This window comes from Nothobranchius furzeri, chromosome 14 (genome assembly GCF_043380555.1).
Source record: "Nothobranchius furzeri strain GRZ-AD chromosome 14, NfurGRZ-RIMD1, whole genome shotgun sequence".
Lineage (NCBI taxonomy): Eukaryota > Metazoa > Chordata > Actinopteri > Cyprinodontiformes > Nothobranchiidae > Nothobranchius > Nothobranchius furzeri.
This window is the reverse complement of record NC_091754.1, coordinates 9,314,207-9,386,295: the sequence shown is the minus strand read 5'-3', so window position 1 is coordinate 9,386,295 and position 72,089 is coordinate 9,314,207.

The following is a 72,089-nucleotide window of genomic DNA, read 5'->3' as shown; positions in this document are numbered from 1 at the left end:
TGTGTGAAAACAAGGTCCAATCAGGCTGAAACGTTACAGGAAGGTAGAATCTATTGAGTTGTAAGTGATCTGAACGTTTCATGATGATAGCACTTTCCTAAGGGGGTAAAACCATGTCCCAAAGGTCACCGGATCTGGTGTCAATTTAAAGAAGTAGTCCAGTTACACAATTGTGGGCTTATAACTTGGCTTCTGAATTTCCTAGAGAGATCAGGTTTGTTTTAGTGTACTCCAATAAACAGCCCCTACAATCACAAAAAGGAATGGAGTCATTAGCACTTATGGTTTGTAAATGGCACCCAGAATTATGTTGCACGAAGCACAATTTCACATCATTCTGGGTCCATTTGTGTGAAAACAAGGTCCAATCAGGCTGAAACGTTACAGGAAGGTAGAATCTATTGAGTTGTAAGTGATCTGAACGTTTTATGATGATAGCACTTTCCTAAGGGGGTCAAACCTTGTCCCAAAAGTCACCGGATCTGGTGTCATTTTAAAGAAGTAGTCCAGTTACACATTTTTGGGCTCATAACTTGGCTTCTGAATGTCCTAGAGAGATCAGGTTTGTTTTAATGTACTCCAGCGAACAGCCCCTACAACCACAAAAAGGAATGGAGTCATTGTGAAAACAAGGTCCAATCAGGCTGAAACATTACAAGAAGGTAGAATCTATTGAGTTGTAAGTGATCTGAACGTTTCAAGATGATCGCACTTTCCTAAGGGGGTCAAACCATGTCCCTAACGTCATCGGATCTGGTGTCAATTTAAAGAAGTAGTCCAGTTACACATTTGTGGGCTTATAACTTGGCTTCTGAATGGCCTAGAGAGGTTAGGTTGGTTTTAGTGTACTCCAGTCAACAGCCGCTACAACCACAAAAGGAATGGAGTCATTAGCACTTATGGTTTGTAAATGGCACCCAGAATTATGTTGCACGAAGCACAATTTCACATCATTCTGGGTCTATTTGTGTGAAAACAAGGTCCAATCAGGCTGAAACGTTACAAGAAGGTAGAATATATTGAGTTGTAAGTGATCTGAACGTTTCAAGATGATCGCACGTTCCTATTGGGGGTCAAACCATGTCCCAAAGGTCACCGGGCCTGGTGTCACTTTAAAGAAGTAGTCCAGTTACACCTTTGTGGGCTTATAACTTGGCTTCTGAATATCCTAAAGAGGTCAGGTTTGTTTTAGTGTTCTCCAATCAACCGCCCCTACAACCACAAAAAGTAATGGAGTCATTAGCACTTATGGTTTGTAAATGGCACCCAGAATTATGTTGCACGAAGCACAATTTCACATCATTCTGGGTCCATTTGTGTAAAAACAAGGTCCAATCAGGCTGAAACGTTACAGGAAGGTAGAATCTATTGAGTTGTAAGTGATATGAACGTTTCATGATGATATCACATTCCTATAGGGGGTCAAACCATGTCCCAAAGGTCACCGGATCTGGTGTCAATTTAAAGAAGTAGTCCAGTTACACCTTTGTGGACTTATAACTTGGCTTCTGAATGTCCTAGAGAGGTCAGGTTTGTTTTAGTGTACTCCAATCAACAGCCCCTACAACCACAAAAAGGAAAGGAGTCATTAGCACTTATGGTTTGTAAATGGCACCCAGAATTATGTTGCACGAAGCACAATTTCACATCATTCTGGGTCCATTTGTGTGAAAACAAGGTCCAATCAGGCTGAAACATTACGGGAAGGTAGAATCTATTGAGTTGTAAGTGATCTGAACGTTTCATGATGATAGCACTTTCCTAAGGGGGTCAAACCATGTCCCAAAGGTCACCGGATCTGGTGTCACTTTAAAGAAGTTGTCCAGTTACACATTTGTGGGCTTATAACTTGGCTTCTGAATATCCTAGAGAGGTCAGGTTTGTTTTAGAGTACTCCAATTAACAGCCCCCATTACCCCAAAAAGGAATGGAGTCATTAGCACTTATGGTTTTTAAATGGCACCCAGAATTATGTTGCACGAAGCACAATTTCACATCATTCTGGGTTCATTTGTGTGAAAACAAGGTCCAATCAGGCTGAAACGTTACAGGAAGGTAGAATCTATTGAGTTGTAAGTGATCTGAATGTTTCATAATGATAGCACTTTCCTAAGGGGGTCAAACCATGTCCCAAAGGTCACCGGATCTGGTGTCAATTTAAAGTAGTCCAGTTACACATTTGTGGGCTTATAACTTGGCTTCTGAATGTCCTAGAGTGATCAGGTTTGTTTTAGTGTACTCCAATCAACAGCCCCTACAACCACAAAAAGGAAGGGAGTCATTAGCACTTATGGTTTGTAAATGGCACCCAGAATTATGTTGCACGAAGCACAATTTCACATCATTGTGGGTTCATTTGTGTGAAAACAACGTCCAATCAGGCTGAAACGTTACAAGAAGGTAGAATCTATTGAGTTGTAAGTGATCTGAATGTTTCATGATGATCGCACATTCCTATAGGGGGTCAAACCATGTCCCAAAGGTCACCGGGCCTGGTGTCACTTTAAAGAAGTAGTCCAGTTACACCTTTGTGGGCTTATAACTTTGCTTCTGAATGTCCTAGAGAGGTCAGGTTTGTTTTAGTGTACTCCAATCAACAGCCCCTACAACCACAAAAAGGAATGGAGTCATTAGCACTTATGGTTTGTAAATGGCACCCAGAATGATGTTGCACGAAGCACAATTTCACATCATTCTGGGTTCATTTGTGTGAAAACAAGGTCCAGTCAGGCTGAAACGTTACAAGAAGGTAGAATGTATTGAGTTGTAAGTGATCTGAACGTTTCTAGATGATAGCACATTCCTAAGGGGGTCAAACCATGTCCCAAAGGTCACCGGATCTGGTGTCAATTTAAAGAAGTAGTCCAGTTACACATTTGTGGGCTTATAACTTGGCTTCTGAATGTCCTAGAGAGATCAGGTTTGTTTTAATGTACTCCAATCAACAGCCCCTACAACCACAAAAAGGAATGGAGCCATTAGCACTTATGGTTTGTAAATGGCACCCAGAATTATGTTGCACGAAGCACAATTTCACTTCATTCTGGGTCCATTTGTGTGAAAACAAGGCCCAATCAGGCTGAAACGTTACAGGAAGGTAGAATCTATTGAGTTGTAAGTGATCTGAACGTTTCATGATGATAGCACTTTCCTAAGGGGGTCAAACCATGTCCCAAAGGTCACCGGGCCTGGTGTCACTTTAAAGAAGTAGTCCAGTTACACCTTTGTGGGCTTATAACGTGGCTTCTGAATGGCCTAGAGAGGTTAGGTTGGTTTTAGTGTACTCCAGTCAACAGCCCCTACAGCCACAAAAGGAATGGAGTCATTAGCACTTATGGTTTGTAAATGGCACCCAGAATTATGTTGCACGAAGCACAATTTCACATCATTCTGGGTCCATTTGTGTAAAAACAAGGTCCAATCAGGCTGAAACGTTACAGGAAGGTAGAATCTATTGAGTTGTAAGTGATCTGAACGTTTCATGATGATATCACATTCCTATAGGGGGTCAAACCATGTCCCAAAGGTCACCGGATCTGGTGTAAATTTAAAGAAGTAGTCCAGTTACACCTTTGTGGGCTTATAACTTGGCTTCTGAATGTCCTAGAGAGGTCAGGTTTGTTTTAGTGTACTCCAATCAACAGCCCCTACAACCACAAAAAGGAAAGGAGTCATTAGCACTTATGGTTTGTAAATGGCACCCAGAATTATGTTGCACGAAGCACAATTTCACATCATTCTGGGTCCATTTGTGTGAAAACAAGGTCCAATCAGGCTGAAACATTACGGGAAGGTAGAATCTATTGAGTTGTAAGTGATCTGAACGTTTCATGATGATAGCACTTTCCTAAGGGGGTCAAACCATGTCCCAAAGGTCACCGGATCTGGTGTCACTTTAAAGAAGTTGTCCAGTTACACATTTGTGGGCATATAACTTGGCTTCTGAATATCCTAGAGAGGTCAGGTTTGTTTTAGAGTACTCCAATTAACAGCCCCCATTACCCCAAAAAGGAATGGAGTCATTAGCACTTATGGTTTTTAAATGGCACCCAGAATTATGTTGCACGAAGCACAATTTCACATCATTCTGGGTCCATTTGTGTGAAAACAAGGTCCAATCAGGCTGAAACGTTACAGGAAGGTAGAATCTATTGAGTTGTAAGTGATCTGAATGTTTCATGATGATAGCACTTTCCTAAGGGGGTCAAACCATGTCCCAAAGGTCACCGGATCTGGTGTCAATTTAAAGAAGTAGTCCAGTTACACATTTGTGGGCTTATAACTTGGCTTCTGAATGTCCTAGAGAGATCAGGTTTGTTTTAATGTACTCCAATCAACAGCCCCTACAACCACAAAAAGGAATGGAGCCATTCGCACTTATGGTTTGTAAATGGCACCCAGAATTATGTTGCACGAAGCACAATTTCACATCATTCTGGGTCCATTTGTGTGAAAACAACGTCCAATCAGGCTGAAACGTTACAAGAAGGTAGAATCTATTGAGTTGTAAGTGATGTGAACGTTTCATGATGATCGCACATTCCTATAGGGGGTCAAACCATGTCCCAAAGGTCACCGGGCCTGTTGTCATTTTAAAGAAGTAGTCCAGTTACACCTTTGTGGGCTTATAACTTGGCTTCTGAATATCCTAGAGAGATCAGGTTTGTTTTAGAGTACTCCACTTAACAGCCCCCATTACCCCAAAAAGGAATGGAGTCATTAGCACTTATGGTTTGTAAATGGCACCCAGAATTATGTTGCACGAAGCACAATTTCACTTCATTCTGGGTCCATTTGTGTGAAAACAAGGCCCAATCAGGCTGAAACGTTACAGGAAGGTAGAATCTATTGAGTTGTAAGTGATCTGAACGTTTCATGATGAGAGCACTTTCCTAAGGGGGTCAAACCATGTCCCAAAGGTCACCGGGCCTGGTGTCACTTTAAAGAAGTAGTCCAGTTACACCTTTGTGGGCTTATAACTTGGCTTCTGAATGACCTAGAGAGGTTAGGTTGGTTTTAGTGTACTCCAATCAACAGCCCCAAAAACCACAAAAGGAATGGAGTCATTAGCACTTATGGTTTGTAAATGGCACCCAGAATTATGTTGCACGAAGCACAATTTCACATCATTCTTGGTCCATTTGTGTGAAAACAAGGTCCAATCAGACTGAAACGCTACAAGATGGTAGAATCTAATGAGTTGTAAGTGATCTGAACGTTTCATGATGATAGCACTTTCCTAAGGGGGTCAAACCATGTCCCAAAGGTCACCGGATCTGGTGTCATTTTAAAGAAGTAGTCCAGTTACACCTTTGTGGGCTTATAACTTGGCTTCTGAATGTCCTAGAGAGGTTAGGTTTGTTTTAGTGTACTCCAATCAACAGCCCCTACAACCACAAAAAGGAATGGAGTCATTAGCACTTATGGTTTGTAAATGGCACCCAGAATTATGTTGCACGAAGCACAATTTCACATCATTCTGGGTTCATTTGTGTGAAAACAAGGTCCAATAAGGCTGAAACGTTACAGGAAGGTAGAATCTATTGAGTTGTAAATGATCTGAAAGTTTCATGATGATAGCACTTTCCTAAGGGGGTAAAACCATGTCCCAAAGGTCACCGGATCTGGTGTCAATTTAAAGAAGTAGTCCAGTTACACAATTGTGGGCTTATAACTTGGCTTCTGAATTTCCTAGAGAGATCAGGTTTGTTTTAGTGTACTCCAATCAACAGCCCCTACAACCACAAAAAGGAAGGGAGTCATTAGCACTTATGGTTTGTAAATGGCACCCAGTATTATGTTGCACGAAGCACAATTTCACATCATTCTGGGTTCATTTGTGTGAAAACAAGGTCCAGTCAGGCTGAAACGTTACAAGAAGGGAGAATCTATTGAGTTGTAAGTGATCTGAACGTTTCCAGATGATAGCACTTTCCTAAGGGGGTCAAACCATGTCCCAAAGGTCACCGGATCTGGTGTCAATTTAAAGAAGTAGTCCAGTTACACATTTGTGGGCTTATAACTTGGCTTCTGAATGTCCTAGAGAGATCAGGTTTGTTTTAATGTACTCCAATCAACAGCCCCTACAACCACAAAAAGGAATGGAGCCATTACCACTTATGGTTTGTAAATGGCACCCAGAATAATGTTGCACGAAGCACAATTTCACATCATTCTGGGTCCATTTGTGTGAAAACAACATTCAATCAGGCTGAAACGTTACAAGAAGGTAGAATCTATTGAGTTGCAAGTGATCTGAACGTTTCATGATGATCGCACATTCCTATAGGGGGTCAAACCATGTCCCAAAGGTCACCGGGCCTGGTGTCACTTTAAAGAAGTAGTCCAGTTACACCTTTGTGGGCTTATAACTTGGCTTCTGAATATCCTAGAGAGGTCAGGTTTGTTTTAGAGTACTCTAATTAACAGCCCCCATTACCCCAAAAAGGAATGGAGTCATTAGCACTTATGGTTTGTAAATGGCACCCAGAATTATGTTGCACGAAGCACAATTTCACTTCATTCTGGGTCCATTTGTGTGAAAACAAGGCCCAATCAGGCTGAAACGTTACAGGAAGGTAGAATCTATTGAGTTGTAAGTGATCTGAACGTTTCATGATGATAGCACTTTCCTAAGGGGGTCAAACCATGTCCCAAAGGTCACCGGGCCTGGTGTCACTTTAAAGAAGTAGTCCAGTTACACCTTTGTGGGCTTATAACTTGGCTTCTGAATGGCCTAGAGAGGTTAGGTTGGTTTTAGTGTACTCCGATCAACAGCCCCTACAACCACAAAAGGAATGGAGTCATTAGCACTTATGGTTTGTAAATGGCACCCAGAATTATGTTGCACGAAGCACAATTTCACATCATTCTTGGTCCATTTGTGTGAAAACAAGGTCCAATCAGACTGAAACGCTACAAGAAGGTAGAATCTATTGAGTTGTAAGTGATCTGAACGTTTCATGATGATAGCACTTTCCTAAGGGGGTCAAACCATGTCGGAAAGGTCACCGGATCTGGTGTCAATTTAAAGAAGTAGTCCAGTTACACCTTTGTGGGCTTATAACTTGGCTTCTGAATGTCCTAGAGAGTTTAGGTTTGTTTTAGTGTACTCTAATCAACAGCCCCTACAACCACAAAAAGGAATGGAGTCATTAGCACTTATGGTTTGTAAATGGCACCCAGAATTATGTTGCACGAAGCACAATTTCACATCATTCTGGGTTCATTTGTGTGAAAACAAGGTCCAATAAGGCTGAAACGTTACAGGAAGGTAGAATCTATTGAGTTGTAAATGATCTGAAAGTTTCATGATGATAGCACTTTCCTAAGGGGGTAAAACCATGTCCCAAAGGTCACCGGATCTGGTGTCAATTTAAAGAAGTAGTCCAGTTACACAATTGTGGGCTTATAACTTGGCTTCTGAATTTCCTAGAGAGATCAGGTTTGTTTTAGTGTACTCCAATCAACAGCCCCTACAACCACAAAAAGGAAGGGAGTCATTAGCACTTATGGTTTGTAAATGGCACCCAGTATTATGTTGCACGAAGCACAATTTCACATCATTCTGGGTTCATTTGTGTGAAAACAAGGTCCAGTCAGGCTGAAACGTTACTAGAAGGGAGAATCTATTGAGTTGTAAGTGATCTGAACATTTCCAGATGATAGCACTTTCCTAAGGGGGTCAAACCATGTCCCAAAGGTCACCGGATCTGGTGTCAATTTAAAGAAGTAGTCCAGTTACACATTTGTGGGCTTATAACTTGGCTTCTGAATGTCCTAGAGAGATCAGGTTTGTTTTAATGTACTCCAATCAACAGCCCCTACAACCACAAAAAGGAATGGAGCCATTACCACTTATGGTTTGTAAATGGCACCCAGAATAATGTTGCACGAAGCACAATTTCACATCATTCTGGGTCCATTTGTGTGAAAACAACATTCAATCAGGCTGAAACGTTACAAGAAGGTAGAATCTATTGAGTTGCAAGTGATCTGAACGTTTCATGATGATCGCACATTCCTATAGGGGGTCAAACCATGTCCCAAAGGTCACCGGGCCTGGTGTCACTTTAAAGAAGTAGTCCAGTTACACCTTTGTGGGCTTATAACTTGGCTTCTGAATATCCTAGAGAGGTCAGGTTTGTTTTAGAGTACTCTAATTAACACCCCCCATTACCCCAAAAAGGAATGGAGTCATTAGCACTTATGGTTTGTAAATGGCACCCAGAATTATGTTGCACGAAGCACAATTTCACTTCATTCTGGGTCCATTTGTGTGAAAACAAGGCCCAATCAGGCTGAAACGTTACAGGAAGGTAGAATCTATTGAGTTGTAAGTGATCTGAACGTTTCATGATGATAGCACTTTCCTAAGGGGGTCAAACCATGTCCCAAAGGTCACCGGGCCTGGTGTCACTTTAAAGAAGTAGTCCAGTTACACCTTTGTGGGCTTTTAACTTGGCTTCTGAATGGCCTAGAGAGGTTAGGTTGGTTTTAGTGTACTCCGATCAACAGCCCCTACAACCACAAAAGGAATGGAGTCATTAGCACTTATGGTTTGTAAATGGCACCCAGAATTATGTTGCACGAAGCACAATTTCACATCATTCTTGGTCCATTTGTGTGAAAACAAGGTCCAATCAGACTGAAACGCTACAAGAAGGTAGAATCTATTGAGTTGTAAGTGATCTGAACGTTTCATGATGATAGCACTTTCCTAAGGGGGTCAAACCATGTCGGAAAGGTCACCGGATCTGGTGTCAATTTAAAGAAGTAGTCCAGTTACACCTTTGTGGGCTTATAACTTGGCTTCTGAATGTCCTAGAGAGGTTAGGTTTGTTTTAGTGTACTCTAATCAACAGCCCCTACAACCACAAAAAGGAATGGAGTCATTAGCACTTATGGTTTGTAAATGGCACCCAGAATTATGTTGCACGAAGCACAATTTCACATACTTCTGGGTTCATTTGTGTGAAAACAAGGTCCAATCAGCCTGAAACATTACAGGAAGGTAGAATCTGTTGAGTTGTAAGTGATCTGAACGTTTCATGAATATAGCACTTTCCTAAGGGGGTCAAACCATGTCCCAAAGGTCACCGGGCCTGGTGTCACTTTAAAGAAGTAGTCCAGTTACACCTTTGTGGGCTTATAACTTGGCTTCTGAATGGCCTAGAGAGGTTAGGTTTGTTTTAGTGTACTCCAATCAACAGCCCCTACAACCAAAAAAGGAATGGAATCATTAGCACTTATGGTTTGTAAATGGCACCCAGAATTATGTTGCACGAAGCACAATTTCACATCATTCTTGGTCCATTTGTGTGAAAACAAGGTCCAATCAGACTGAAACGCTACAAGAAGGTAGAATCTATTGAGTTGTAAGTGATCTGAACGTTTCATGATGATAGCACTTTCCTAAGGGGGTCAAACCATGTCCCAAAGGTCACCGGATCTGGTGTCATTTTAAAGAAGTAGTCCAGTTACTCCTTTGTGGGCTTATAACTTGGCTTCTGAATGTCCTAGAGAGGTTAGGTTTTTTTAGTGTACTCCAATCAACAGCCCCTACAACCACAAAAAGGAATGGAGTCATTAGCACTTATGATTTGTAAATGGCACCCAGAATTATGTTGCACGAAGCACAATTTCACATCATTCTGGGTTCATTTGTGTGAAAACAAGGTCCAATCAGGCTGAAACGTTACAGGAAGGTAGAATCTATTGAGTTGTAAGTGATCTGAACGTTTCATGATGATAGCACTTTCCTAAGGGGGTAAAACCATGTCCCAAAGGTCACCGGATCTGGTGTCAATTTAAAGAAGTAGTCCAGTTACACAATTGTGGGCTTATAACTTGGCTTCTGAATTTCCTAGAGAGATCAGGTTTGTTTTAGTGTACTCCAATAAACAGCCCCTACAATCACAAAAAGGAATGGAGTCATTAGCACTTATGGTTTGTAAATGGCACCCAGAATTATGTTGCACGAAGCACAATTTCACATCATTCTGGGTCCATTTGTGTGAAAACAAGGTCCAATCAGGCTGAAACGTTACAGGAAGGTAGAATCTATTGAGTTGTAAGTGATCTGAACGTTTTATGATGATAGCACTTTCCTAAGGGGGTCAAACCATGTCCCAAAAGTCACCGGATCTGGTGTCATTTTAAAGAAGTAGTCCAGTTACACATTTTTGGGCTCATAACTTGGCTTCTGAATGTCCTAGAGAGATCAGGTTTGTTTTAATGTACTCCAGCGAACAGCCCCTACAACCACAAAAAGGAATGGAGTCATTGTGAAAACAAGGTCCAATCAGGCTGAAACATTACAAGAAGGTAGAATCTATTGAGTTGTAAGTGATCTGAACGTTTCAAGATGATCGCACTTTCCTAAGGGGGTCAAACCATGTCCCTAACGTCATCGGATCTGGTGTCAATTTAAAGAAGTAGTCCAGTTACACATTTGTGGGCTTATAACTTGGCTTCTGAATGGCCTAGAGCGGTTAGGTTGGTTTTAGTGTACTCCAGTCAACAGCCGCTACAACCACAAAAGGAATGGAGTCATTAGCACTTATGGTTTGTAAATGGCACCCAGAATTATGTTGCACGAAGCACAATTTCACATCATTCTGGGTCTATTTGTGTGAAAACAAGGTCCAATCAGGCTGAAACGTTACAAGAAGGTAGAATATATTGAGTTGTAAGTGATCTGAACGTTTCAAGATGATCGCACGTTCCTATTGGGGGTCAAACCATGTCCCAAAGGTCACCGGGCCTGGTGTCACTTTAAAGAAGTAGTCCAGTTACACCTTTGTGGGCTTATAACTTGGCTTCTGAATATCCTAAAGAGGTCAGGTTTGTTTTAGTGTTCTCCAATCAACCGCCCCTACAACCACAAAAAGTAATGGAGTCATTAGCACTTATGGTTTGTAAATGGCACCCAGAATTATGTTGCACGAAGCACAATTTCACATCATTCTGGGTCCATTTGTGTAAAAACAAGGTCCAATCAGGCTGAAACGTTACAGGAAGGTAGAATCTATTGAGTTGTAAGTGATCTGAACGTTTCATGATGATATCACATTCCTATAGGGGGTCAAACCATGTCCCAAAGGTCACCGGATCTGGTGTCAATTTAAAGAAGTAGTCCAGTTACACCTTTGTGGACTTATAACTTGGCTTCTGAATGTCCTAGAGAGGTCAGGTTTGTTTTAGTGTACTCCAATCAACAGCCCCTACAACCACAAAAAGGAAAGGAGTCATTAGCACTTATGGTTTGTAAATGGCACCCAGAATTATGTTGCACGAAGCACAATTTCACATCATTCTGGGTCCATTTGTGTGAAAACAAGGTCCAATCAGGCTGAAACATTACGGGAAGGTAGAATCTATTGAGTTGTAAGTGATCTGAACGTTTCATGATGATAGCACTTTCCTAAGGGGGTCAAACCATGTCCCAAAGGTCACCGGATCTGGTGTCACTTTAAAGAAGTTGTCCAGTTACACATTTGTGGGCATATAACTTGGCTTCTGAATATACTAGAGAAGTCAGGTTTGTTTTAGAGTACTCCAATTAACAGCCCCCATTACCCCAAAAAGGAATGGAGTCATTAGCACTTATGGTTTTTAAATGGCACCCAGAATTATGTTGCACGAAGCACAATTTCACATCATTCTGGGTCCATTTGTGTGAAAACAAGGTCCAATCAGGCTGAAACGTTACAGGAAGGTAGAATCTATTGAGTTGTAAGTGATCTGAATGTTTCATGATGATAGCACTTTCCTAAGGGGGTCAAACCATGTCCCAAAGGTCACCGGATCTGGTGTCAATTTAAAGTAGTCCAGTTACACATTTGTGGGCTTATAACTTGGCTTCTGAATGTCCTAGAGAGATCAGGTTTGTTTTAGTGTACTCCAATCAACAGCCCCTACAACCACAAAAATGAAGGGAGTCATTAGCACTTATGGTTTGTAAATGGCACCCAGAATTATGTTGCACGAAGCACAATTTCACATCATTCTGGGTTCATTTGTGTGAAAACAACGTCCAATCAGGCTGAAACGTTACAAGAAGGTAGAATCTATTGAGTTGTAAGTGATCTGAACGTTTCATGATGATCGCACATTCCTATAGGGGGTCAAACCATGTCCCAAAGGTCACCGGGCCTGGTGTCACTTTAAAGAAGTAGTCCAGTTACAACTTTGTGGGCTTATAACTTTGCTTCTGAATGTCCTAGAGAGGTCAGGTTTGTTTTAGTGTACTCCAATCAACAGCCCCTACAACCACAAAAAGGAATGGAGTCATTAGCACTTATGGTTTGAAAATGGCACACAGAATTATGTTGCACGAAGCACAATTTCACATCATTCTGGGTTCATTTGTGTGAAAACAAGGTCCAGTCAGGCTGAAACGTTACAAGAAGGTAGAATCGATTGAGTTGTAAGTGATCTGAACGTTTCTAGATGATAGCACATTCCTATGGGGGTCAAACCATGTCCCAAAGGTCACCGGATCTGGTGTCAATTTAAAGAAGTAGTCCAGTTACACATTTGTGGGCTTATAACTTGGCTTCTGAATGTCCTAGAGAGATCAGGTTTGTTTTAATGTACTCCAATCAACAGCCCCTACAACCACAAAAAGGAATGGAGCCATTCGCACTTATGGTTTGTAAATGGCACCCAGAATTATGTTGCACGAAGCACAATTTCACATCATTCTGGGTCCATTTGTGTGAAAACAACGTCCAATCAGGCTGAAACGTTACAAGAAGGTAGAATCTATTGAGTTGTAAGTGATGTGAACGTTTCATGATGATCGCACATTCCTATAGGGGGTCAAACCATGTCCCAAAGGTCACCGGGCCTGTTGTCATTTTAAAGAAGTAGTCCAGTTACACCTTTGTGGGCTTATAACTTGGCTTCTGAATATCCTAGAGAGATCAGGTTTGTTTTAGAGTACTCCACTTAACAGCCCCCATTACCCCAAAAAGGAATGGAGTCATTAGCACTTATGGTTTGTAAATGGCACCCAGAATTATGTTGCACGAAGCACAATTTCACTTCATTCTGGGTCCATTTGTGTGAAAACAAGGCCCAATCAGGCTGAAACGTTACAGGAAGGTAGAATCTATTGAGATGTAAGTGATCTGAACGTTTCATGATGAGAGCACTTTCCTAAGGGGGTCAAACCATGTCCCAAAGGTCACCGGGCCTGGTGTCACTTTAAATAAGTAGTCCAGTTACACCTTTGTGGGCTTATAACTTGGCTTCTGAATGACCTAGAGAGGTTAGGTTGGTTTTAGTGTACTCCAATCAACAGCCCCTACAACCACAAAAGGAATGGAGTCATTAGCACTTATGGTTTGTAAATGGCACCCAGAATTATGTTGCACGAAGCAAAATTTCACATCATTCTTGGTCCATTTGTGTGAAAACAAGGTCCAATCAGACTGAAACGCTACAAGATGGTAGAATCTAATGAGTTGTAAGTGATCTGAACGTTTCATGATGATAGCACTTTCCTAAGGGGGTCAAACCATGTCCCAAAGGTCACCGGATCTGGTGTCATTTTAAAGAAGTAGTCCAGTTACACCTTTGTGGGCTTATAACTTGGCTTCTGAATGTCCTAGAGAGGTTAGGTTTGTTTTAGTGTACTCCAATCAACAGCCCCTACAACCACAAAAAGGAATGGAGTCATTAGCACTTATGGTTTGTAAATGGCACCCAGAATTATGTTGCACGAAGCACAATTTCACATCATTCTGGGTTCATTTGTGTGAAAACAAGGTCCAATAAGGCTGAAACGTTACAGGAAGGTAGAATCTATTGAGTTGTAAATGATCTGAACGTTTCATGATGATAGCACTTTCCTAAGGGGGTAAAACCATGTCCCAAAGGTCACCGGATCTGGTGTCATTTTAAAGAAGTAGTCCAGTTACACCTTTGTGGGCTTATAACTTGGCTTCTGAATGTCCTAGAGAGGTTAGGTTTGTTTTAGTGTACTCCAATCAACAGCCCCTACAACCACAAAAAGGAATGGAGTCATTAGCACTTATGGTTTGTAAATGGCACCCAGAATTATGTTGCACGAAGCACAATTTCACATCATTCTGGGTTCATTTGTGTGAAAACAAGGTCCAATAAGGCTGAAACGTTACAGGAAGGTAGAATCTATTGAGTTGTAAATGATCTGAACGTTTCATGATGATAGCACTTTCCTAAGGGGGTAAAACCATGTCCCAAAGGTCACCGGATCTGGTGTCAATTTAAAGAAGTAGTCCAGTTACACAATTGTGGGCTTATAACTTGGCTTCTGAATTTCCTAGAGAGATCAGGTTTGTTTTAGTGTACTCCAATCAACAGCCCCTACAACCACAAAAAGAAATGGAGTCATTAGCACTTATGGTTTGTAAATGGCACCCAGAATTATGTTGCACGAAGCACAATTTCACATCATTCTGGGTTCATTTGTGTGAAAACAAGGTCCAGTCAGGCTGAAACGTTACAAGAAGGTAGAATCGATTGAGTTGTAAGTGATCTGAACGTTTCTAGATGATAGCACATTCCTAAGGGGGTCAAACCATGTCCCAAAGGTCACCGGATCTGGTGTCAATTTAAAGAAGTAGTCCAGTTACACATTTGTGGGCTTATAACTTGGCTTCTGAATGACCTAGAGAGGTTAGGTTGGTTTTAGTGTACTCCAATCAACAGCCCCTACAACCACAAAAGGAATGGAGTCATTAGCACTTATGGTTTGTAAATGGCACCCAGAATTATGTTGCACGAAGCAAAATTTCACATCATTCTTGGTCCATTTGTGTGAAAACAAGGTCCAATCAGACTGAAACGCTACAAGATGGTAGAATCTAATGAGTTGTAAGTGATCTGAACGTTTCATGATGATAGCCCTTTCCTAAGGGGGTCAAACCATGTCCCAAAGGTCACCGGATCTGGTGTCATTTTAAAGAAGTAGTCCAGTTACACCTTTGTGGGCTTATAACTTGGCTTCTGAATGTCCTAGAGAGGTTAGGTTTGTTTTAGTGTACTCCAATCAACAGCCCCTACAACCACAAAAAGGAATGGAGTCATTAGCACTTATGGTTTGTAAATGGCACCCAGAATTATGTTGCACGAAGCACAATTTCACATCATTCTGGGTTCATTTGTGTGAAAACAAGGTCCAATAAGGCTGAAACGTTACAGGAAGGTAGAATCTATTGAGTTGTAAATGATCTGAACGTTTCATGATGATAGCACTTTCCTAAGGGGGTAAAACCATGTCCCAAAGGTCACCGGATCTGGTGTCAATTTAAGGAAGTAGTCCAGTTACACAATTGTGGGCTTATAACTTGGCTTCTGAATATCCTAGAGAGATCAGGTTTGTTTTAGTGTACTCCAATCAACAGCCCCTACAACCACAAAAAGAAATGGAGTCATTAGCACTTATGGTTTGTAAATGGCACCCAGAATTATGTTGCACGAAGCACAATTTCACATCATTCTGGGTTCATTTGTGTGAAAACAAGGTCCAGTCAGGCTGAAACGTTACAAGAAGGTAGAATCGATTGAGTTGTAAGTGATCTGAACGTTTCTAGATGATAGCACATTCCTAAGGGGGTCAAACCATGTCCCAAAGGTCACCGGATCTGGTGTCAATTTAAAGAAGTAGTCCAGTTACACATTTGTGGGCTTATAACTTGGCTTCTGAATGTCCTAGAGAGATCAGGTTTGTTTTAATGTACTCCAATCAACAGCCCCTACAACCACAAAAAGGAATGGAGCCATTAGCACTTATGGTTTGTAAATGGCACCCAGAATTATGTTGCACGAAGCACAATTTCACATCATTCTGGGTTCATTTGTGTGAAAACAACGTCCAATCAGGCTGAAACGTTACAAGAAGGTAGAATCTATTGAGTTGTAAGTGATCTGAACGTTTCATGATGATCGCACATTCCTATAGGGGGTCAAACCATGTCCCAAAGGTCACCGGGCCTGGTGTCACTTTAAGGAAGTAGTCCAGTTACACCTTTGTGGGCTTATAACTTTGCTTCTGAATGTCCTAGAGAGGTCAGGTTTGTTTTAGTGTACTCCAATCAACAGCCCCTACAACCACAAAAAGGAATGGAGTCATTAGCACTTATGGTTTGAAAATGGCACACAGAATTATGTTGCACGAAGCACAATTTCACATCATTCTGGGTTCATTTGTGTGAAAACAAGGTCCAGTCAGGCTGAAACGTTACAAGAAGGTAGAATCGATTGAGTTGTAAGTGATCTGAACGTTTCTAGATGATAGCACATTCCTATGGGGGTCAAACCATGTCCCAAAGGTCACCGGATCTGGTGTCAATTTAAAGAAGTAGTCCAGTTACACATTTGTGGGCTTATAACTTGGCTTCTGAATGTCCTAGAGAGATCAGGTTTGTTTTAATGTACTCCAATCAACAGCCCCTACAACCACAAAAAGGAATGGAGCCATTCGCACTTATGGTTTGTAAATGGCACCCAGAATTATGTTGCACGAAGCACAATTTCACATCATTCTGGGTCCATTTGTGTGAAAACAACGTCCAATCAGGCTGAAACGTTACAAGAAGGTAGAATCTATTGAGTTGTAAGTGATGTGAACGTTTCATGATGATCGCACATTCCTATAGGGGGTCAAACCATGTCCCAAAGGTCACCGGGCCTGTTGTCATTTTAAAGAAGTAGTCCAGTTACACCTTTGTGGGCTTATAACTTGGCTTCTGAATATCCTAGAGAGATCAGGTTTGTTTTAGAGTACTCCACTTAACAGCCCCCATTACCCCAAAAAGGAATGGAGTCATTAGCACTTATGGTTTGTAAATGGCACCCAGAATTATGTTGCACGAAGCACAATTTCACTTCATTCTGGGTCCATTTGTGTGAAAACAAGGCCCAATCAGGCTGAAACGTTACAGGAAGGTAGAATCTATTGAGTTGTAAGTGATCTGAACGTTTCATGATGAGAGCACTTTCCTAAGGGGGTCAAACCATGTCCCAAAGGTCACCGGGCCTGGTGTCACTTTAAAGAAGTAGTCCAGTTACACCTTTGTGGGCTTATAACTTGGCTTCTGAATGGCCTAGAGAGGTTAGGTTTGTTTTAGTGTACTCCAATCAACAGCCCCTACAACCAAAAAAGGAATGGAATCATTAGCACTTATGTTTTGTAAATGGCACCCAGAATTATGTTGCACGAAGCACAATTTCACATCATTCTTGGTCCATTTGTGTGAAAACAAGGTCCAATCAGACTGAAACGCTACAAGAAGGTAGAATCTATTGAGTTGTAAGTGATCTGAACTTTTCATGATGATAGCACTTTCCTAAGGGGGTCAAACCATGTCCCAAAGGTCACCGGATCTGGTGTCACTTTAAAGAAGTAGTCCAGTTACACCTTTGTGGGCTTATAACTTGGCTTCTGAATGACCTAGAGAGGTTAGGTTGGTTTTAGTGTACTCCAATCAACAGCCCCTACAACCACAAAAGGAATGGAGTCATTAGCACTTATGGTTTGTAAATGGCACCCAGAATTATGTTGCACGAAGCAAAATTTCACATCATTCTTGGTCCATTTGTGTGAAAACAAGGTCCAATCAGACTGAAACGCTACAAGATGGTAGAATCTAATGAGTTGTAAGTGATCTGAACGTTTCATGATGATAGCACTTTCCTAAGGGGGTCAAACCATGTCCCAAAGGTCACCGGATCTGGTGTCATTTTAAAGAAGTAGTCCAGTTACACCTTTGTGGGCTTATAACTTGGCTTCTGAATGTCCTAGAGAGGTTAGGTTTGTTTTAGTGTACTCCAATCAACAGCCCCTACAACCACAAAAAGGAATGGAGTCATTAGCACTTATGGTTTGTAAATGGCACCCAGAATTATGTTGCACGAAGCACAATTTCACATCATTCTGGGTTCATTTGTGTGAAAACAAGGTCCAATAAGGCTGAAACGTTACAGGAAGGTAGAATCTATTGAGTTGTAAATGATCTGAACGTTTCATGATGATAGCACTTTCCTAAGGGGGTAAAACCATGTCCCAAAGGTCACCGGATCTGGTGTCAATTTAAAGAAGTAGTCCAGTTACACAATTGTGGGCTTATAACTTGGCTTCTGAATTTCCTAGAGAGATCAGGTTTGTTTTAGTGTACTCCAATCAACAGCCCCTACAACCACAAAAAGGAAGGGAGTCATTAGCACTTATGGTTTGTAAATGGCACCCAGAATTATGTTGCACGAAGCACAATTTCACATCATTCTGGGTTCATTTGTGTGAAAACAAGGTCCAGTCAGGCTGAAACGTTACAAGAAGGGAGAATCTATTGAGTTGTAAGTGATCTGAACGTTTCCAGATGATAGCACTTTCCTAAGGGGGTCAAACCATGTCCCAAAGGTCACCGGATCTGGTGTCAATTTAAAGAAGTAGTCCAGTTACACATTTGTGGGCTTATAACTTGGCTTCTGAATGTCCTAGAGAGATCAGGTTTGTTTTAATGTACTCCAATCAACAGCCCCTACAACCACAAAAAGGAATGGAGCCATTAGCACTTATGGTTTGTAAATGGCACCCAGAATAATGTTGCACGAAGCACAATTTCACATCATTCTGGGTCCATTTGTGTGAAAACAACATCCAATCAGGCTGAAACGTTACAAGAAGGTAGAATATATTGAGTTGCAAGTGATCTGAACGTTTCATGATGATCGCACATTCCTATAGGGGGTCAAACCATGTCCCAAAGGTCACCGGGCCTGGTGTCACTTTAAAGAATTAGTCCAGTTACACCTTTGTGGGCTTATAACTTGGCTTCTGAATATCCTAGAGAGGTCAGGTTTGTTTTAGAGTACTCTAATTAACAGCCCCCATTACCCCAAAAAGGAATGGAGTCATTAGCACTTATGGTTTGTAAATGGCACCCAGAATTATGTTGCACGAAGCACAATTTCACTTCATTCTGGGTCCATTTGTGTGAAAACAGGGCCCAATCAGGCTGAAACGTTACAGGAAGGTAGAATCTATTGAGTTGTAAGTGATCTGAACGTTTCATGATGATAGCACTTTCCTAAGGGGGTCAAACCATGTCCCAAAGGTCACCGGGCCTGGTGTCACTTTAAAGAAGTAGTCCAGTTACACCTTTGTGGGCTTATAACTTGGCTTCTGAATGGCCTAGAGAGGTTAGGTTGGTTTTAGTGTACTCCGATCAACAGCCCCTACAACCACAAAAGGAATGGAGTCATTAGCACTTATGGTTTGTAAATGGCACCCAGAATTATGTTGCACGAAGCACAATTTCACATCATTCTTGGTCCATTTGTGTGAAAACAAGGTCCAATCAGACTGAAACGCTACAAGAAGGTAGAATCTATTGAGTTGTAAGTGATCTGAACGTTTCATGATGATAGCACTTTCCTAAGGGGGTCAAACCATGTCGGAAAGGTCACCGGATCTGGTGTCAATTTAAAGAAGTAGTCCAGTTACACCTTTGTGGGCTTATAACTTGGCTTCTGAATGTCCTAGAGAGGTTAGGTTTGTTTTAGTGTACTCTAATCAACAGCCCCTACAACCACAAAAAGGAATGGAGTCATTAGCACTTATGGTTTGTAAATGGCACCCAGAATTATGTTGCACGAAGCACAATTTCACATACTTCTGGGTTCATTTGTGTGAAAACAAGGTCCAATCAGGCTGAAACATTACAGGAAGGTAGAATCTGTTGAGTTGTAAGTGATCTGAACGTTTCATGAATATAGCACTTTCCTAAGGGGGTCAAACCATGTCCCAAAGGTCACCGGGCCTGGTGTCACTTTAAAGAAGTAGTCCAGTTACACCTTTGTGGGCTTATAACTTGGCTTCTGAATGTCCTAGAGAGGTTAGGTTTTTTTAGTGTACTCCAATCAACAGCCCCTACAACCACAAAAAGGAATGGAGTCATTAGCACTTATGGTTTGTAAATGGCACCCAGAATTATGTTGCACGAAGCACAATTTCACATCATTCTGGGTCCATTTGTGTGAAAACAAGGTCCAATCAGGCTGAAACGTTACAGGAAGGTAGAATCTATTGAGTTGTAAGTGATCTGAACGTTTCGTGATGATAGCACTTTCCTATAGGGGGTCAAACCATGTCCCAAAGGTCACCGGATCTGGTGTCACTTTAAAGAAGTAGTCCAGTTACACATTTGTGGGCTTATAACTTGGCTTCTGAATATCCTAGAGAGGTCAGGTTTGTTTTAGAGTAATCCAATTAACAGCCCCCATTACCCCAAAAAGGAATGGAGTCATTAGCAGTAATGGTTTTTAAATTGCACCCAGAATTATGTTGCACGAAGCACAATTTCACATCATTCTGGGTTCATTTGTGTAAAAACAAGGTCCAATCAGGCTGAAACGTTACAGGAAGGTAGAATCTATTGAGTTGTAAGTGATCTGAACGTTTCATGATGATAGCACTTTCCCAAGGGGGTCAAACCATGTCCCAAAGGTCACCGGATCTGGTGTCAATTTAAAGAAGTAGTCCAGTTACACCTTTGTGGGCTTATAACTTGGCTTCTGAATGTCCTAGAGAGATCAGGTTTGTTTTAGTGTACTCCAATCAACAGCCCCTACAACCACAAAAAGGAATGGAGTCATTAGCACTTATGGTTTGTAAATGGCACCCAGAATTATGTTGCACGAAGCACAATTTCACATCATTCTGGGTTCATTTGTGTGAAAACAAGGTCCAATCAGGCTGAAATGTTACAAGAAGGTAGAATCTATTGAGTTGTAAGTGATCTGAACGTTTCATGATGATCGCACATTCCTATAGGGGGTCAAACCATGTCCCAAAGGTCACCGGGCCTGGTGTCACTTTAAAGAAGTAGTCCAGTTACACCTTTGTGGGCTTATAACTTGGCTTCTGAATATCCTAGAGAGGTCAAGTTTGTTTTAGAGTACTCCAATTAACAGCCCCCATTACCCCAAAAAGGAATGGAGTCATTAGCACTTATGGTTTGTAAATGGCACCCAGAATTATGTTGCACGAAGCACATTTTCACTTCATTCTGGGTCCATTTGTGTGAAAACAAGGCCCAATCAGGCTGAAACGTTACAGGAAGGTAGAATCTATTGAGTTGTAAGTGATCTGAATGTTTCATGATGATAGCACTTTCCTAAGTGGGTCAAACCATGTCCCAAAGGTCACCGGGCCTGGTGTCACTTTAAAGAAGTAGTCCAGTTACACCTTTGTGGGATTATAACTTGGCTTCTGAATGGCCTAGAGAGGTTAGGTTTGTTTTAGTGTACTCCAACCAACAGCCCCTACAACCACAAAAGGAATGGAGTCATTAGCAATTATGGTTTGTAAATGGCACCCAGAATTATGTTGCACGAAGCACAATTTCACATCATTCTGGGTCCATTTGTGTGAAAACAAGGTCCAATCAGGCTGAAACGTTACAGGAAGGTAGAATCTATTGAGTTGTAAGTGATCTGAACGTTTTATGATGATAGCACTTTCCTAAGGGGGTCAAACCTTGTCCCAAAAGTCACCGGATCTGGTGTCATTTTAAAGAAGTAGTCCAGTTACACATTTTTGGGCTCATAACTTGGCTTCTGAATGTCCTAGAGAGATCAGGTTTGTTTTAATGTACTCCAGCGAACAGCCCCTACAACCACAAAAAGGAATGGAGTCATTGTGAAAACAAGGTCCAATCAGGCTGAAACATTACAAGAAGGTAGAATCTATTGAGTTGTAAGTGATCTGAACGTTTCAAGATGATCGCACTTTCCTAAGGGGGTCAAACCATGTCCCTAACGTCATCGGATCTGGTGTCAATTTAAAGAAGTAGTCCAGTTACACATTTGTGGGCTTATAACTTGGCTTCTGAATGTCCTAGAGAGATCAGGTTTGTTTTAGTATACTCCAATTAACTGCCCCTACAACCACAAAAAGGAATGGAGTCATTAGCACTTATGGTTTTTAAATGGCTCCCAGAATTATGTTGCACGAAGCACAATTTCACATCATTCTGGGTTCATTTGTGGGAAAACAAGGTCCATTCAGGCTGAAACGTTACAGGAAGGTAGAATCTATTGAGTTGTAAGTGATCTGAACATTTCATGATGATAGCACTTTCCTAAGGGGGTCAAACCATGTCCCAAAGGTCACCGGATCTGGTGTCAATTTAAAGAAGTAGTCCAGGTACACATTTGTGGGCTTATAACTTGGCTTCTGAACGTCCTAGAGAGATCAGGTTTGTTTTAGTGTACTCCAATCAACAGCCCCTACAACCACAAAAAGGAATGTAGTCATTAGCACTTATTGTTTGTAAATGGCACCCAGAATTATGTTGCAAGAACTACAATTTCACATCATTCTGGGTTCATTTGTGTGAAAACAAGGTCCAATCAGGCTGAAACGTTACAAGAAGGTAGAATCTATTGAGTTGTAAGTGATCTGAACATTTCATGATGATGGCACATTCCTATAGGGGGTCAAACCATGTCCCAAAGGTCACCGGGCCTGGTGTCACTTTAAAGAAGTAGTCCAGTTACACCTTTGTGGGCTTATAACTTGGCTTCTGAATATCCTAGAGAGGTCAAGTTTGTTTTAGAGTACTCCAATTAACAGCCCCCATTACCCCAAAAAGGAATGGAGTCATTAGCACTTATGGTTTTTAAATGGCACCTAGAATTATGTTGCACGAAGCACATTTTCACTTAATTCTGGGTCCATTTGTGTGAAAACAAGGTCCAATCAGGCTGAAACGTTACAGGAAGGTAGAATCTATTGAGTTGTAAGTGATCTGAACGTTTTATGATGATAGCACTTTCCTAAGGGGGTCAAACCTTGTCCCAAAAGTCACCGGATCTGGTGTCATTTTAAAGAAGTAGTCCAGTTACACATTTTTGGGCTCATAACTTGGCTTCTGAATGTCCTAGAGAGATCAGGTTTGTTTTAATGTACTCCAGCGAACAGCCCCTACAACCACAAAAAGGAATGGAGTCATTGTGAAAACAAGGTCCAATCAGGCTGAAACATTACAAGAAGGTAGAATCTATTGAGTTGTAAGTGATCTTAACGTTTCAAGATGATCGCACTTTCCTAAGGGGGTCAAACCATGTCCCTAACGTCATCGGATCTGGTGTCAATTTAAAGAAGTAGTCCAGTTACACATTTGTGGGCTTATAACTTGGCTTCTGAATGTCCTAGAGAGATCAGGTTTGTTTTAGTATACTCCAATTAACTGCCCCTACAACCACAAAAAGGAATGGAGTCATTAGCACTTATGGTTTTTAAATGGCTCCCAGAATTATGTTGCACGAAGCACAATTTCACATCATTCTGGGTTCATTTGTGGGAAAACAAGGTCCATTCAGGCTGAAACGTTACAGGAAGGTAGAATCTATTGAGTTGTAAGTGATCTGAACGTTTCATGATGATAGCACTTTCCTAAGGGGGTCAAACCATGTCCCAAAGGTCACCGGATCAGGTGTCAATTTAAAGAAGTAGTCCAGTTACACATTTGTGGGCTTATAACTTGGCTTCTGAACGTCCTAGAGAGATCAGGTTTGTTTTAGTGTACTCCAATCAACAGCCCCTACAACCACAAAAAGGAATGTAGTCATTAGCACTTATTGTTTGTAAATGGCACCCAGAATTATGTTGCAAGAACTACAATTTCACATCATTCTGGGTTCATTTGTGTGAAAACAAGGTCCAATCAGGCTGAAACGTTACAAGAAGGTAGAATCTATTGAGTTGTAAGTGATCTGAACATTTCATGATGATGGCACATTCCTATAGGGGGTCAAACCATGTTCCAAAGGTCACCGGGCCTGGTGTCACTTTAAAGAAGTAGTCCAGTTACACCTTTGTGGGCTTATAACTTGGCTTCTGAATATCCTAGAGAGGTCAAGTTTGTTTTAGAGTACTCCAATTAACAGCCCCCCTTACCCCAAAAAGGAATGGAGTCATTAGCACTTATGGTTTGTAAATGGCACCTAGAATTATGTTGCACGAAGCACATTTTCACTTCATTCTGGGTCCATTTGTGTGAAAACAAGGCCCAATCAGGCTGAAACGTTACAGGAAGGTAGAATCTATTGAGTTGTAAGTGATCTGAACGTTTCATGATGATAGCACTTTCCTAAGTGGGTCAAACCATGTCCCAAAGTTCACCGGATCTGGTGTCAATTTAAAGAAGTAGTCCAGTTACACATTTGTGGGCTTATAACTTGGCTTCTGAATGTCCTAGAGAGATCAGGTTTGTTTTAATGTACTCCAATCAACAGCCCCTACAACCACAAAAAGGAATGGAGCCATTAGCACTTATGGTTTGTAAATGGCACCCAGAATAATGTTGCACGAAGCACAATTTCACATCATTCTGGGTCCATTTGTGTGAAAACAACATCCAATCAGGCTGAAACGTTACAAGAAGGTAGAATATATTGAGTTGCAAGTGATCTGAACGTTTCATGATGATCGCACATTCCTATAGGGGGTCAAACCATGTCCCAAAGGTCACCGGGCCTGGTGTCACTTTAAAGAAGTAGTCCAGTTACACCTTTGTGGGCTTATAACTTGGCTTCTGAATATCCTAGAGAGGTCAGGGTTGTTTTAGAGTACTCTAATTAACAGCCCCCATTACCCCAAAAAGGAATGGAGTCATTAGCACTTATGGTTTGTAAATGGCACCCAGAATTATGTTGCACGAAGCACAATTTCACTTCATTCTGGGTCCATTTGTGTGAAAACAGGGCCCAATCAGGCTGAAACGTTACAGGAAGGTAGAATCTATTGAGTTGTAAGTGATCTGAACGTTTCATGATGATAGCACTTTCCTAAGGGGGTCAAACCATGTCCCAAAGGTCACCGGGCCTGGTGTCACTTTAAAGAAGTAGTCCAGTTACACCTTTGTGGGCTTATAACTTGGCTTCTGAATGGCCTAGAGAGGTTAGGTTGGTTTTAGTGTACTCCGATCAACAGCCCCTACAACCACAAAAGGAATGGAGTCATTAGCACTTATGGTTTGTAAATGGCACCCAGAATTATGTTGCACGAAGCACAATTTCACATCATTCTTGGTCCATTTGTGTGAAAACAAGGTCCAATCAGACTGAAACGCTACAAGAAGGTAGAATCTATTGAGTTGTAAGTGATCTGAACGTTTCATGATGATAGCACTTTCCTAAGGGGGTCAAACCATGTCGGAAAGGTCACCGGATCTGGTGTCAATTTAAAGAAGTAGTCCAGTTACACCTTTGTGGGCTTATAACTTGGCTTCTGAATGTCCTAGAGAGGTTAGGTTTGTTTTAGTGTACTCTAATCAACAGCCCCTACAACCACAAAAAGGAATGGAGTCATTAGCACTTATGGTTTGTAAATGGCACCCAGAATTATGTTGCACGAAGCACAATTTCACATACTTCTGGGTTCATTTGTGTGAAAACAAGGTCCAATCAGGCTGAAACATTACAGGAAGGTAGAATCTGTTGAGTTGTAAGTGATCTGAACGTTTCATGAATATAGCACTTTCCTAAGGGGGTCAAACCATGTCCCAAAGGTCACCGGGCCTGGTGTCACTTTAAAGAAGTAGTCCAGTTACACCTTTGTGGGCTTATAACTTGGCTTCTGAATTGCCTAGAGAGGTTAGGTTTGTTTAAGTGTACTCCAATCAACAGCCCCTACAACCAAAAAAGGAATAGAGTCATTAGCAGTTATGGTTTGTAAATGGCACCCAGAATTATGTTGCACGAAGCATAATTTCACATCATTCTTGGTCCATTTGTGTGAAAACAAGGTCCAATCAGACTGAAACGCCACAAGAAGGTAGAATCTATTGAGTTGTAAGTGATCTGAACGTTTCATGATGATAGCACTTTCCTAAGGGGGTCAAACCATGTCCCAAAGGTCACCGGATCTGGTGTCATTTTAAAGAAGTAGTCCAGTTACTCCTTTGTGGGCTTATAACTTGGCTTCTGAATGTCCTAGAGAGGTTAGGTTTTTTTAGTGTACTCCAATCAACAGCCCCTACAACCACAAAAAGGAATGGAGTCATTAGCACTTATGGTTTGTAAATGGCACCCAGAATTATGTTGCACGAAGCACAATTTCACATCATTCTGGGTCCATTTGTGTGAAAACAAGGTCCAATCAGGCTGAAACGTTACAGGAAGGTAGAATCTATTGAGTTGTAAGTGATCTGAACGTTTCGTGATGATAGCACTTTCCTATAGGGGGTCAAACCATGTCCCAAAGGTCACCGGATCTGGTGTCACTTTAAAGAAGTAGTCCAGTTACACATTTGTGGGCTTATAACTTGGCTTCTGAATATCCTAGAGAGGTCAGGTTTGTTTTAGAGTAATCCAATTAACAGCCCCCATTACCCCAAAAAGGAATGGAGTCATTAGCACTTATGGTTTGTAAATGGCACCCAGAATTATGTTGCACGAAGCACAATTTCACATCATTCTGGGTTCATTTGTGTAAAAACAAGGTCCAATCAGGCTGAAACGTTACAGGAAGGTAGAATCTATTGAGTTGTAAGTGATCTGAACGTTTCATGATGATAGCACTTTCCCAAGGGGGTCAAACCATGTCCCAAAGGTCACCGGATCTGGTGTCAATTTAAAGAAGTAGTCCAGTTACACCTTTGTGGGCTTATAACTTGGCTTCTGAATGTCCTAGAGAGATCAGGTTTGTTTTAGTGTACTCCAATCAACAGCCCCTACAACCACAAAAAGGAATGGAGTCATTAGCACTTATGGTTTGTAAATGGCACCCAGAATTATGTTGCACGAAGCACAATTTCACATCATTCTGGGTTCATTTGTGTGAAAACAAGGTCCAATCAGGCTGAAATGTTACAAGAAGGTAGAATCTATTGAGTTGTAAGTGATCTGAACGTTTCATGATGATCGCACATTCCTATAGGGGGTCAAACCATGTCCCAAAGGTCACCGGGCCTGGTGTCACTTTAAAGAAGTAGTCCAGTTACACCTTTGTGGGCTTATAACTTGGCTTCTGAATATCCTAGAGAGGTCAAGTTTGTTTTAGAGTACTCCAATTAACAGCCCCCATTACCCCAAAAAGGAATGGAGTCATTAGCACTTATGGTTTGTAAATGGCACCCAGAATTATGTTGCACGAAGCACATTTTCACTTCATTCTGGGTCCATTTGTGTGAAAACAAGGCCCAATCAGGCTGAAACGTTACAGGAAGGTAGAATCTATTGAGTTTTAAGTGATCTGAACGTTTCATGATGATAGCACTTTCCTAAGTGGGTCAAACCATGTCCCAAAGGTCACCGGGCCTGGTGTCACTTTAAAGAAGTAGTCCAGTTACACCTTTGTGGGATTATAACTTGGCTTCTGAATGGCCTAGAGAGGTTAGGTTTGTTTTAGTGTACTCCAACCAACAGCCCCTACAACCACAAAAGGAATGGAGTCATTAGCAATTATGGTTTGTAAATGGCACCCAGAATTATGTTGCACGAAGCACAATTTCACATCATTCTGGGTCCATTTGTGTGAAAACAAGGTCCAATCAGGCTGAAACGTTACAGGAAGGTAGAATCTATTGAGTTGTAAGTGATCTGAACGTTTTATGATGATAGCACTTTCCTAAGGGGGTCAAACCTTGTCCCAAAAGTCACCGGATCTGGTGTCATTTTAAAGAAGTAGTCCAGTTACACATTTTTGGGCTCATAACTTGGCTTCTGAATGTCCTAGAGAGATCAGGTTTGTTTTAATGTACTCCAGCGAACAGCCCCTACAACCACAAAAAGGAATGGAGTCATTGTGAAAACAAGGTCCAATCAGGCTGAAACATTACAAGAAGGTAGAATCTATTGAGTTGTAAGTGATCTGAACGTTTCAAGATGATCGCACTTTCCTAAGGGGGTCAAACCATGTCCCTAACGTCATCGGATCTGGTGTCAATTTAAAGAAGTAGTCCAGTTACACATTTGTGGGCTTATAACTTGGCTTCTGAATGTCCTAGAGAGATCAGGTTTGTTTTAGTATACTCCAATTAACTGCCCCTACAACCACAAAAAGGAATGGAGTCATTAGCACTTATGGTTTTTAAATGGCTCCCAGAATTATGTTGCACGAAGCACAATTTCACATCATTCTGGGTTCATTTGTGGGAAAACAAGGTCCATTCAGGCTGAAACGTTACAGGAAGGTAGAATCTATTGAGTTGTAAGTGATCTGAACATTTCATGATGATAGCACTTTCCTAAGGGGGTCAAACCATGTCCCAAAGGTCACCGGATCTGGTGTCAATTTAAAGAAGTAGTCCAGGTACACATTTGTGGGCTTATAACTTGGCTTCTGAACGTCCTAGAGAGATCAGGTTTGTTTTAGTGTACTCCAATCAACAGCCCCTACAACCACAAAAAGGAATGTAGTCATTAGCACTTATTGTTTGTAAATGGCACCCAGAATTATGTTGCAAGAACTACAATTTCACATCATTCTGGGTTCATTTGTGTGAAAACAAGGTCCAATCAGGCTGAAACGTTACAAGAAGGTAGAATCTATTGAGTTGTAAGTGATCTGAACATTTCATGATGATGGCACATTCCTATAGGGGGTCAAACCATGTCCCAAAGGTCACCGGGCCTGGTGTCACTTTAAAGAAGTAGTCCAGTTACACCTTTGTGGGCTTATAACTTGGCTTCTGAATATCCTAGAGAGGTCAAGTTTGTTTTAGAGTACTCCAATTAACAGCCCCCATTACCCCAAAAAGGAATGGAGTCATTAGCACTTATGGTTTGTAAATGGCACCTAGAATTATGTTGCACGAAGCACATTTTCACTTAATTCTGGGTCCATTTGTGTGAAAACAAGGTCCAATCAGGCTGAAACGTTACAGGAAGGTAGAATATATTGAGTTGTAAGTGATCTGAACGTTTTATGATGATAGCACTTTCCTAAGGGGGTCAAACCTTGTCCCAAAAGTCACCGGATCTGGTGTCATTTTAAAGAAGTAGTCCAGTTACACATTTTTGGGCTCATAACTTGGCTTCTGAATGTCCTAGAGAGATCAGGTTTGTTTTAATGTACTCCAGCGAACAGCCCCTACAACCACAAAAAGGAATGGAGTCATTGTGAAAACAAGGTCCAATCAGGCTGAAACATTACAAGAAGGTAGAATCTATTGAGTTGTAAGTGATCTGAACGTTTCAAGATGATCGCACTTTCCTAAGGGGGTCAAACCATGTCCCTAACGTCATCGGATCTGGTGTCAATTTAAAGAAGTAGTCCAGTTACACATTTGTGGGCTTATAACTTGGCTTCTGAATGTCTAGGAGAGATCAGGTTTGTTTTAGTATACTCCAATTAACTGCCCCTACAACCACAAAAAGGAATGGAGTCATTAGCACTTATGGTTTTTAAATGGCTCCCAGAATTATGTTGCACGAAGCACAATTTCACATCATTCTGGGTTCATTTGTGGGAAAACAAGGTCCATTCAGGCTGAAACGTTACAGGAAGGTAGAATCTATTGAGTTGTAAGTGATCTGAACGTTTCATGATGATAGCACTTTCCTAAGGGGGTCAAACCATGTCCCAAAGGTCACCGGATCTGGTGTCAATTTAAAGAAGTAGTCCAGTTACACATTTGTGGGCTTATAACTTGGCTTCTGAACGTCCTAGAGAGATCAGGTTTGTTTTAGTGTACTCCAATCAACAGCCCCTACAACCACAAAAAGGAATGTAGTCATTAGCACTTATTGTTTGTAAATGGCACCCAGAATTATGTTGCAAGAACTACAATTTCACATCATTCTGGGTTCATTTGTGTGAAAACAAGGTCCAATCAGGCTGAAACGTTACAAGAAGGTAGAATCTATTGAGTTGTAAGTGATCTGAACATTTCATGATGATGGCACATTCCTATAGGGGGTCAAACCATGTTCCAAAGGTCACCGGGCCTGGTGTCACTTTAAAGAAGTAGTCCAGTTACACCTTTGTGGGCTTATAACTTGGCTTCTGAATATCCTAGAGAGGTCAAGTTTGTTTTAGAGTACTCCAATTAACAGCCCCCCTTACCCCAAAAAGGAATGGAGTCATTAGCACTTATGGTTTGTAAATGGCACCTAGAATTATGTTGCACGAAGCACATTTTCACTTCATTCTGGGTCCATTTGTGTGAAAACAAGGCCCAATCAGGCTGAAACGTTACAGGAAGGTAGAATCTATTGAGTTGTAAGTGATCTGAACGTTTCATGATGATAGCACTTTCCTAAGTGGGTCAAACCATGTCCCAAAGGTCACCGGGCCTGGTGTCACTTTAAAGAAGTAGTCCAGTTACACCTTTGTGGGCTTATAACTTGGCTTCTGAATGGCCTAGAGAGGTTAGGTTTGTTTTAGTGTACTCCAACCAACAGCCCCCACAACCACAAAAGGAATGGAGTCATTAGCACTTATGGTTTGTAAACGGCACCCAGAATTATGTTGCACGAAGCACAATTTCACATCATTCTGGGTCCATTTGTGTGAAAACAAGGTCCAATCAGACTGAAACGCTACAAGAAGGTAGAATCTATTGAGTTGTAAGTGATCTGAACGTTTCATGATGATAGCACTTTCCTAAGGGGGTCAAACCATGTCCCAAAGGTCACCGGATCTGGTGTCAATTTAAAGAAGTAGTCCAGTTACACATTTGTGGGCTTATAACTTGGCTTCTGAATGTCCTAGAGAGATCAGGTTTGTTTTAGTGTACTCCAATCAACAGCCCCTACAACCACAAAAAAGAATGGAGTCATTAGCACTTATGGTTTGTAAGTGGCACCCAGAATTATGTTGCACGAAGCACAATTTCACATCATTCTGGGTCCATTTGTGTGAAAACAAGGTCCAATCAGGCTGAAACGTTACAAGAAGGTAGAATCTATTGAGTTGTAAGTGATCTGAACGTTTCATGATGATCGCACATTCCTATAGGGGGTCAAACCATGTCCCAAAGGTCACCGGGCCTGGTGTCACTTTAAAGAAGTAGTCCAGTTACACCTTTGTGGGCTTATAACTTGGCTTCTGAATATCCTAGAGAGATCAGGTTTGTTTTAATGTACTCCAATCAACAGCCCCTACAACCAAAAAAAGGAATGGAGTCATTAGCACTTATGGTTTGTAAATGGCACCCAGAATTATGTTGCACGAAGCACAATTTCACATCATTCTTGGTCCATTTGTGTGAAAACAAGGTCCAATCAGACTGAAACGCTACAAGAAGGTAGAATCTATTGAGTTGTAATTGATCGGAACGTTTCATGATGATAGCACTTTCCTAAGGGGGTCAAACCATGTCCCAAAGGTCACCGGATCTGGTGTCAATTTAAAGAAGTAGTCCAGTTACACCTTTGTGGGCTTATAACTTGGCTTCTGAATGTCCTAGAGAGGTTAGGTTTGTTTTAGTGTACTCCAATCAACAGCCCCTACAACCACAAAAACGAATGGAGTCATTAGCACTTATGGTTTGTAAATGGCACCCAGAATTATGTTGCACGAAGCACAATTTCACATCATTCTGGGTTCATTTGTGTGAAAACAAGGTCCAATCAGGCTGAAACGTTACAGGAAGGTAGAATCTATTGAGTTGTAAGTGTTCTGAAAGTTTCATGATGATAGCACTTTCCTAAGGGGGTCAAACCATGTCCCAAAGGTCACCGGATCTGGTGTCAATTTAAAGAAGTAGTCCAGTTACACATTTGTGGGCTTACAACTTGGCTTCTGAATGTCCTAGAGAGATCAGGTTTGTTTTAATGTACTCCAATCAGCAGCCCCTACAACCACAAAAAGGAATGGAGTCATTAGCACTTATGGTTTGTAAGTGGCACCCAGAATTATGTTGCACGAAGCACAATTTCACATCATTCTGGGTCCATTTGTGTGAAAACAAGGTCCAATCAGACTGAAACGCTACAAGAAGGTAGAATCTATTGAGTTGTAAGTGATCTGAACGTTTCATGATGATAGCACTTTCCTAAGGGGGTCAAACCATGTCCCAAAGGTCATCTGATCTGGTGTCACTTTAAAGAAGTAGTCCAGTTACACATTTGTGGGCTTATAACTTGGCTTCTGAATATCCTAGAGAGGTCAGGTTTGTTTTAGAGTACTCCAATTAACAGCCCTCATTACTCCAAAAAGGAATGGAGTCATTATCACTTATGGTTTTTAAATGGCACCAAGAATTATGTTGCACGAAGCACAATTTCACATCATTCTGGGTTCATTTGTGTGAAAACAAGGTCCAATCAGGCTGAAACGCTACAAGAAGGTAGAATCTATTGAGTTGTAAGTGATCTGAACGTTTCATGATGATAGCACTTTCCTAAGGGGGTCAAACCATGTCCTAAAGGTCACCGGATCTGGTGTCAATTTAAAGAAGTAGTCCAGTTCCACATTTGTGGGCTTATAACATGGCTTCTGAATGTCCTAGAGAGATCAGGTTTGTTTTAGTGTACTCCAATCAACAGCCCCTACAACCACAAAAAGAAATGGAGTCATTAGCACTTATGGTTTGTAAATGGCACCCAGAATTATGTTGCACGAAGCACAATTTCACATCATTCTGGGTCCATTTGTGTGAAAACAAGGTCCAATCAGGCTAAAACGTTACAAGAAGGTAGAATCTATTGAGTTGTAAGTGATCTGAACATTTCATGATGATCGCACATTCCTGTAGGGGGTCAAACCATGTCCCAAAGGTCACCGGGCCTGGTGTCACTTTAAAGAAGTAGTCCAGTTACACCTTTGTGGGCTTATAACTTGGCTTCTGAATATCCTAGAGAGATCAGGTTTGTTTTAATGTACTCCAATCAACAGCCCCTACAACCACAAAAAGGAATGGAGTCATTAGCACTTATGGTTTGTAAATGGCACCCAGAATTATGTTGCACGAAGCACAATTTCACATCATTCTTGGTCCATTTGTGTGAAAACAAGGTCCAATCAGACTGAAACGCTACAAGAAGGTAGAATCTATTGAGTTGTAATTGATCTGAACGTTTCATGATGATAGCACTTTCCTAAGGGGGTCAAACCATGTCCCAAAGGTCACCGGATCTGGTGTCAATTTAAAGAAGTAGTCCAGTTACACCTTTGTGGGCTTATAACTTGGCTTCTGAATGTCCTAGAGAGGTTAGGTTTGTTTTAGTGTACTCCAATCAACAGCCCCTACAATCACAAAAACGAATGGAGTCATTAGCACTTATGGTTTGTAAATGGCACCCAGAATTATGTTGCACGAAGCACAATTTCACATACTTCTGGGTTCATTTGTGTGAAAACAAGGTCCAATCAGGCTGAAATGTTACAGGAAGGTAGAATCTATTGAGTTGTAAGTGATCTGAACATTTCATGATGATAGCACTTTCCTAAGGGGGTCAAACCATGTCCCAAAGGTCACCTGATCAGGTGTCAATTTAAAGAAGTAGTCCAGTTACACATTTGTGGGCTTATAACTTGGCTTCTGAATGTCCTAGAGAGATCAGGTTTGTTTTAGTGCACTCCAATCAACAATCCCTACAACCACAAAAAGGAATGGAGCCATTAGCACTTATGGTTTGTAAGTGGCACCCAGAATTATGTTGCACGAAGCACAATTTCACATCATTCTGGGTCCATTTGTGTGAAAACAAGGTCCAATCAGGCTGAAACGTTACAACAAGGTAGAATCTATCGAGTTGTAAGTGATCTGAACGTTTCATGATGATCGCACATTCCTATAGGGGGTCAAACCATGTCCCAAAGGTCACCGGGCCTGGTGTCACTTTAAAGAAGTAGTCCAGTTACACCTTTGTGGGCTTATAACTTGGCTTCTGAATAGCCTAAAGAGGTCAGGTTTGTTTTAGTGTACTCCAATCAACAGCCCCTACAACCACAAAAAGGAAGGGAGTCATTAGCACTTATGGTTTGTAAATGGCACCCAGAATTATGTTGCACGAAGCACAATTTCACATCATTCTGGGTCCATTTGTGTGAAAACAAGGTCCAATCAGGCTGAAACGTTACAGGAAGGTAGAATCTATTGAGTTGTAAGTGATCTGAACGTTTCGTGATGATAGCACTTTCCTAAGGGGGTCAAACCATGTCCCAAAGGTCACCGGATCTGGTGTCACTTTAAAGAAGTAGTCCAGTTACACATTTGTGGGCTTATAACTTGGCTTCTGAATATCCTAGAGAGGTCAGGTTTGTTTTAGAGTAATCCAATTAACAGCCCCCATTACCCCAAAAAGGAATGGAGTCATTAGCACTTATGGTTTTTAAATTGCACCCAGAATTATGTTGCACGAAGCACAATTTCACATCATTCTGGGTTCATTTGTGTAAAAACAAGGTCCAATCAGGCTGAAACGTTACAGTAAGGTAGAATCTATTGAGTTGTAAGTGATCTGAACGTTTCATGATGATAGCACTTTCCTAAGGGGGTCAAACCATGTCCCAAAGGTCACCGGATCTGGTGTCAATTTAAAGAAGTAGTCCAGTTACACCTTTGTGGGCTTATAACTTGGCTTCTGAATGTCCTAGAGAGATCAGGTTTGTTTTAGTGTACTCCAATCAACAGCCCCTACAACCACAAAAAGGAATGGAGTCATTAGCACTTATGGTTTGTAAATGGCACCCAGAATTATGTTGCTCGAAGCACAATTTCACATCATTCTGGGTTCATTTGTGTGAAAACAAGGTCCAATCAGGCTGAAATGTTACAAGAAGGTAGAATCTATTGAGTTGTAAGTGATCTGAACGTTTCATGATGATCGCACATTCCTATAGGGGGTCAAACCATGTCCCAAAGGTCACCGGGCCTGGTGTCACTTTAAAGAAGTAGTCCAGTTACACCTTTGTGGGCTTATAACTTGGCTTCTGAATATCCTAGAGAGGTCAAGTTTGTTTTAGAGTACTCCAATTAACAGCCCCCATTACCCCAAAAAGGAATGGAGTCATTAGCACTTATGGTTTGTAAATGGCACCCAGAATTATGTTGCACGAAGCACATTTTCACTTCATTCTGGGTCCATTTGTGTGAAAACAAGGCCCAATCAGGCTGAAACGTTACAGGAAGGTAGAATCTATTGAGTTGTAAGTGATCTGAACGTTTCATGATGATAGCACTTTCCTAAGTGGGTCAAACCATGTCCCAAAGGTCACCGGGCCTGGTGTCACTTTAAAGAAGTAGTCCAGTTACACCTTTGTGGGATTATAACTTGGCTTCTGAATGGCCTAGAGAGATTAGGTTTGTTTTAGTGTACTCCAACCAACAGCCCCTACAACCACAAAAGGAATGGAGTCATTAGCAATTATGGTTTGTAAATGGCACCCAGAATTATGTTGCACGAAGCACAATTTCACATCATTCTGGGTCCATTTGTGTGAAAACAAGGTCCAATCAGGCTGAAACGTTACAGGAAGGTAGAATCTATTGAGTTGTAAGTGATCTGAACGTTTTATGATGATAGCACTTTCCTAAGGGGGTCAAACCTTGTCCCAAAAGTCACCGGATCTGGTGTCATTTTAAAGAAGTAGTCCAGTTACACATTTTTGGGCTCATAACTTGGCTTCTGAATGTCCTAGAGAGATCAGGTTTGTTTTAATGTACTCCAGCGAACAGTCCCTACAACCACAAAAAGGAATGGAGTCATTGTGAAAACAAGGTCCAATAAGGCTGAAACATTACAAGAAGGTAGAATCTATTGAGTTGTAAGTGATCTGAACGTTTCAAGATGATCGCACTTTCCTAAGGGGGTCAAACCATGTCCCTAACGTCATCGGATCTGGTGTCAATTTAAAGAAGTAGTCCAGTTACACATTTGTGGGCTTATAACTTGGCTTCTGAATGTCCTAGAGAGATCAGGTTTGTTTTAGTATACTCCAATTAACTGCCCCTACAACCACAAAAAGGAATGGAGTCATTAGCACTTATGGTTTTTAAATGGCTCCCAGAATTATGTTGCACGAAGCACAATTTCACATCATTCTGGGTTCATTTGTGGGAAAACAAGGTCCATTCAGGCTGAAACGTTACAGGAAGGTAGAATCTATTGAGTTGTAAGTGATCTGAACGTTTCATGATGATAGCACTTTCCTAAGGGGGTCAAACCATGTCCCAAAGGTCACCGCATCTGGTGTCAATATAAAGAAGTAGTCCAGTTACACATTTGTGGGCTTATAACTTGGCTTCTGAACGTCCTAGAGAGATCAGGTTTGTTTTAGTGTACTCCAATCAACAGCCCCTACAACCACAAAAAGGAATGTAGTCATTAGCACTTATTGTTTGTAAATGGCACCCAGAATTATGTTGCAAGAACTACAATTTCACATCATTCTGGGTTCATTTGTGTGAAAACAAGGTCCAATCAGGCTGAAACGTTACAAGAAGGTAGAATCTATTGAGTTGTAAGTGATCTGAACATTTCATGATGATGGCACATTCCTATAGGGGGTCAAACCATGTCCCAAAGGTCACCGGGCCTGGTGTCACTTTAAAGAAGTAGTCCAGTTACACCTTTGTGGGCTTATAACTTGGCTTCTGAATATCCTAGAGAGGTCAAGTTTGTTTTAGAGTACTCCAATTAACAGCCCCCATTACCCCAAAAAGGAATGGAGTCATTAGCACTTATGGTTTGTAAATTGCACCTAGAATTATGTTGCACGAAGCACATTTTCACTTCATTCTGGGTCCATTTGTGTGAAAACAAGGCCCAATCAGGCTGAAACGTTACAGGAAGGTAGAATCTATTGAGTTGTAAGTGATCTGAACGTTTCATGATGATAGCACTTTCCTAAGTGGGTCAAACCATGTCCCAAAGGTCACCGGGCCTGGTGTCACTTTAAAGAAGTAGTCCAGTTACACCTTTGTGGGCTTATAACTTGGCTTCTGAATGGCCTAGAGAGGTTAGGTTTGTTTTAGTGTACTCCAACCAACAGCCCCCACAACCACAAAAGGAATGGAGTCATTAGCACTTATGGTTTGTAAACGGCACCCAGAATTATGTTGCACGAAGCACAATTTCACATCATTCTGGGTCCATTTGTGTGAAAACAAGGTCCAATCAGACTGAAACGCTACAAGAAGGTAGAATCTATTGAGTTGTAAGTGATCTGAACGTTTCATGATGATAGCACTTTCCTAAGGGGGTCAAACCATGTCCCAAAGGTCACCGGATCTGGTGTCAATTTAAAGAAGGAGTCCAGTTACACATTTGTGGGCTTATAACTTGGCTTCTGAATGTCCTAGAGAGATCAGGTTTGTTTTAGTGTACTCCAATCAACAGCCCCTACAACCACAAAAAAGAATGGAGTCATTAGCACTTATGGTTTGTAAGTGGCACCCAGAATTATGTTGCACGAAGCACAATTTCACATCATTCTGGGTCCATTTGTGTGAAAACAAGGTCCAATCAGGCTGAAACGTTACAAGAAGGTAGAATCTATTGAGTTGTAAGTGATCTGAACGTTTCATGATGATCGCACATTCCTATAGGGGGGTCAAACCATGTCCCAAAGGTCACCGGGCCTGGTGTCACTTTAAAGAAGTAGTCCAGTTACACCTTTGTGGGCTTATAACTTGGCTTCTGAATATCCTAGAGAGATCAGGTTTGTTTTAATGTACTCCAATCAACAGCCCCTACAACCAAAAAAAGGAATGGAGTCATTAGCACTTATGGTTTGTAAATGGCACCCAGAATTATGTTGCACGAAGCACAATTTCACATCATTCTTGGTCCATTTGTGTGAAAACAAGGTCCAATCAGACTGAAACGCTACAAGAAGGTAGAATCTATTGAGTTGTAATTGATCTGAACGTTTCATGATGATAGCACTTTCCTAAGGGGGTCAAACCATGTCCCAAAGGTCACCGGATCTGGTGGCAATTTAAAGAAGTAGTCCAGTTACACCTTTGTGGGCTTATAACTTGGCTTCTGAATATCCTAGAGAGGTTAGGTTTGTTTTAGTGTACTCCAATCAACAGCCCCTACAACCACAAAAACGAATGGAGTCATTAGCACTTATGGTTTGTAAATGGCACCCAGAATTATGTTGCACGAAGCACAATTTCACATCATTCTGGGTTCATTTGTGTGAAAACAAGGTCCAATCAGGCTGAAACGTTACAGGAAGGTAGAATCTATTGAGTTGTAAGTGTTCTGAAAGTTTCATGATGATAGCACTTTCCTAAGGGGGTCAAACCATGTCCCAAAGGTCACCGGATCTGGTGTCAATTTAAAGAAGTAGTCCAGTTACACATTTGTGGGCTTACAACTTGGCTTCTGAATGTCCTAGAGAGATCAGGTTTGTTTTAATGTACTCCAATCAGCAGCCCCTACAACCACAAAAAGGAATGGAGTCATTAGCACTTATGGTTTGTAAGTGGCACCCAGAATTATGTTGCACGAAGCACAATTTCACATCATTCTGGGTCCATTTGTGTGAAAACAAGGTCCAATCAGACTGAAACGCTACAAGAAGGTAGAATCTATTGAGTTGTAAGTGATCTGAACGTTTCATGATGATAGCACTTTCCTAAGGGGGTCAAACCATGTCCCAAAGGTCATCTGATCTGGTGTCACTTTAAAGAAGTAGTCCAGTTACACATTTGTGGGCTTATAACTTGGCTTCTGAATATCCTAGAGAGGTCAGGTTTGTTTTAGAGTACTCCAATTAACAGCCCTCATTACTCCAAAAAGGAATGGAGTCATTAGCACTTATGGTTTTTAAATGGCACCAAGAATTATGTTGCACGAAGCACAATTTCACATCATTCTGGGTTCATTTGTGTGAAAACAAGGTCCAATCAGGCTGAAACGCTACAAGAAGGTAGAATCTATTGAGTTGTAAGTGATCTGAACGTTTCATGATGATAGCACTTTCCTAAGGAGGTCAAACCATGTCCTAAAGGTCACCGGATCTGGTGTCAATTTAAAGAAGTAGTCCAGTTACACATTTGTGGGCTTATAACATGGCTTCTGAATGTCCTAGAGAGATCAGGTTTGTTTTAGTGTACTCCAATCAACAGCCCCTACAACCACAAAAAGAAATGGAGTCATTAGCACTTATGGTTTGTAAATGGCACCCAGAATTATGTTGCACGAAGCACAATTTCACATCATTCTGGGTCCATTTGTGTGAAAACAAGGTCCAATCAGGCTAAAACGTTACAAGAAGGTAGAATCTATTGAGTTGTAAGTGATCTGAACATTTCATGATGATCGCACATTCCTGTAGGGGGTCAAACCATGTCCCAAAGGTCACCGGGCCTGGTGTCACTTTAAAGAAGTAGTCCAGTTACACCTTTGTGGGCTTATAACTTGGCTTCTGAATATCCTAGAGAGATCAGGTTTGTTTTAATGTACTCCAATCAACAGCCCCTACAACCACAAAAAGGAATGGAGTCATTAGCACTTATGGTTTGTAAATGGCACCCAGAATTATGTTGCACGAAGCACAATTTCACATCATTCTTGGTCCATTTGTGTGAAAACAAGGTCCAATCAGACTGAAACGCTACAAGAAGGTAGAATCTATTGAGTTGTAATTGATCTGAACGTTTCATGATGATAGCACTTTCCTAAGGGGGTCAAACCATGTCCCAAAGGTCACCGGATCTGGTGTCAATTTAAAGAAGTAGTCCAGTTACACCTTTGTGGGCTTATAACTTGGCTTCTGAATGTCCTAGAGAGGTTAGGTTTGTTTTAGTGTACTCCAATCAACAGCCCCTACAACCACAAAAAGGAATGGAGTCATTAGCACTTATGGTTTGTAAATGGCACCCAGAATTATGTTGCACGAAGCACAATTTCACATACTTCTGGGTTCATTTGTGTGAAAACAAGGTCCAATCAGGCTGAAATGTTACAGGAAGGTAGAATCTATTGAGTTGTAAGTGATCTGAACATTTCATGATGATAGCACTTTCCTAAGGGGGTCAAACCATGTCCCAAAGGTCACCTGATCAGGTGTCAATTTAAAAAAGTAGTCCAGTTACACATTTGTGGGCTTATAACTTGGCTTCTGAATGTCCTAGAGAGATCAGGTTTGTTTTAGTGCACTCCAATCAACAGCCCCTACAACCACAAAAAGGAATGGAGCCATTAGCACTTATGGTTTGTAAGTGGCACCCAGAATTATGTTGCACGAAGCACAATTTCACATCATTCTGGGTCCATTTGTGTGAAAACAAGGTCCATTCAGGCTGAAACGTTACAACAAGGTAGAATCTATTGAGTTGTAAGTGATCTGAACGTTTCATGATGATCGCACATTCCTATAGGGGGTCAAACCATGTCCCAAAGGTCACCGGGCCTGGTGTCACTTTAAAGAAGTAGTCCAGTTACACCTTTGTGGGCTTATAACTTGGCTTCTCTCGTCTCTCGTCTCGTCTTCCTCCGCTTATCCGGGTCCGGGTCGCGGGGGCAGCATCCCAACTAGGGAGCTCCAGGCCGTCCTCTCCCCGGCCTTGTCCACCAGCTCCTCCGGCAGGACCCCAAGGCGTTCCCGGACCAGATTGGAGATGTAACCTCTCCAACGTGTCCTGGGTCGACCCGGGGGCCTTCTGCCGGCAGGACATGCCCGAAACACCTCCCCGGGGAGGCGTCCAGGAGGCATCCTGACCAGATGCCCAAACCACCTCAACTGGCTCCTTTCGATCCGGAGGAGCAGCGGTTCTACTCCGAGTCCCTCCCGAATGTCCGAGCTCCTCACCCTATCTCTAAGGCTGAGCCCGGCCACCCTACGGAGGAAACTCATTTCGGCCGCTTGTATCCGCGATCTCGTTCTTTCGGTCATTACCCAAAGCTCATGACCATAGGTGAGGATTGGGACGTAGATCGACCGGTAAATCGAGAGCCTGGCTTTCTGGCTCAGCTCCCTCTTCCCCACGACAGATCGGCTCAGCGTCCGCATCACTGCAGACGCCGAACCAATCCGCCTGTCGATCTCCCGATCCCTCCTACCCTCACTCGTGAACAAGACCCCGAGATACTTAAACTCCTCCACTTGAGGTAGGACCTCTCCCCCGACCCGGAGGTGGCAAGCCACCCTTTTCCGGTCGAGAACCATGGTCTCAGATTTGGAGGTGCTGATCCTCATCCCAGCCGCTTCACATTCGGCCGCGAACCTACCCAGCAAGAGCTGAAGGTCAGAGCTGGATGAAGCTAGGAGGACCACATCATCCGCAAAAAGCAGAGACGAGATTCTCCTGCCACCAAACTCGACACACTCCACACCACGGCTGCGTCTAGAAATTCTGTCCATAAAAGTGATGAACAGAACCGGTGACAAAGGGCAGCCCTGGCGGAGTCCAACCCTCACTGGGAACAGGTCCGACTTACTACCGGCTATGCGGACCAAACTCACGCTCCTCTGGTAAAGGGACTGAATGGCCCTTAACAGAAAGCCACCCACCCCATACTCCTGGAGTGTCCCCCACAGGGTGCCCCTGGGGACACGGTCATAAGCCTTCTCCAAATCCACAAAACACATGTGGATTGGTTGGGCAAACTCCCATGCCCCCTCCATCACCCTTGCAAGGGTATAGAGCTGGTCCACAGTTCCACGGCCAGGACGAAAACCACATTGCTCCTCCTCTATCTGAGATTCAACTATCGATCGGACCCTCCTCTCCAGTACCTTGGCGTAGACCTTTCCAGGGAGGCTGAGGAGTGTGATCCCCCTATAGTTGGAACACACCCTCAGGTCACCCTTCTTAAAGATGGGGACCACCACCCCGGTCTGCCACTCCACAGGAACTGCCCCCGATGACCACGCAATGTTGTAGAGACGTGTCAACCATGACAGCCCTACAACATCCATAGCCTTGAGATACCCAGGACGAACCTCATCCGCCCCCGGGGCTCCGCCGCTGTGTAGTTGTTTGACTACCTCAGCAACTTCTGCCCCCGAGATCGGACAGTCCATCCCCAGGCCTCCCAGCTCTGGTTCCTCCTCGGAATGCGCATTGGTGGGATTGAGGAGCTCCTCAAAGTATTCCTTCCACCGTCCGACTATAGCCTCAGTTGACGTCAGCAGCTCCCCATCCCCACTGTAAACAGTGTGAGCGAGTTGCTGCCTTCCTCTCCTGAGGCGCCGGACAGTTTGCCAGAACCTCTTTGGAGCCGATCGATAGTCTTTCTCCATGGCCTCACCAAACTCCTCCCACACCCGAGATTTTGCCTCGGCAACTGCCACTGCTGCACCCCGCTTGGCTGTCCGGTACCTGTCTGCTGCCTCCGGAGACCCACAGACCAGCCACGCCCTGTAGGCCTCCTTCTTCAGCCTGACGGCTCCCCGAACCTCTGGTGTCCACCAGCGGGTACGGGGGTTGCCACCACGACTGGCACCGGCCACCTTACGGCCACAGCTAGCAACAGCCGCCTCGACAATCGCAGAGTGGAACAAGGCCCACTCGGACTCAATGTCCCCCACTGCTCTCGGGACGTGGTCAAAGCTCTGCCGGAGGTGGGAGTTGAAGACCGTCTTGACAGGTTCTTCTGCCAGGCGTTCCCAGCAGACCCTCACTATGCGTTTGGGTCTGCCAGGTCTACGCGGCATGTTCCCTTGCCATCTGATCCAACTCACCACCAGGTGGTGATCAGTTGACAGCTCCGCCCCTCTCTTCACTCGGGTGTCCAAAACATACGGCCGCAGGTCAGATGATACGACTACAAAATCTATCATCGACCTGTGACCTAGGCTGCCCTGGTACCAAGTGTACCGGTGGGCATCCTTATGTTCGAACATGGTGTTCGTTATGGCCAAACTGCGGCTTGCACAGAAGTCCAATAACAAAACACCGCTCGAGTTCAGATTAGGTGGGCCGTTCCTCCCAATCACACCCCTCCAGGTCAAGCTGTCATTGCCCACGTGAGCATTGAAGTCCCCCAGCAGGACATAACGCTCTCCTCCTTGAACCGTCACCTTATCGTGGTGGAGGAGTTTGAGTGCCCTAATGATCCTAGGAGCTATGTTGTCTGGGGCACTTAGTGCCCCTGGTAGGGTCTCCCATGACAAATTGGTCTTAGGTGAAGGGTGAGACAAAGAACGGTTCAAAGGATCTTTCATGGCGGTTAAAATGAAGAGTCGGAGTACCCGGCCCGGAGGGTTACCGGGGTCCCACCCTGGAGCCAGGCCTGGGGTTGGGGCCCGTGAGCGAGCGCCTGGTGGCCGGGCTTTCGCCCATGGGGCCCGGCCGGGCCCAGCCCGAACCGGATACATGGGCTCGTCCAACTGTGGACCCACCACCCGCAGGAGGAACATGAAGGGTCCGGTGCAATGCGAATCGGGTGGCAGACCAAGGCGGGAGCCTTGGCGGTCCAATCCCCGGACAACTTGGCTTCTGAATAGCCTAAAGAGGTCAGGTTTGTTTTAGTGTACTCCAATCAACAGTCCCTACAACCACAAAAAGGAAGGGAGTCATTAGCACTTATGGTTTGTAAATGGCACCCAGAATTATGTTGCACGAAGCACAATTTCACATCATTCTGGGTCCATTTGTGTGAAAACAAGGTCCAATCAGGCTGAAACGTTACAGGGAGGTAGAATCTATTGGTTTGTAAGTGATCTGAACGTTTCATGATGACAGCACTTTCCTAAGGGGGTCAAACCATGTCCCAAAGGTCACCGGATCTGGTGTCACTTTAAAGAAGTAGTCCAGTTACACATTTGTGGGCTTATAACTTGGCTTCTGAATATCCTAGAGAGGTCAGGTTTGTTTTAGAGTACTCCAAATAACAGCTCTCATTACTCCAAAAAGGAATGGAGTCATTAGCACTTATGGTTTTTAAATGGCACCCTGAATTATGTTGCACGAACTACAATTTCACATCATTCTGTGTTCATTTGTGTGAAAACAAGGTCCAATCAGGCTGAAACGTTACAGGAAGGTAGAATCTATTGAGTTGTAAGTGTTCTGAAAGTTTCATGATGATAGCACTTTCCTAAGGGGGTCAAACCATGTCCCAAAGGTCACCGGGCCTGGTGTCACTTTAAAGAAGTAGTCCAGTTACACCTTTGTGGGCTTATAACTTGGCTTCTGAATGTCCTAGAGAGGTTAGGTTTGGTTTAGTGTACTCCAATCAACAGCCCCTACAACCACAAAAAAGAATGGAGTCATTAGCACTTATGGTTTGAAAATGGCACCCAGAATTATGTTGCACGAAGCACAATTTCACTTACTTCTTGGTTCATTTGTGTGAAAACAAGGTCCAATCAGGCTGAAATGTTACAGGAAGGTAGAATCTATTGAGTTGTAAGTGATCTGAACGTTTCATGATGATAGCACTTTCCTAAGGGGGTCAAACCATGTCCCAAAGGTCACCGGATCTGGTGTCAATTTAAAGAAGTAGTCCAGTTACACATTTGTGGGCTTATAACTTGGCTTCTGAATGTCCTAGAGAGATCAGGTTTGTTTTAGTATACTCCAATCAACAGCCCCTACAACCACAAAAAGGAATGGAGTCATTAGCACTTATGGTTTGTAAATGGCACCCAGAATTATGTTGCACGAAGCACAATTTCACATCATTCAGGGTTCATTTGTGTGAAAACAAGGTCCAATCAGGCTGAAACGTTACAAGAAGGTAGAATCTATTGAGTTGTAAGTGATCTGAACGTTTCATGATGATGGCACATTCCTATAGGGGGTCAAACCATGTCCCAAAGGTCACCGGGCCTGGTGTCACTTTAAAGAAGTAGTCCAGTTACACCTTTGTGGGCTTATAACTTGGCTTCTGAATATCCTAGAGAGGTCAAGTTTTTTTTTGAGTACTCCAATTAACAGCCCCCATTACCCCAAAAAGGAATGGAGTCATTAGCACTTATGGTTTGTAAATGGCACCCAGAATTATGTTGCACGAAGCACATTTTCACTTCATTCTGGGTTCATTTGTGTGAAAACAAGGTCCAATCAGGCTGAAATGTTACAGGAAGGAAGAATCTATTGAGTTGTAAGTGATCTGAACATTTCATGATGATAGCACTTTCCTATTTGGGTAAAACCATGTCCCAAAGGTCACCGGGCCTGGTGTCACTTTAAAGAAGTAGTCCAGTTACACCTTTGTGGGCTTATAACTTGGCTTCTGAATGGCCTAGAGAGGTTAGGTTTGTTTTAGTGTACTCCAACCAACAGCCCCTACAACCACAAAAGGAATGGAGTCATTAGCACTTATGGTTTGTAAACGGCACCCAGAATTATGTTGCACGAAGCACAATTTCACATCATTCTGGGTTCATTTGTGTGAAAACAAGGACCAATCAGGCTGAAACGTTACAAGAAGGTAGAATCTATTGCGTTGTAAGTTTTCTGAACGTTTCATGATGATAGCACTTTCCTAAGGGGGTCAAACCATGTCCCAAAGGTCACCGGATCTGGTGTCAATTTAAAGAAGTAGTCCAGTTACAAATTTGTGGGCTTATAACTTGGCTTCTGAATGTCCTAGAGAGATCAGGTTTGTTTTAAAGTACTCCAATCAACAGCCCCTACAACCACTAAAAGGAATGGAGTCATTAGCACTTATGGTTTGTAAGTGGCACCCAGAATTATGTTGCACAAAGCACAATTTCACATCATTCTGGGTCCATTTGTGTGAAAACAAGGTCCAATCAGGCTGAAACGTTACAACAAAGTAGAATCTATTGAGTTGTAAGTGATCTGAACGTTTCATGATGATCGCACATTCCTATACGGGGTCGAACCATGTCCCAAAGGTCACCGGATCTGGTGTCAATTTAAAGAAGTAGTCCAGTTACACCTTTATGGGCTTATAACTTGGCTTCTGAATGTCCTAGAGAGATCAGGTTTGTTTTAGTGCACTCCAATAAACAGCCCCTACAACCACAAAAAGGAATGGTCATTAGCACTTATGGTTTGTAAGTGGCACCCAGAATTATGTTGCACGAAGCACAATTTCACATCATTCTGGGTCCATTTGTGTGAAAACAAGGTCCAATCAGGCTGAAACGTTACAAGAAGGTAGAATCTATTGAGTTGTAAGTGATCTGAACGTTTCATGATGATCGCACTTTCCTAAGGGGGTCAAACCATGTCCCAAAGGTCACTGGATCTGGTGTCAATTTAAAGAAGTAGTCCAGTTACACCTTTGTGGGCTTATAACTTGGCTTCTGAATGTCCTAGAGAGGTTAGGTTTGTTTTAGTGTACTCCAATCAACAGCCCCTACAACCACAAAAAGGAATGGAGTCATTAGCACTTATGGTTTGTAAATGGCACCCAGAATTATGTTGCACGAAGCACAATTTCACATACTTCTGGGTTCATTTGTGTGAAAACAAGGTCCAATCAGGCTGAAATGTTACAGGAAGGTAGAATCTATTGAGTTGTAAGTGATCAGAACGTTTCATGATGATAGCACTTTCCTAAGGGGGTCAAACCATGTCCCAAAGGTAACCGGATCTGGTGTCAATTTAAAGAAGTAGTCCAGTTACACATTTGTGGGCTTATAACTTGGCTTCTGAATGTCCTAGAGAGATCAGGTTTGTTTTAGTGCACTCCAATAAACAGCCCCTACAACCACAAAAAGGAATGGTCATTAGCACTTATGGTTTGTAAGTGGCACCCAGAATTATGTTGCACGAAGCACAATTTCACATCATTCTGGGTCCATTTGTGTCAAAACAAGGTCCAATCAGGCTGAAACGTTACAAGAAGGTAGAATCTATTGAGTTGTAAGTGATCTGAACATTTCATGATGATCGCACATTCCTATAGGGGGTCAAACCATGTCCCAAAGGTCACCGGGCCTGGTGTCACTTTAAAGAAAAAGTCCAGTTACACCTTTGTGGGCTTATAACTTGGCTTCTGAATAGCCTAAAGAGGTCAGGTTTGTTTTAGTGTACTCCAATCAACAGCCCCTACAACCACAAAAAGGAAGGGAGTCATTAGCACTTATGGTTTGTAAATGGCACCCAGAATTATGTTGCACGAAGCACAATTTCACATCATTCTGGGTACATTTGTGTGAAAACAAGGTCCAATCAGGCTGAAACGTTACAGGAAGGTAGAATCTATTGGTTTGTAAGTGATCTGAACGTTTCATGATGATAGCACTTTCCTAAGGGGGTCAAACCATGTCCCAAAGGTCACCGGATCTGGTGTCACTTTAAAGAAGTAGTCCAGTTACACATTTGTGGGCTTATAACTTGGCTTCTGAATATCCTAGAGAGATCAGGTTTGTTTTAGAGTACTCCAATTAACAGCCCTCATTACTCCAAAAAGGAATGGAGTCATTAGCACTTATGGTTTTTAAATGGCACCCAGAATTATGTTGCACGAAGCACAATTTCACATCATTCTGGGTCCATTTGTGTGAAAACAATGTCCAATCAGGCTGAAACGTTACAGGAAGGTAGAATCTATTGAGTTGTAAGTGATCTGAACGTTTCATGATGATAGCACTTTCCTAAGGGGGTCAAGCCATGTCCCAAAGGTCACCGGATCTGGTGTCAATTTAAAGAAGTAGTCCAGTTACACCTTTGTGGGCTTATAACTTGGCTTCTGAATGTCCTAGGGAGGTTAGGTTTGTTTTAGTGTACTCCAATCAACAGCCCCTACAACCACAAAAAGGAATGGAGTCATTAGCACTTATGGTTTCTAAATGGCATCCAGAATTATGTTGCACAAAGCACAATTTCACATACTTCTGGGTTCATTTGTGTGAAAACAAGGTCCAATCAGGCTGAAATGTTACAGGAAGGTAGAATCTATTGAGTTGTAAGTGATTAGAACGTTTCATGATGATAGCACTTTCCTAAGGGGGTCAAACCATGTCCCAAAGGTCACCGGATCTGGTGTCAATTTAAATAAGTAGTCCAGTTACACATTTGTGGGCTTATAACTTGGCTTCTTAATGTCCTAGAGAGATCAGGTTTGTTTTAGTGCACTCCAATAAACAGCCCCTACAACCACAAAAAGGAATGGAGTCATTAGCACTTATGGTTTGTAAGTGGCACCCAGAATTATGTTGCACGAAGCACAATTTCACATCATTCTGGGTCCATTTGTGTGAAAACAAGGTCCAATCAGGCTGAAACGTTACAAGAAGGTAGAATCTATTGAGTTGTAAGTGATCTGAACGTTTCATGATGATCGCTCATTCCTATAGGGGGTCAAACCATGTCCCAAAGGTCACCGGGCCTGGTGTCACTTTAAAGAAGTAGTCCAGTTACACATTTGTGGGCTTATAACTTGGCTTCTGAATAGCCTAAAGAGGTCAGGTTTGTTTTAGTGTACTCCAATCAACAGCCCCTACAACCACAAAAAGGAAGGGAGTCATTAGCACTTATGGTTTGTAAATGGCACCCAGAATTATGTTGCACGAAGCACAATTTCACATCATTCTGGGTCCATTTGTGTGAAAACAAGGTCCAATCAGGCTGAAACGTTACAGGAAGGTAGAATCTATTGGTTTGTAAGTGATCTGAACGTTTCATGATGATAGCACTTTCCTAAGGGGGTCAAACCATGTCCCAAAGGTCACCGGATCTGGTGTCACTTTAAAGAAGTAGTCCAGTTACACATTTGTGGGCTTATAACTTGGCTTCTGAATATCCTAGAGAGATCAGGTTTGTTTTAGAGTACTCCAATTAACAACCCTCATTACTCCAAAAAGGAATGGAGTCATTAGCACTTATGGTTTTTAAATGGCACCCAGAATTATGTTGCACGAAGCACAATTTCACATCATTATGGGTCCATTTTAGTGAAAACAAGGTCCAATCAGGCTGAAACGTTACAAGAAGGTAGAATCTATTGAGTTGTAAGTGATCTGAACGTTTCATGATGATCGCACATTCCTATAGTGGGTCAAACCATGTCCCAAAGGTCACCGGATCTGGTGTCAATTTAAAGAAGTAGTCCAGTTACACATTTGTGGGCTTATAACTTGGCTTCTGAATGTCCTAGAGAGATCATGTTTGTTTTAGTGTACTCCAATCAACAGCCCCTACAACCACAAAAAGGAATGGAGTCATTAGCACTTATGGTTTGTAAATGGCACCCAGAATTATGTTGCACGAAGCACAATTTCACATCATTCTGGGTCCATTTGTGTGAAAACAAGGTCCAATCAGGCTGAAACGTTACAAGAAGGTAGAATCTATTGAGTTGTAAGTGATCTGAAGGTTTCATGATGATCACACATTCCTATAGGGGGTCAAACCATGTCCCAAAGGTCACCGGGCCTGGTGTCACTTTAAAGAAGTAGTCCAGTTACACCTTTGTGGGCTTATAACTTGGCTTTTGAATGTCCTAGAGAGATCAGGTTTGTTTTAGTGTACTCCAATCAACAGCCCCTACAACCACAAAAAGGAATGGAGTCATTAGCACTTATGGTTTGTAAATGGCACCCAGAATTATGTTGCACGAAGCACAATTTCACATCATTCTGGGTTCATTTGTGTGAAAACAAGGTCCAATCAGGCTGAAACGTTACAGGAAGGTAGAATCTATTGAGTTGTAAGTGATCTGAACGTTTCATGATGATAGCACATTCCTAAGGGGGTCAAACCATGTCCCAAAGGTCACCGGATCTGGTGTCAATTTAAAGAAGTAGTCCAGATACACATTTGTGGGCTTATAACTTGGCTCCTGAATGTCCTAGAGAGGTCAGGTTTGTTTTAATGTACTCCAATCAACAGCCCCTACAACCACAAAAAGGAATGGAGTCATTAGCACTTATGGTTTGTAAATGGCACCCAGAATTATGTTGCACGAAGCACAATTTCACATCATTCTGGGTCCATTTGTGTGAAAACAAGGTCCAATCAGGCTGAAACGCTACAAGAAGGTAGAATCTATTGAGTTGTAAGTGATCTGAACGTTTCAAGATGATCGCACATTCCTTTAGGGGGTCAAACCATGTCCCAAAGGTCACCGGGCCTGGTGTCACTTTAAACAAGTAGTCCAGTTACACCTTTGTGGGTTTATAACTTGGCTTCTGAATGTTTTAGAGAGATCAGGTTTGTTTTAGTGTACTCCAATCAACAGCCCCTACAACCACAAAAAGGAATGGAGTCATTAGCACTTATGGTTTGTAAATGGCACCCAGAATTATGTTGCACGAAGCACAATTTCACTTCATTCTGGGTCCATTTGTGTGAAAACAAGGTCCAATCAGGCTGAAACGTTACATGAAGGTAGAATCTATTGAGTTGTAAGTGTTCTGAACGTTTCATGATGATAGCACTTTCCTAAGGGGGTCAAACCATGTCCCAAAGGTCACCGGGCCTGGTGTCACTTTAAAGAAGTAGTCCAGTTACACCTTTGTGGGCTTATAACTTGGCTTCTGAATGTCCTAGAGAGGTTAGGTTTGTTTTAGTGTACTCCAATCAACAGCCTCTACAACCACAAAAAAGAATGGAGTCATTAGCACTTATGGTTTGTAAATGTCACCCAGAATTATGTTGCACGAAGCACAATTTCACATCATTCTGGGTTCATTTGTGTGAAAACAAGGTCCAATCAGGCTGAAACGTTACAGGAAGGTAGAATCTATTGAGTTGTAAGTGATCTGAACGTTTCATGATGATCGCACATTCCTAAGGGGGTCAAACCATGTCCCAAAGGTTACCGGATCTGGTGTCAATTTAAAGAAGTAGTCCAGTTACACATTTGTGGGCTTATAACTTGGCTTCTGAATGTCCTAGAGAGATCAGGTTTGTTTTAGTATACTCCAATCAACAGCCCCTACAACCACAAAAAGGAATGAAGTCATTAGCACTTATGGTTTTTAAATGGCACCCAGAATTATGCTGCGCTAAGCACAATTTCACATAATTCTGGGATCATTTGTGTGAAAACAAGGTCCAATCAGGCTGAAACGTTACAGGAAGGTAGATTCTATTGAGTTGTAAGTGATCTGAACATTTCAAGATGATCGCACTTTCCTAAGGGAGTCAAACCATGTCCCAAAGGTCACCGGGCCTGGTGTCACTTTAAAGAAGTAGTCCAGTTACACCTTTGTGGGCTTATGACTTGGCTTCTGAATGTCCTAGAGAGATCAGGTTTGTTTTAATGTACTCCAACCAACAGCCCCTACAACCACAAAAAGGAATGGAGTCATTAGCACTTATGGTTTGTAAATGGCACCCAGAATTATGTTGCACGAAGCACAATTTCACATCATTCTGGGTCCATTTGTGTGAAAACAAGGTCCAATCAGGCTGAAACGTTACAAGAAGGTAGGATCTATTGAGTTGTAAGTGATCTGAACATTTCATGATGATCGCACATTCCTATAGGGGGTCAAACCATGTCCCAAAGGTCACCAGGCCTGGTGTCACTTTAAAGAAGTAGTCCAGTTACACCTTTGTGGGCTTATAACTTGGCTTCTGAATATCCTAGAGAGGTCAGGTTTGTTTTAGAGTACTCCAATTAACAGCCCCTACAACCACAAAAAGGAATGGAGTCATTAGCACTTATGGTTTGTAAATGGCACCCAGAATTATGTTGCACGAAGCACAATTTCACATCATTCTGGGTTCATTTGTGTGAAAACAAGGTCCAAACAGGCTGAAACGTTACAGGAAGGCAGAATCTATTGAGTTGTAAGTGTTCTGAAAGTTTCATGATGATAGCACTTTCCTAAGGGGGTCAAACCATGTCCCAAAGGTCACCGGGCCTGGTGTCACTTTAAAGAAGTAGTCCAGTTACACCTTTGTGGGCTTATAACTTGGCTTCTGAATATCCTAGAGAGATCAGGTTTGTTTTAATGTACTCCAATCAACAGCCCCTCCAACCACAAAAAGGAATGGAGTCATTAGCACTTATGGTTTGTAAATGGCACCCAGAATTATGTTGAACGACGCACAATTTCACATCATTCTTGGTCCATTTGTGTGAAAACAAGGTCCAATCAGACTGAAACGCTACAAGAAGGTAGAATCTATTGAGTTGTAAGTGATCTGAACGTTTCATGATGATAGCACTTTCCTAAGGGGGTCAAATCATGTCCCAAAGGTCACCGGATCTGGTGTCAATTTAAAGAAGTAGTCCAGTTACACCTTTGTGGGCTTATAACTTGGCTTCTGAATGTCCTAGAGAGGTTAGGTTTGATTTAGTGTACTCCAATCAACAGCCCCTACAACCACAAAAAGGAATGGAGTCATTAGCACTTATGGTTTGTAAATGGCACCCAGAATTATGTTGCACGAAGCACAATTTCACATACTTCTGGGTTCATTTGTGTGAAAACAAGGTCCAATCAGGCTGAAATGTTACAGGAAGGTAGAATCTATTGAGTTGTAAGTGATCAGAACGTTTCATGATGATAGCACTTTCCTAAGGGGGTCAAACCATGTCCCAAAGGTCACCGGATCTGGTGTCAATTTAAAGAAGTAGTCCAGTTACACATTTGTGGGCTTATAACTTGGCTTCTGAATGTCCTAGAGAGATCAGGTTTGTTTTAGTGCACTCCAATAAACAGCCCCTACAACCACAAAAAGGAATGGTCATTAGCACTTATGGTTTGTAAGTGGCACCCAGAATTATGTTGCACGAAGCACAATTTCACATCATTCTGGGTCCATTTGTGTGAAAACAAGGTCCAATCAGGCTGAAACGTTACAAGAAGGTAGAATCTATTGAGTTGTAAGTGATCTGAACATTTCATGATGATCGCACATTCCTATAGGGGGTCAAACCATGTCCCAAAGGTCACCGGGCCTGGTGTCACTTTAAAGAAAAAGTCCAGTTACACCTTTGTGGGCTTATAACTTGGCTTCTGAATAGCCTAAAGAGGTCAGGTTTGTTTTAGTGTACTCCAATCAACAGCCCCTACAACCACAAAAAGGAAGGGAGTCATTAGCACTTATGGTTTGTAAATGGCACCCAGAATTATGTTGCACGAAGCACAATTTCACATCATTCTGGGTCCATTTGTGTGAAAACAAGGTCCAATCAGGCTGAAACGTTACAGGAAGGTAGAATCTATTGAGTTGTAAGTGATCTGAACGTTTCATGATGATCGCTCATTCCTATAGGGGGTCAAACCATGTCCCAAAGGTCACCGGGCCTGGTGTTACTTTAAAGAAGTAGTCAAGTTACACATTTGTGGGCTTATAACTTGGCTTCTGAATATCCTAGAGAGATCAGGTTTGTTTTAGAGTACTCCAATTAACAACCCTCATTATTCCAAAAATGAATGGAGTCATTAGCACTTATGGTTTTTAAATGGCACCCAGAATTATGTTGCACGAAGCACAATTTCACATCATTCTGGGTCCATTTGTGTGAAAACAACGTCCAATCAGGCTGAAACGTTACAGGAAGGTAGAATCTATTGAGTTGTAAGTGATCTGAACGTTTCATGATGATAGCACTTTCCTAAGGGGGTCAAGCCATGTCCCAAAGGTCACCGGATCTGGTGTCAATTTAAAGAAGTAGTCCAGTTACACCTTTGTGGGCTTATAACTTGGCTTCTGAATGTCCTAGAGAGGTTAGGTTTGTTTTAGTGTACTCCAATCAACAGCCCCTACAACCACAAAAAGGAATGGAGTCATTAGCACTTATGGTTTCTAAATGGCATCCAGAATTATGTTGCACGAAGCACAATTTCACATACTTCTGGGTTCATTTGTGTGAAAACAAGGTCCAATCAGGCTGAAATGTTAGAGGAAGGTAGAATCTATTGAGTTGTAAGTGATCAGAACGTTTCATGATGATAGCACTTTCCTAAGGGGGTCAAACCATGTCCCAAAGGTCACCGGATCTGGTGTCAATTTAAAGAAGTAGTCCAGTTACACATTTGTGGCCTTATAACTTGGCTTCTGAATGTCCTAGAGAGATCAGGTTTGTTTTAGTGCACTCCAATAAACAGCCCCTACAACCACAAAAAGGAATGGAGTCATTAGCACTTATGGTTTGTAAGTGGCACCCAGAATTATGTTGCACGAAGCACAATTTCACATCATTCTGGGTCCATTTGTGTGAAAACAAGGTCCAATCCGGCTGAAACGTTACAAGAAGGTAGAATCTATTGAGTTGTAAGTGATCTGAACGTTTCATGATGATCGCACATTCCTACAGGGGGTCAAACCATGTCCCAAAGGTCACCGGGCCTGGTGTCACTTTAAAGAAGTAGTCCAGTTACACATTTGTGGGCTTATAACTTGGCTTCTGAATAGCCTAAAGAGGTCAGGTTTGTTTTAGTGTACTCCAATCAACAGCCCCTACAACCACAAAAAGGAAGGGAGTCATTAGCACTTATGGTTTGTAAATGGCACCCAGAATTATGTTGCACGAAACACAATTTCACTTCATTCTGGGTCCATTTGTGTGAAAACAAGGTCCAATCAGGCTGAAATGTTAGATGAAGGTAGAATCTATTGAGTTGTAAGTGATCTGAACGTTTCATGATGATAGCACTTTCCTAAGGGGGTCAAACCATGTCCCAAAGGTCACCGGGCCTGGTGTCACTTTAAAGAAGTAGTCCAGTTACACCTTTGTGGGCTTATAACTTGGCTTCTGAATGTCCTAGAGAGGTTAGGTTTGTTTTAGTGTACTCCAATCAACAGCCTCTACAACCACAAAAAAGAATGGAGTCATTAGCACTTATGGTTTGTAAATGTCACCCAGAATTATGTTGCACGAAGCACAATTTCACATCATTCTGGGTTCATTTGTGTGAAAACAAGGTCCAATCAGGCTGAAACGTTACAGGAAGGTAGAATCTATTGAGTTGTAAGTGATCTGAACGTTTCATGATGATCGCACATTCCTAAGGGGGTCAAACCATGTCCCAAAGGTCACCGGATCTGGTGTCAATTTAAAGAAGTAGTCCAGTTACACATTTGTGGGCTTATAACTTGGCTTCTGAATGTCCTAGAGAGATCAGGTTTGTTTTAGTATACTCCAATCAACAGCCCCTACAACCACAAAAAGGAATGAAGTCATTAGCACTTATGGTTTTTAAATGGCACCCAGAATTATGCTGCGCTAAGCACAATTTCACATAATTCTGGGATCATTTGTGTGAAAACAAGGTCCAATCAGGCTGAAACGTTACAGGAAGGTAGATTCTATTGAGTTGTAAGTGATCTGAACGTTTCAAGATGATCGCACTTTCCTAAGGGAGTCAAACCATGTCCCAAAGGTCACCGGGCCTGGTGTCACTTTAAAGAAGTAGTCCAGTTACACCTTTGTGGGCTTATAACTTGGCTTCTGAATGTCCTAGAGAGATCAGGTTTGTTTTAATGTACTCCAACCAACAGCCCCTACAACCACAAAAAGGAATGGAGTCATTAGCACTTATGGTTTGTAAATGGCACCCAGAATTATGTTGCACGAAGCACAATTTCACATCATTCTGGGTCCATTTGTGTGAAAACAAGGTCCAATCAGGCTGAAACGTTACAAGAAGGTAGGATCTATTGAGTTGTAAGTGATCTGAACGTTTCATGATGATCGCACATTCCTATAGGGGGTCAAACCATGTCCCAAAGGTCACCGGGCCTGGTGTCACTTTAAAGAAGTAGTCCAGTTACACCTTTGTGGGCTTATAACTTGGCTTCTGAATATCCTAGAGAGAACAGGTTTGTTTTAGAGTACTCCAATTAACAGCCCCCATTACCCCAAAAAGGAATGGAGTCATTAGCACTTATGGTTTTTACATGGTACCCAGAATTATGTTGCACGAAGCACAATTTCACATCATTCTGGGTTCATTTGTTTGAAAACAAGGTCCAATCAGGCTGAAACGTTACAAGAAGGTAGAATCTATTGAGTTGTAAGTGATCTGAACGTTTCATGATGATCGCACATTCCTAAGGGGGTCAAACCATGTCCCAAAGGTCACCGGGCCTGGTGTCACTTTAAAGAAGTAGTCCAGTTACACCTTTGTGGGCTTATAACTTGGCTTCTGAATGTCCTAGAGAGGTTAGGTTTGTTTTAGTGTACTCCAATCAACAGCCCCTACAACCACAAAAAGGAATGGAGTCATTAGCACTTATGGTTTGTAAATGGCACCCAGAATTATGTTGCACGAAGCACAATTTCACATCATTCTGGGTTCATTTGTGTGAAAACAAGGTCCAATCAGGCCTTAACGTTACAGGAAGGTAGAATCTATTGAGTTGTAAGTGATCAGAACGTTTCATGATGATAGCACTTTCCTAAGGGGGTCAAACCATGTCCCAAAGGTCACCGGATCTGGTGTCAATTTAAAGAAGTAGTCCAGTTACACATTTGTGGGCTTATAACTTGGCTTCTGAATGTCCTAGAGAGATCAGGTTTGTTTTAGTATACTCCAATCAACAGCCCCTACAACCACAAAAAGGAATGGAGTCATTAGCACTTATGGTTTGTTAATGGCACCCAGAATTATGTTGCACGAAGCACAATTTCACATCATTCAGGGTTCATTTGTGTGAAAACAAGGTCCAATCAGGCTGAAACGTTACAAGAAGGTAGAATCTATTGAGTTGTAAGTGATCTGAACGTTTCATGATGATGGCACATTCCTATAGGGGGTCAAACCATGTCCCAAAGGTCACCGGGCCTGGTGTCACTTTAAAGAAGTAGTCCAGTTACACCTTTGTGGGCTTATAACTTGGCTTCTGAATATCCTAGAGAGGTCAAGTTTGTTTTAGAGTACTCCAATTAACAGCCCCCATTACCCCAAAAAGGAATGGAGTCATTAGCACTTATGGTTTGTAAATGGCACCCAGAATTATGTTGCACAAAGCACATTTTCACTTCATTCTGGGTCCATTTGTGTGAAAACAAGGTCCAATCAGGCTGAAATGTTACAGGAAGGAAGAATCTATTGAGTTGTAAGTGATCTGAACATTTCATGATGATAGCACTTTCCTAAGTGGGTAAAACCATGTCCCAAAGGTCACCGGGCCTGTTGTCACTTTAAAGAAGTAGTCCAGTTACACCTTTGTGGGCTTATAACTTGGCTTCTGAATGGCCTAGAGAGGTTAGGTTTGTTTTAGTGTACTCCAACCAACAGCCCCTACAACCACAAAAGGAATGGAGTCATTAGCACTTATGGTTTGTAAACGGCACCCAGAATTATGTTGCATGAAGCACAATTTCACATCATTCTGGGTTCATTTGTGTGAAAACAAGGACCAATCAGGCTGAAACGTTACAAGAAGGTAGAATCTATTGCGTTGTAAGTTTTCTGAACGTTTCATGATGATAGCACTTTCCTAAGGGGGTCAAACCATGTCCCAAAGGTCACCGGATCTGGTGTCAATTTAAAGAAGTAGTCCAGTTACAAATTTGTGGGCTTATAACTTGGCTTCTGAATGTCCTAGAGAGATCAGGTTTGTTTTAAAGTACTCCAATCAACAGCCCCTACAACCACAAAAAGGAATGGAGTCATTAGCACTTATGGTTTGTAAGTGGCACCCAGAATTATGTTGCACGAAGCACAATTTCACATCATTCTGGGTCCATTTGTGTGAAAACAAGGTCCAATCAGGCTGAAACGTTACAACAAAGTAGAATCTATTGAGTTGTAAGTGATCTGAACGTTTCATGATGATCGCACATTCCTATACGGGGTCGAACCATGTCCCAAAGGTCACCGGATCTGGTGTCAATTTAAAGAAGTAGTCCAGTTACACCTTTGTGGGCTTATAACTTGGCTTCTGAATATCCTAGAGAGGTCAGGTTTGTTTTAGAGTACTCCAATTAATAGCCCTCATTACTCCAAAAAGGAATTGAGTCATTAGCACTTATGGTTTTTAAATGGCACCCAGAATTATGTTGCACGAAGCACAATTTCACATCATTCTGGGTTCATTTGTGTGAAAACAAGGTCCAAACAGGCTGAAACGTTACAGGAAGGTAGAATCTATTGAGTTGTAAGTGTTCTGAAAGTTTCATGATGATAGCACTTTCCTAAGGGGGTCAAACCATGTCCCAAAGGTCACCGGGCCTGGTGTCACTTTAAAGAAGTAGTCCAGTTACACCTTTGTGGGCTTATAACTTGGCTTCTGAATATCCTAGAGAGATCAGGTTTGTTTTAATGTACTCCAATCAACAGCCCCTCCAACCACAAAAAGGAATGGAGTCATTAGCACTTATGGTTTGTAAATGGCACCCAGAATTATGTTGCACGAAGCACAATTTCACATCATTCTTGGTCCATTTGTGTGAAAACAAGGTCCAATCAGGCTGAAATGTTACAGGAAGGTAGAATCTATTGAGTTGTAAGTGATCAGAACGTTTCATGATGATAGCACTTTCCTAAGGGGGTCAAACCATGTCCCAAAGGTCACCGGATCTGGTGTCAATTTAAAGAAGTAGTCCAGTTACACATTTGTGGGCTTATAACTTGGCTTCTGAATGTCCTAGAGAGATCAGGTTTGTTTTAGTGCACTCCAATAAACAGCCCCTACAACCACAAAAAGGAATGGTCATTAGCACTTATGGTTTGTAAGTGGCACCCAGAATTATGTTGCACGAAGCACAATTTCACATCATTCTGGGTCCATTTGTGTGAAAACAAGGTCCAATCAGGCTGAAACGTTACAAGAAGGTAGAATCTATTGAGTTGTAAGTGATCTGAACGTTTCATGATGAGCGCACATTCCTATAGGGGGTCAAACCATGTCCCAAAGGTCACCGGGCCTGGTGTCACTTTAAAGAAAAAGTCCAGTTACACATTTGTGGGCTTATAACTTGGCTTCTGAATAGCCTAAAGAGGTCAGGTTTGTTTTAGTGTACTCCAATCAACAGCCCCTACAACCACAAAAAGGAAGGGAGTCATTAGCACTTATGGTTTGTAAATGGCACCCAGAATTATGTTGCACGAAGCACAATTTCACATCATTCTGGGTCCATTTGTGTGAAAACAAGGTCCAATCAGGCTGAAACGTTACAGGAAGGTAGAATCTATTGGTTTGTAAGTGATCTGATCGTTTCATGATGATAGCACTTTCCTAAGGGGGTTAAACCATGTCCCAAAGGTCACCGGATCTGGTGTCACTTTAAATAAGTAGTCCAGTTACACATTTGTGGGCTTATAACTTGGCTTCTGAATATCCTAGAGAGATCAGGTTTGTTTTAGAGTACTCAAATTAACAGCCCTCATTATTCCAAAAAGGAATGGAGTCATTAGCACTTATGGTTTTTAAATGGCACCCAGAATTATGTTGCACGAAGCACAATTTCACATCATTCTGGGTCCATTTGTGTGAAAACAACGTCCAATCAGGCTGAAACGTTACAGGAAGGTAGAATCTATTGAGTTGTAAGTGATCTGAACGTTTCATGATGATAGCACTTTCCTAAGGGGGTCAAGCCATGTCCCAAAGGTCACCGGATCTGGTGTCAATTTAAAGAAGTAGTCCAGTTACACCTTTGTGGGCTTATAACTTGGCTTCTGAATGTTCTAGAGAGGTTAGGTTTGTTTTAGTGTACTCCAATCAACAGCCCCTACAACCACAAAAAGGAATGGAGTCATTAGCACTTATGGTTTCTAAATGTCATCCAGAATTATGTTGCACGAAGCACAATTTCACATACTTCTGGGTTCATTTGTGTGAAAACAAGGTCCAATAAGGCTGAAATGTTACAGGAAGGTAGAATCTATTGAGTTGTAAGTGATCAGAACGTTTCATGATGATAGCACTTTCCTAAGGGGGTCAAACCATGTCCCAAAGGTCACCGGATCTGGTGTCAATTTAAAGAAGTAGTCCAGTTACACATTTGTGGGATTTTAACTTGGCTTCTGAATGTCCTAGAGAGATCAGGTTTGTTTTAGTGCACTCCAATAAACAGCCCCTACAACCACAAAAAGGAATGGAGTCATTAGCACTTATGGTTTGTAAGTGGCACCCAGAAATATGTTGCACGAAGCACAATTTCACATCATTCTGGGTCCATTTGTGTGAAAACAAGGTCCAATCAGGCTGAAACGTTACAAGAAGGTAGAATCTATTGAGTTGTAAGTGATCTGAATGTTTCATGATGATCGCACATTCCTATAGGGGGTCAAACCATGTCCCAAAGGTCACCGGGCCTGGTGTCACTTTAAAGAAGTAGTCCAGTTACACATTTGTGGGCTTATAACTTGGCTTCTGAATAGCCTAAAGAGGTCAGGTTTGTTTTAGTGTACTCCAATCAACAGCCCCTACAACCACAAAAAGGAAGGGAGTCATTAGCACTTATGGTTTGTAAATGGCACCCAGAATTATGTTGCACGAAGCACAATTTCACATCATTCAGGGTTCATTTGTGTGAAAACAAGGTCCAATCAGGCTGAAACGTTACAAGAAGGTAGAATCTATTGAGTTGTAATTGATCTGAACGTTTCATGATGATGGCACATTCCTATAGGGGGTCAAACCATGTCCCAAAGGTCACCGGGCCTGGTGTCACTTTAAAGAAGTAGTCCAGTTACACCTTTGTGGGCTTATAACTTGGCTTCTGAATATCCTAGAGAGGTCAAGTTTGTTTTAGAGTACTCCAATTAACAGCCCCCATTACCCCAAAAAGGAATGGAGTCATTAGCACTTATGGTTTGTAAATGGCACCCAGAATTATGTTGCACGAAGCACATTTTCACTTCATTCTGGGTCCATTTGTGTGAAAACAAGGTCCAATCAGGCTGAAATGTTACAGGAAGGAAGAATCTATTGAGTTGTAAGTGATCTGAATATTTCATGATGATAGCACTTTCCTAAGTGGGTAAAACCATGTCCCAAAGGTCACCGGGCCTGGTGTCACTTTAAAGAAGTAGTCCAGTTACACCTTTGTGGGCTTATAACTTGGCTTCTGAATGGCCTAGAGAGGTTAGGTTTGTTTTAGTGTATTCCAACCAACAGCCCCTACAACCACAAAAGGAATGGAGTCATTAGCACTTATGGTTTGTAAACGGCACCCAGAATTATGTTGCACGAAGCTCAATTTCACATCATTCTGGGTTCATTTGTGTGAAAACAAGGACCAATCAGGCTGAAACGTTACAAGAAGGTAGAATCTATTGCGTTGTAAGTTTTCTGAACGTTTCATGATGATAGCACTTTCCTAAGGGGGTCAAACCATGTCCCAAAGGTCACCGGATCTGGTGTCAATTTAAAGAAGTAGTCCAGTTACAAATTTGTGGGCTTATAACTTGGCTTCTGAATGTCCTAGAGAGATCAGGTTTGTTTTAAAGTACTCCAATCAACAGCCCCTACAACCACAAAAAGGAATGGAGTCATTAGCACTTATGGTTTGTAAGTGGCACCCAGAATTATGTTGCACGAAGCACAATTTCACATCATTCTGGGTCCATTTGTGTGAAAACAAGGTCCAATCAGGCTGAAACGTTAAAACAAAGTAGAATCTATTGAGTTGTAAGTGATCTGAACGTTTCATGATGATCGCACATTCCTATACGGGGTCAAACCATGTCCCAAAGGTCACCGGATCTGGTGTCAATTTAAAGAAGTAGTCCAGTTACACCTTTGTGGGCTTATAACTTGGCTTCTGAATATCCTAGAGAGGTCAGGTTTGTTTTAGAGTACTCCAATTAATAGCCCTCATTACTCCAAAAAGGAATTGAGTCATTAGCACTTATGGTTTTTAAATGGCACCCAGAATTATGTTGCACGAAGCACAATTTCACATCATTCTGGGTTCATTTGTGTGAAAACAAGGTCCAAACAGGCTGAAACGTTACAGGAAGGTAGAATCTATTGAGTTGTAAGTGTTCTAAAAGTTTCATGATGATAGCACTTTCCTAAGGGGGTCAAACCATGTCCCAAAGGTCACCGGGCCTGGTGTCACTTTAAAGAAGCAGTCCAGTTACACCTTTGTGGGCTTATAACTTGGCTTCTGAATATCCTAGAGAGATCAGGTTTGTTTTAATGTACTCCAATCAAAAGCCCCTCCAACCACAAAAAGGAATGGAGTCATTGGCACTTATGGTTTGTAAATGGCACCCAGAATTATGTTGCACGAAGCACAATTTCACATCATTCTTGGTCCATTTGTGTGAAAACAAGGTCCAATCAGGCTGAAATGTTACAGGAAGGTAGAATCTATTGAGTTGTAAGTGATCAGAACGTTTCATGATGATAGCACTTTCCTAAGGGGGTCAAACCATGTCCCAAAGGTCACCGGATCTGGTGTCAATTTAAAGAAGGAGTCCAGTTACACATTTGTGGGCTTATAACTTGGCTTCTGAATGTCCTAGAGAGATCAGGTTTGTTTTAGTGCACTCCAATAAACAGCCCCTACAACCACAAAAAGGAATGGTCATTAGCACTTATGGTTTGTAAGTGGCACCCAGAATTATGTTGCACGAAGCACAATTTCACATCATTCTGGGTCCATTTGTGTGAAAACAAGGTCCAATCAGGCTGAAACGTTACAAGAAGGTAGAATCTATTGAGTTGTAAGTGATCTGAACGTTTCATGATGATCGCACATTCCTATAGGGGGTCAAACCATGTCCCAAAGGTCACCGGGCCTGGTGTCACTTTAAAGAAAAAGTCCAGTTACACCTTTGTGGGCTTATAACTTGGCTTCTGAATAGCCTAAAGAGGTCAGGTTTGTTTTAGTGTACTCCAATCAACAGCCCCTACAACCACAAAAAGGAAGGGAGTCATTAGCACTTATGGTTTGTAAATGGCACCCAGAATTATGTTGCACGAAGCACAATTTCACATCATTCTGGGTCCATTTGTGTGAAAACAAGGTCCAATCAGGCTGAAACGTTACAGGAAGGTAGAATCTATTGGTTTGTAAGTGATCTGATCGTTTCATGATGATAGCACTTTCCTAAGGGGGTCAAACCATGTCCCAAAGGTCACCGGATCTGGTGTCACTTTAAATAAGTAGTCCAGTTACACATTTGTGGGCTTATAACTTGGCTTCTGAATATCCTAGAGAGATCAGGTTTGTTTTAGAGTACTCAAATTAACAGCCCTCATTATTCCAAAAAGGAATGGAGTCATTAGCACTTATGGTTTTTAAATGGCACCCAGAATTATGTTGCACGAAGCACAATTTCACATCATTCTGGGTCCATTTGTGTGAAAACAACGTACAATCAGGCTGAAACGTTACAGGAAGGTAGAATCTATTAAGTTGTAAGTGATCTGAACGTTTCATGATGATAGCACTTTCCTAAGGGGGTCAAGCCATGTCCCAAAGGTCACCGGATCTGGTGTCAATTTAAAGAAGTAGTCCAGTTACACCTTTGTGGGCTTATAACTTGGCTTCTGAATGTTCTAGAGAGGTTAGGTTTGTTTTAGTGTACTCCAATCAACAGCCCCTACAACCACAAAAAGGAATGGAGTCATTAGCACTTATGGTTTCTAAATGTCATCCAGAATTATGTTGCACGAAGCACAATTTCACATACTTCTGGGTTCATTTGTGTGAAAACAAGGTCCAATCAGGCTGAAATGTTACAGGAAGGTAGAATCTATTGAGTTGTAAGTGATCAGAACGTTTCATGATGATAGCACTTTCCTAAGGGGGTCAAACCATGTCCCAAAGGTCACCGGATCTGGTGTCAATTTAAAGAAGTAGTCCAGTTACACATTTGTGGGCTTATAACTTGGCTTCTGAATGTCCTAGAGAGATCAGGTTTGTTTTAGTGCACTCCAATAAACAGCCCCTACAACCACAAAAAGGAATGGAGTCATTAGCACTTATGGTTTGTAAGTGGCACCCAGAATTATGTTGCACGAAGCACAATTTCACATCATTCTGGGTCCATTTGTGTGAAAACAAGGTCCAATCAGGCTGAAACGTTACAAGAAGGTAGAATCTATTGAGTTGTAAGTGATCTGAACGTTTCATGATGATCGCACATTCCTATAGGGGGTCAAACCATGACCCAAAGGTCACCGGGCCTGGTGTCACTTTAAAGAAGTAGTCCAGTTACACATTTGTGGGCTTATAACTTGGCTTCTGAATAGCCTAAAGAGGTCAGGTTTGTTTTAGTGTACTCCAATCAACAGCCCCTACAACCACAAAAAGGAAGGGAGTCATTAGCACTTATGGTTTGTAAATGGCACCCAGAATTATGTTGCACGAAGCACAATTTCACATCATTCAGGGTTCATTTGTGTGAAAACAAGGTCCAATCAGGCTGAAACGTTACAAGAAGGTAGAATCTATTGAGTTGTAAGTGATCTGAACGTTTCATGATGATGGCACATTCCTATAGGGGGTCAAACCATGTCCCAAAGGTCACCGGGCCTGGTGTCACTTTAAAGAAGTAGTCCAGTTACACCTTTGTGGGCTTATAACTTGGCTTCTGAATATCCTAGAGAGGTCAAGTTTGTTTTAGAGTACTCCAATTAACAGCCCCCATTACCCCAAAAAGGAATGGAGTCATTAGCACTTATGGTTTGTAAATGGCACCCAGAATTATGTTGCACGAAGCACATTTTCACTTCATTCTGGGTCCATTTGTGTGAAAACAAGGTCCAATCAGGCTGAAATGTTACAGGAAGGAAGAATCTATTGAGTTGTAAGTGATCTGAACATTTCATGATGATAGCACTTTCCTAAGTGGGTAAAACCATGTCCCAAAGGTCACCGGGCCTGGTGTCACTTTAAAGAAGTAGTCCAGTTACACCTTTGTGGGCTTATAACTTGGCTTCTGAATGGCCTAGAGAGGTTAGGTTTGTTTTAGTGTATTCCAACCAACAGCCCCTACAACCACAAAAGGAATGGAGTCATTAGCACTTATGGTTTGTAAACGGCACCCAGAATTATGTTGCACGAAGCTCAATTTCACATCATTCTGGGTTCATTTGTGTGAAAACAAGGACCAATCAGGCTGAAACGTTACAAGAAGGTAGAATCTATTGTGTTGTAAGTTTTCTGAACGTTTCATGATGATAGCACTTTCCTAAGGGGGTCAAACCATGTCCCAAAGGTCACCGGATCTGGTGTCAATTTAAAGAAGTAGTCCAGTTACAAATTTGTGGGCTTATAACTTGGCTTCTGAATGTCCTAGAGAGATCAGGTTTGTTTTAAAGTACTCCAATCAACAGCCCCTACAACCACAAAAAGGAATGGAGTCATTAGCACTTATGGTTTGTAAGTGGCACCCAGAATTATGTTGCACGAAGCACAATTTCACATCATTCTGGGTCCATTTGTGTGAAAACAAGGTCCAATCAGGCTGAAACGTTAAAACAAAGTAGAATCTATTGAGTTGTAAGTGATCTGAACGTTTCATGATGATCGCACATTCCTATACGGGGTCAAACCATGTCCCAAAGGTCACCGGATCTGGTGTCAATTTAAAGAAGTAGTCCAGTTACACCTTTGTGGGCTTATAACTTGGCTTCTGAATATCCTAGAGAGGTCAGGTTTGTTTTAGAGTACTCCAATTAATAGCCCTCATTACTCCAAAAAGGAATTGAGTCATTAGCACTTATGGTTTTTAAATGGCACCCAGAATTATGTTGCACGAAGCACAATTTCACATCATTCTGGGTTCATTTGTGTGAAAACAAGGTCCAAACAGGCTGAAACGTTACAGGAAGGTAGAATCTATTGAGTTGTAAGTGTTCTAAAAGTTTCATGATGATAGCACTTTCCTAAGGGGGTCAAACCATGTCCCAAAGGTCACCGGGCCTGGTGTCACTTTAAAGAAGTAGTCCAGTTACACCTTTGTGGGCTTATAACTTGGCTTCTGAATATCCTAGAGAGATCAGGTTTGTTTTAATGTACTCCAATCAACAGCCCCTCCAACCACAAAAAGGAATGGAGTCATTAGCACTTATGGTTTGTAAATGGCACCCAGAATTATGTTGCACGAAGCACAATTTCACATCATTCTTGGTCCATTTGTGTGAAAACAAGGTCCAATCAGACTGAAACGCTACAAGAAGGTAGAATCTATTGAGTTGTAAGTGATCTGAACGTTTCATGATGATAGCACTTTCCTAAGGGGGTCAAACCATGTCCCAAAGGTCACCGGATCTGGTGTCAATTTAAAGAAGTAGTCCAGTTACACCTTTGTGGGCTTATAACTTGGCTTCTGAATGTCCTAGAGAGGTTAGGTTTGTTTTAGTGTACTCCAATCAACAGCCCCTACAACCACAAAAAGGAATGGAGTCATTAGCACTTATGGTTTGTAAATGGCACCCAGAATTATGTTGCACGAAGCACAATTTCACATACTTCTGGGTTCATTTGTGTGAAAACAAGGTCCAATCAGGCTGAAATGTTACAGGAAGGTAGAATCTATTGAGTTGTAAGTGATCAGAACGTTTCATGATGATAGCACTTTCCTAAGGGGGTCAAACCATGTCCCAAAGGTCACCGGATCTGGTGTCAATTTAAAGAAGTAGTCCAGTTACACATTTGTGGGCTTATAACTTGGCTTCTGAATGTCCTAGCGAGATCAGGTTTGTTTTAGTGCACTCCAATAAACAGCCCCTACAACCACAAAAAGGAATGGTCATTAACACTTATGGTTTGTAAGTGGCACCCAGAATTATGTTGCACAAAGCACAATTTCACATCATTCTGGGTCCATTTGTGTGAAAACAAGGTCCAATCAGGCTGAAACGTTACAAGAAGGTAGAATCTATTGAGTTGTAAGTGATCTGAACGTTTCATGATGATCGCACATTCCTATAGGGGGTCAAACCATGTCCCAAAGGTCACCGGGCCTGGTGTCACTTTAAAGAAAAAGTCCAGTTACACCTTTGTGGGCTTATAACTTGGCTTCTGAATAGCCTAAAGAGGTCAGGTTTGTTTTAGTGTACTCCAATCAACAGCCCCTACAACCACAAAAAGGAAGGGAGTCATTAGCACTTATGGTTTGTAAATGGCACCAAGAATTATGTTGCACGAAGCACAATTTCACATCATTCTGGGTCCATTTGTGTGAAAACAAGGTCCAATCAGGCTGAAACGTTACAGGAAGGTAGAATCTATTGGTTTGTAAGTGATCTGAACGTTTCATGATGATAGCGCTTTCCTAAGGGGGTCAAACCATGTCCCAAAGGTCACCGGATCTGGTGTCACTTTAAAGAAGTAGTCCAGTTACACATTTGTGGGCTTATAACTTGGCTTCTGAATATCCTAGAGAGATCAGGTTTGTTTTAGAGTACTCCAATTAACAGCCCTCATTACTCCAAAAAGGAATGGAGTCATTAGCACTTATGGGTTTTAAATGGCACCCAGAATTATGTTGCACGAAGCACAATTTCACATCATTCTGGGTCCATTTGTGTGAAAACAACGTCCAATCAGGCTGAAACGTTACAGGAAGGTAGAATCTATTGAGTTGTAAGTGATCTGAACGTTTCATGATGATAGCACTTTCCTAAGGGGGTCAAGCCATGTCCGAAAGGTCACCGGATCTGGTGTCAATTTAAAGAAGTAGTCCAGTTACACCTTTGTGGGCTTATAACTTGGCTTCTGAATGTCCTAGAGAGGTTAGGTTTGTTTTAGTGTACTCCAATCAACAGCCCCTACAACCACAAAAAGGAATGGAGTCATTAGCACTTATGGTTTCTAAATGGCATCCAGAATTATGTTGCACGAAGCACAATTTCACATACTTCTGGGTTCATTTGTGTGAAAACAAGGTCCAATCAGGCTGAAATGTTACAGGAAGGTAGAATCTATTGAGTTGTAAGTGATCAGAACGTTTCATGATGATAGCACTTTCCTAAGGCGGTCAAACCATGTCCCAAAGGTCACCGGATCTGGTGTCAATTTAAAGAAGTAGTCCAGTTACACATTTGTGGGCTTATAACTTGGCTTCTGAATGTCCTAGAGAGATCAGGTTTGTTTTAGTGCACTCCAATAAACAGCCCCTACAACCACAAAAAGGAATGGAGTCATTAGCACTTATGGTTTGTGAGTGGCACCCAGAATTATGTTGCACGAAGCACAATTTCACATCATTCTGGGTCCATTTGTGTGAAAACAAGGTCCAATCAGGCTGAAACGTTACAAGAAGGTAGAATCTATTGAGTTGTAAGTGATCTGAACGTTTCATGATGATCGCACATTCCTATAGGGGGTCAAACCATGTCCCAAAGGTCACCGGGCCTGGTGTCACTTTAAAGAAGTAGTCCAGTTACACATTTGTGGGCTTATAACTTGGCTTCTGAATAGCCTAAAGAGGTCAGGTTTGTTTTAGTGTACTCCAATCAACAGCCCCTACAACCACAAAAGGGAAGGGAGTCATTAGCACTTATGGTTTGTAAATGGCACCCAGAATTATGTTGCACGAAGCACAATTTCACATCATTCTGGGTCCATTTGTGTGAAAACAAGGTCCAATCAGGCTGAAACGTTACAGGAAGGTAGAATCTATTGGTTTGTAAGTTATCTGAACGTTTCATGATGATAGCACTTTCCTAAGGGGGTCAAACCATGTCCCAAAGGTCACCGGATCTGGTGTCACTTTAAAAAAGTAGTCCAGTTACACATTTGTGGGCTTATAACTTGGCTTCTGAATATCCTAGAGAGATCAGGTTTGTTTTAGAGTACTCCAATTAACAGCCCTCATTACTCCAAAAAGGAATGGAGTCATTAGCACTTATGGTTTTTAAATGGCACCCAGAATTATGTTGCACGAAGCACAATTTCACATCATTCTGGGTCCATTTGTGTGAAAACAAGGTCCAATCAGGCTGAAACGTTACAAGAAGGTAGAATCTATTGAGTTGTAAGTGATCTGAACGTTTCATGATGATCGCACATTCCTATAGTGGGTCAAACCATGTCCCAAAGGTCACCGGATCTGGTGTCAATTTAAAGAAGTAGTCCAGTTACACATTTGTGGGCTTATAACTTGGCTTCTGAATGTCCTAGAGAGATCATGTTTGTTTTAGTGTACTCCAATCAACAGCCCCTACAACCACAAAAAGGAATGGAGTCATTAGCACTTATGGTTTGTAAATGGCACCCAGAATTATGTTGCACGAAGCACAATTTCACATCATTCTGGGTCCATTTGTGTGAAAACAAGGTCCAATCAGGCTGAAACGTTACAAGAAGGTAGAATCTCTTGAGTTGTAAGTGATCTGAACGTTTCATGATGATCGCACATTCCTATAGGGGGTCAAACCATGTCCCAAAGGTCACAGGGCATGGTGTCACTTTAAAGAAGTAGTCCAGTTACACCTTTGTGGGCTTATAACTTGGCTTTTGAATGTCCTAGAGAGATCAGGTTTGTTTTAGTGTACTCCAATCAACAGCCCCTACAACCACAAAAAGGAATGGAGTCATTAGCACTTATGGTTTGTAAATGGCACCCAGAATTATGTTGCACGAAGAAAAATTTCACATCATTCTGGGTTCATTTGTGTGAAAACAATGTCCAATCAGGCTGAAACGTTACAAGAAGGTAGAATCTATTGAGTTGTAAGTGATCTGAACGTTTCATGATGATCGCACATTCCTATAGTGGGTCAAACCATGTCCCAAAGGTCACCGGATCTGGTGTCAATTTAAAGAAGTAGTCCAGTTACACATTTGTGGGCTTATAACTTGGCTTCTGAATGTCCTAGAGAGATCAGGTTTGCTTTAGTGTACTCCAATCAACAGCCCCTACAACCACAAAAAGGAATGGAGTCAATAGCACTTATGGTTTGTAAATGGCACCCAGAATTATGTTGCACGAAGCACAATTTCACATCATTCTGGGTCCATTTGTGTGAAAACAAGGTCCAATCAGGCTGAAACGTTACAAGAAGGTAGAATCTATTGAGTTGTAAGTGATCTGAACGTTTCATGATGATCACACATTCCTATAGGGGGTCAAACCATGTCCCAAAGGTCACCGGGCCTGGTGTCACTTTAAAGAAGTAGTCCAGTTACACCTTTGTGGGCTTATAACTTGGCTTTTGAATGTCCTAGAGAGATCAGGTTTGTTTTAGTGTACTCCAATCAACAGCCCCTACAACCACAAAAAGGAATGGAGTCATTAGCACTTATGGTTTGTTAATGGCACCCAGAATTATGTTGCACGAAGCGCAATTTCACATCATTCTGGGTTCATTTGTGTGAAAACAAGGTCCAATCATGCTGAAACGTTACAGGAAGGTAGAATCTATTGAGTTGTAAGTGATCTGAACGTTTCATGATGATAGCACATTCCTAAGGGGGTCAAACCATGTCCCAAAGGTCACCGGATCTGGTGTCAATTTAAAGAAGTAGTCCAGATACACATTTGAGGGCTTATAACTTGGCTTCTGAATGTCCTAGAGAGATCAGGTTTGTTTTAATGTACTCCAATCAACAGCCCCTACAACCACAAAAAGGAATGGAGTCATTAGCACTTATGGTTTGTAAATGGCACCCAGAATTATGTTGCACGAAGCACAATTTCACATCATTCTGGGTCCATTTGTGTGAAAACAAGGTCCAATCAGGCTGAAACGCTACAAGAAGGTAGAATCTATTGAGTTGTAAGTGATCTGAACGTTTCAAGATGATCGCACATTCCTTTAGGGGGTCAAACCATGTCCCAAAGGTCACCGGGCCTGGTGTCACTTTAAACAAGTAGTCCAGTTACACCTTTGTGGGCTTATAACTTGGCTTCTGAATAGCCTAAAGAGGTCAGGTTTGTTTTAGTGTACTCCAATCAACAGCCCCTACAACCACAAAAAGGAAGGGAGTCATTAGCACTTATGGTTTGTAAATGGCACCCAGAATTATGTTGCACGAAGCACAATTTCACATCATTCTGGGTCCATTTGTGTGAAAACAAGGTCCAATCAGGCTGAAACGTTACAGGAAGGTGGAATCTATTGGTTTGTAAGTGATCTGAACGTTTCATGATGATAGCACTTTCCTAAGGGGGTCAAACCATGTCCCAAAGGTCACCGGATATGGTGTCACTTTAAAGAAGTAGTCCAGTTACACATTTGTGGGCTTATAACTTGGCTTCTGAATATCCTAGAGAGATCAGGTTTGTTTTAGAGTACTCCAATTAACAGCCCTCATTACTCCAAAAAGGAATGGAGTCATTAGCACTTATGGTTTTTAAATGGCACCCAGAATTATGTTGCACGAAGCACAATTTCACATCATTCTGGGTCCATTTGTGTGAAAACAAGGTCCAATCAGGCTGAAACGTTACAAGAAGGTAGAATCTATTGAGTTGTAAGTGATCTGAACGTTTCATGATGATCGCACATTCCTATAGTGGGTCAAACCATGTCCCAAAGGTCACCGGATCTGGTGTCAATTTAAAGAAGTAGTCCAGTTACACATTTGTGGGCTTATAACTTGGCTTCTGAATGTCCTAGAGAGATCATGTTTGTTTTAGTGTACTCCAATCAACAGCCCCTACAACCACAAAAAGGAATGGAGTCATTAGCACTTATGGTTTGTAAATGGCACCCAGAATTATGTTGCACGAAGCACAATTTCACATCATTCTTGGTCCATTTGTGTGAAAACAAGGTCCAATCAGACTGAAACGCTACAAGAAGGTAGAATCTATTGAGTTGTAAGTGATCTGAACGTTTCATGATGATAGCTCTTTCCTAAGGGGGTCAAACCATGTCCCAAAGGTCACAGGATCTGGTGTCAATTTAAAGAAGTAGTCCAGTTACACCTTTGTGGGCTTATAACTTGGCTTCTGAATGTCCTAGAGAGGTTAGGTTTGTTTTAGTGTACTCCAATCAACAGCCCCTACAACCACAAAAAGGAATGGAGTCATTAGCACTTATGGTTTGTAAATGGCACCCAGAATTATGTTGCACGAAGCACAATTTCACATACTTCTGGGTTCATTTGTGTGAAAACAAGGTCCAATCAGGCTGAAATGTTACAGGAAGGTAGAATCTATTGAGTTGTAAGTGATCAGAACGTTTCATGATGATAGCACTTTCCTAAGGGGGTCAAACCATGTCCCAAAGGTCACCGGATCTGGTGTCAATTTAAAGAAGTAGTCCAGTTACACATTTGTGGGCTTATAACTTGGCTTCTGAATGTCCTAGAGAGATCAGGTTTGTTTTAGTGCACTCAAATAAACAGCCCCTACAACCACAAAAAGGAATGGTCATTAGCACTTATGGTTTGTAAGTGGCACCCAGAATTATGTTGCACGAAGCACAATTTCACATCATTCTGGGTCCATTTGTGTGAAAACAAGGTCCAATCAGGCTGAAACGTTACAA